Here is a 71,942-nt window from a genome sequence, read left to right on the forward strand (position 1 = left end):
TATACCCACTTAAAATTCATTGATCCATTGTTTTGAATAGCAGAAATATATACAGTATACCCACTTCAAAAATGCTCAAATATACAGTATACCCACCATAAAAAAGTAGACTACACCACTGCTGATAACCCCCTCACCACCATGGTCTGCAAATTTGACAATAGTGTTGCCAGGTGAGCTAGCCTGAGCCTGTCCATCCTTGTTGTGACACTGCTGAAAATGTCATAAACTTTCAAACTACATACACCAACATACTAACATAAAGGCGTAAGTGAGTGAGAATCAAACGGAAGCAATTCCGTTTTTGCAAGTCAGAGGCATGCTCAGTCCGTTTAGAAAGATTGAAAAAATATACTGATGGGTGCTCTTTGGTTCAAGGTACATATTTCTCCAAAGCTATTTGAAAAGAAAATAACTTCAAATAACTTTGGAGGCAATTCAGTGTAGTCCCATAATGCATGTTGTTTCACCAATGGAAATGTACCTACCATAATACTACACAATATGACATAACACATGGCCTTTAGTAATACACTATGACTTGGACATTACCATTCTTTAGCAGCAAATGTATAATGGACTGATGGGTATATGCTTTTGAATGAGTATCACCATATACCGTATATCACCATGCACGTACTGTATATGCTATTGAATCCCACCTCTGAGAAATCATTTGGTAGACCTACAGGAGGGTGACCATGGCAGTATGAGGGTATAGTAAGGCCAGGCCAGGGCCGACCTAATATACGGTAGAAAGGAGCTTTGTAGTCATGACAGCTAGGGTAGTGGTAGGTAGATAGATGTTGTACCACCACCTGCAGGATGACTTACACATTGCCTTGTCAACAATCAATCTCTATGCAAGCAGTATATCCACATACAAAGGTGGCAGCATTCAAAATTAAGCCATTCGTTCCAATAGACAAGGTCAACACAACGTCTAGGTCTATATGTATGGATGATGATGGTGATTATGGAGACGATGGGGATGGGGTTTATGGCTCTTTGAGGGGATCCGGATCTTTGAGACTCATTTGTTTTAAAGAGCTAGTTCGAAAGACTGGCTCCTTTCACTGGAGAAGCTGAGGAGTAGCTTTGTGACTAAAACACACACACGCACACACACACACGCACGCACGCACGCACGCACGCACGCACGCACACACACACACACACACACACACACACTCTCTCTCTCTCTCTCTCTGCATCCTCTGTAGATTTATTTGATCTGTACAGGTGGCAGCTGTCTAGCTGCAGAAAAGAAGGCACTACAGAGGGTGGTGAGGACCACAGAAAAGATTATCAGATCACCCCTGCCAGCCATTCAGGACCTTTACACTTCACATTGTTCCAAGAGAGCAATGAACATCATCAAATAAAACAGCACACAAACTGTTCTCCCTACTATCGTCAGGAAAGAGCCACTGCAGCTTTCGGTGTCACACAAGCAGACTGGGAAACAGCTTCTTTCCACAAGCCATCATACTCATCAACACATTGAACAAAATTACATGAAGATTTTAAGGGCACTGGAGAACATTCCATTAACATTTCTTTCACCATGCCACTTACACTTTACTCTTTTGCGCCTTGCATATAGCATCACTACCTCACATTACCTGTACGTGTGAGAAGCAACAGCCTGTGGGCCCTCCGAGAGGTGGGATGGAAGATGGGCCCAACAGGACGGACTACACGGTGATGACGGCAATGGCAACGGATTTCGAGAATACCAGAGCTCCAGGAAACGAGGAGAAGATCCTCCGAAGGTGTGAATGTGGATGGGAGAAAGTGACCACGTTTAGAGGCGTCCGGATCCACCAGGGGAGAGCGAAGTGTGGCCAAAAGGGCCAACAGCAACCTTGCACTGCGACAGCAGGTGAGACAATAGGGACCAAAAGCCAGGACAAAAGCCACAGTGCCAATGGACCCAACGTTGCTGGAGGCATGAGAGCGACAGAGGAAGAAGTCCCACTGGTGGAGAATGTGCCCTCACGTGAGCATGAAGACCCAGTCCTCACCTCCTCACACCGAACAGAGCCAAACCCAGAGTCCAGTAAACCAGCAAGAAGAAATAAGATTATAAATGGATTATAAAAATAAGATTAAGTGGCCAAAGTCAAGTGAAGCAGAGGCATGGCGAGCACTGGATGCAGACCTGATCAAGACCCTAGAGGGATCACTGCATGGAGGGGCAGAGACTAAGCTTAGTCTGATTGGGGACATTATATATCAGACGTGCAAGGACAGGTTTGGCGAGGTTGTCCCCAGACAGAGGACCACCCTAAGAGAGAAGGGGAGGAGAGAGAAGGAAATCCTCCAACTTGCAAAAGCGGCGGCAACTCCGCAAGAACTGGAGAAAGGCAGCCTAGTGGAGAAAGAGGGGCTCAAAGCCTTGTGGGAGGAGGTCAGGAAAAGACTAGCTGGACTTTGCAGAGCCGAACGCATTCGGAAGCGCAACAGGTGGAAGGAAAGAGAGTGAGCCAGTTTCTTCAAGGATCCCTTCAAGCATGCCAGACAGCTGCTGGAAGAGAAGAAGACTGGCAAGCTTGAAACCACCAGGGAGCAGTTGGAGCAGCACGTCAGGGAACAGTACAGCGATTCGCAAAGGAGCGTCCCCCTTGGAGCACCAGGATATGTACCCCAGCCTGCACAGCCAACAGCTGAGTTAAACCTCCCACGCTCAGCGAGGTCAGGCAAGTCGTGGAGAAGGCGAGGTCCTCTTCTGCACCAGGTCCCAATGGAGTCCCCTACAAGCTCTATAAGAACTGCCCCAAGGTACTAGAGCTGCTATGGTACCTAATGAGAATTGCCTGGAAGAAGCAAATCATTCCATCTGAGTGGCAAAGAGCGGTAGCAGTCTTCATCCCCAAGGAAATTAACTCCAAGGACATCAGCCAGTTCCGTAACATCGCCCTACTAAAAGTGGAAGGGAAAATCTTCTCAGTTCTAGCCAGAAGAATGACCCGCTACCTGCTTGAGAATGGCTATATTGATACCAACTGTCAGAAAGCAGGGGTGCCAGGATTCCCTGGATGCGTAGAGCATTCCACAATGATCTGGGACCAGATTCAGAAGGAAAAGCGGGAGAAGACTGACCTGCACGTCATCTGGCTTGACCTTGCCAACGCGTAGGCCTATGGATCAGTCCCGCACCAACTGATCAACTACGCCATGGACTTCTTTCACATGCCCACCTGTGTCAAGACCCTGGTAGCAGAGTATTTCAACAACCTGCAGATGTGCTTCTCTATAAAGGACTTCACTAACACCAAACAGCTCAACTGCCTCACAAACAACTCGCCAGTAAGCATTTTACGCATTCGGCACCTTTCACTCAGCACTGTTGCCGCCCCAGCAACCAACACACCCGAGCACAGCTGCTAGGAAGGGGTTAAAGCCAGCAGCCAACGAACACCAAACAGCTCAACTGTCTCACAAACAACTCGTTAGTAAGCATCTGCTTCAACTGTCAGGTCTTTTTTTTTATCTTATTTGATCCTTTTATTTAGTCTTCTTTAGCCTACTACGCTACCCAATAATTGCAAAAAAAAATGAATAATAGGAAATTTCACGTCACAAAAGTCTATGCCTAATGCTAATTAAAGGGGTATGCCACTATTTTGGGGCTTAATACAGTTAAAATCGTTGGCTGGGGTTTATAAAGGTGGTAAAGTGTCTTATTTTTCATGTGAGCCGTTGTCTTGCTTTAAGACAAGTTAAAAGAGGGAATATGTCGCTAAGCTAGTGAAAGTCAATGCATCCATGTAGCATTGCTACATGCTACACGGATCCATTGACTTTCACTAGCTTAGCGACATGCTCCCTCTTTTAACTTGTCTTAAAATAAGACAACGGCTTACATGAAAAATAAGACACTTTACCACCTTTATAAACCCCAGCCAACGATTTTAACTGTATTAAGCCCCAAAATAGTGGCATACCCCTTTAAAATTCTCAAAATGACTTATTCAACAACATTGTCACTTTTACTCGTGGAAAAGGCAGTTCGCAATTCTGTGAACAACATGAGTCAATGGCAGTGGCATCTTTCGATTAGGCTAGGCTACCTACATTGCTTTTCAGCTTAAAATTAATTAATTAATTAAAATTGTGCATTTAACTACTTTCTAGTTGCATTACTTTGTATGACTAACTACTTTGTGTTCGCATCACTCTTCTTTTTTGTGGTATTTTTGTTTTATTTTTTAGGAGGGTGGTCTGTCAGCCTCAGTTGACAGTAATGTAGGCTAATGCACTGTGTTTGGTTGTTGCACAAATTGTTTTGAGAAATTACTAAATTGGATTAGATGTCTTGGGAAATCGATTGACAACAGCTGTGTAGCACCCATCACACCCTTTGAAGGTCAGTGGTAGGTTACAGCTGTTGCATTAATGCAGTAATGTGAGGCATTGAAGTGGTATAAACTATTGCCTTATGCCATGCTGCTCACACACACAATACATGGTCACCTAATGGGGTAGCAGTCACAGACATAATAGGCCTACAGTAGCCTATCATGTAGGGCCTAGGCCTACTGTATGACCATGGCCATCCACACAACATCAATCTCTCATTTTTAGCATACCTTGCACTACTACAACAAATGTAGGCTATACATGCACCATAGCCTATGTTAAGTTTCACCATTAAGTGAAGCAGTGCAGCACCCGCTGAGTGAATTGAGTGTGATGATAGACCAATCCATATTTCCAATTATTTTGGTATTAGCCTACTAAAGTAAAGGCTAACACCGTACATGTTTAATTCAGTGGGCCTAATAAGTCTTTTGTAATGTAGGCCTAAGGGTTTACTTTGAAATGATAGTAACATGCAGGCTACAGTCTGTGAGTAACTTGCCTAACACTGGTTATTCTGTTATTCTCTAACTTGTCAGCAGATGGCCCCAGACGTCCAGCGGAATCCTCTTCCGGTCTAACCATCAATTGCATTGGTTATCCATTGCTCTAGTCTAGACTGGTGGTTCGATAAGGATACATCGCATGGAAATGTTGTGAAGCGGCAGGCGTTTGTAGTAGTAATGTTGTATTAGTGTTTGAGGTCGAAACTTTATGTTCTGATTCTAAAACAATATACAGCTATCTTTTTTTAAGTGCCACATAAGCTACAATATCATTTAGCCTACTGGTATAGGTTGATATGTTTTTGTGGTTTGTTTACGTGGGAAGCCATCATCTTTCACCAGCTTAAGATTTGAAATATCTGAGGCTACGTGGTTAGCCAGCCAGACCTGGCAGAATCGCTGCTACATTGTTCTAAACGCTACTGTTTGGGACATCACCCATTTTTGAACTGTATGTCTACATTGCTTCATAATTTAGTTAATAACATTAAACGTTATTGTGGCTGAAGGACAGCAATGTCACAGCTATTAGCATAGGCTACAGTATCCCAAGCTCAGTGATCTTGAAAATACGTGCGTGACATGGGCATGTAACGGTGACCTATTTTCCGACTGGTTCGGTCTTGAACTTTCTGCCAGTCCACTTTACGCGTAGAACTAGCCCTATCCCATGGAACCTATTACTCGAACAGTTGATTACGCTGACACTGGATCAGTATTTTTACACAGCGGTTTAATGCACCTGTGGATGGCACGCTAGTGCTGAACAAAACTGCCGTGCGTAATGTCGGTGACTTCCATGCTACGTTGCGCCGCAAGGTAGGCAACGCCTGTGGCCTATGAATAGTTATTCTTTACCGAGTGGGTCAGGCATTAGTGGATGTTTGTTACGGAGCCCGTCATGTTCATATTCATAAATGCCCTATGTTAGATCCCATTTTTGTGTTCCCCCTGGCAATACATTATGATATCCACCTGATTCGTGTCCCTTCCCAAATACCTCCCATGCCAAGCCCAAGATTTTATTGAGCTCCATCCAATAATCAAGTAGGCCTATTAGGGAATTCAACAATTTCAGTCAAAAATCAATATCAACATGACTCTTCCTGCTGGGCACCTTAGGCTACCTAAATTTGACAGTTTGGAGCTTGCATGTTTTGTTTCTCAATTCAGGAGCTTCGATAGTTTTAGTCGATATTAGAAGTGACTCAGACCAGCTCCTCTCCACCTGACAAAGGAGTTGGGCTACAGACCCGAAGTTATTACATGGTGGTTACATGTTTAAAGTGAGACATTGACGTGTACCTGCTCTTCACTGTCAGAGCAACGTGTGACCACGACTTTCACAGTTCACATCTTGAAATGTGACTCCTGTATTGTGTAGAGAGGGCTGTAGTCTAGAGATAGGGCCTACTGTAACTCCCCCTAGCCTTCCTATCATCACTAGAAACTGATGAAGCTCCCTAGCCCCTTAATGCGCGCCGTACCTCCAGTGGCACGCTGTAGTCATTGAAATATAGCGTTACAATACTATGACACAACACAGGCCCTTTAGTAATGCACCACAACTTGGTCATTACCATACTGGTAACAACAAATGTATAAAGCCACGTCTTAAGGGGTTAATGGAAGGTAGATTATGTCATTTTTCAATACATTTGAATTTCTGCTGTCCGTTCACATATGTTATACTTTTCATGTGCTGTTTTACCACCACCACCACCCATTTCTACTCATTATGCCATAATAGCAGTTATAATAATAATAATAATAATAATAATAATAATAATAATAATAATAATAGATCATCATTTAGGCCTATGGTGCGATATTAGGCTACACTTGATTTTCTCTGTTTTTGACTCTGTTTTGTATTTGAAGGTTGCAACACAAATGTGCTGCTGCAGTTCTAATGCAGAAGAGACATCTCTCGGGTGCAGAGGCCATTAATGCTTTGCGGCCCTTCTACTTTGCTGTACATCCAGACTTCTTTGGTCAGCATCCTCGGGAGAGGGTGAGTATAATGGTAGTTGCCTCTATAGGGTCATTTCACGTGAAATCAGACGCTTTGGGACCCGACCGATCCGGATTTCAATCATACTTGGTGTGCCTTTTTAGTAGCAAGGTAGCACCCCAGAACTGCATTGGTTTGAATCTGACACTAATATTAAGGGAGAAACAGACTAGGAAAGGTTCACATTTTAGGGTAGGACACTATACATTCAGCCTTGAATATATCAGTCAGTGTTAGTCACAAAAAGATGCCTGTGGTATTGTTTGAAAGCTCTTTTCTAGCTCTACATATTACACAATCAGCTTGGAATACAACAACTCTCAGAATATGAATTATGATAAATTGAAAAATTAAAAATTGAATATCTAAAAAAACTATATTTTAAAATGGCCAGTTCCTTGTCCAAACGTAGCCGGCAATGTCATTAGCAACACCTCAAATGCTGGTGTTCGGTTCTTTATTCATTTCAGAGAGAATTTGACTCACAAATATGGCATCATACAGACCACTTACTAATAATATGGTAATACCATAGTAACATCACATGACAAAACAAAAACAAAACAAAAATGGTCAGTTTCCATGGTCCCAGGTTTCAGAAACTAAGGCAGATGTCCATTTATACACACCAAATGATGATATGTGAATGTTTGAACATTCCTTCTCTGTGTACCTGTGTCATCTTCCCTTTACCGTACTTTAAAGAGATAATCAATGGCTACACTCTCATTTTGTACTCTACCAGTGCATTTGAAGCAGCAACTGTGTCTTTTGTAGATAATGTATAAAGTACGTCCCGTTGCAGTTACAGGTTCCACTACCAGAAGCACATCCTGATGATCCATGACAAGTCTATCTGGTCTGAAGGGAAAAGTGAAGGATGGAGATGGTCCATGAGGATGCAGGAAGTTCAGTTTCACCTCTCCAGTGCTCAGCATACATTCCTCAACACATGCTAGCCACCAGTTGCCATCATATACAGCTACAACATACCCTTTGATGCTTGAAAATGTAACACATTCCTTTACTGAGCTCACTCTTTCAACTCCTTCTCTGAATGCGGAAAATGGCCTAATGTCAATTGACAATGGGCAGAAGCTGTGTAGTTTTTGAGTACCTGGAATAGTTCTTGCCGATTCAAACCTCTTCAACAGGTTCTCAGCTTCATGATGGTGCATCTCTCTCAAGAACATCCATTGCCAGTTTGCCACAACAGAGATGTACCATCATGAAGCATGAGAACCTTGTTGAAAAGGTTGGAATCTGCAAGAACTATTCCAGGTACTCAAAAACTACACAGCTTCTGCCCATTGTCAATGGACACAGTGGAAGTTAGGCCATTTTCAGCATTCAGAGAAGGCAGATTTGAAAGAGTGAGCTCAGTAAAGAAATGTGTTACATTTTCAAGCATCAAAGGGTATGTTGTAGCTGTATATGATGGCAACTGGTGGCTAGCATGTGTTGAGGAATGTATGCTGAGCACTGGAGAGGTGAAACTGAACTTCCTGCATCCTCATGGACCATCTCCATCCTTCACTTTTCCCTTCAGACCAGATAGACTTGTCATGGATCATCAGGATGTGCTTCTGGTAGTGGAACCTGTAACTGCAACGGGACGTACTTATACATTATCTACAAAAGACACAGCTGCTGCTTCAAATGCACTGGTAGAGTACAAAATGAGAGTGTAGCCATTGATTATCTCTTTAAAGTACGGTAAAGGGAAGATGACACAGGTACACAGAGAAGGAATGTTCAAACATTCACATATCATCATTTGGTGTGTATAAATGGACATCTGCCTTAGTTTCTGAAACCTGGGACCATGGAAACTGACCATTTTTTTTTTGTTTTTGTTTTGTCATGTGATGCTACTATGGTATTACCATATTATTAGTAAGTGGTCTGTATGATGCCATATTTGTGAGTCAAATTCTCTCTGAAATGAATAAAGAACCGAACACCAGCATTTGAGGTGTTGCTAATGACATTGCCGGCTACGTTTGGACAAGGAACTGGCTATTTTAAAATATAGGTTTTTTAGATATTCAATTTTTAATTTTTCAATTTATCATAATTCATATTCTGAGAGTTGTTGTGTTCCACGCTGATTGTGTAATATGTAGAGCCAGAAAAGAGCTTTCAAACAATACCACAGGCATCTTTTTGTGACTAACACTGACTGATATATTCAAGGCTGAATGTATAGTGTCCTACCCTCACATGTGAACCTTTCCTAGTCTGTTTCTCCCTTAATATTAGTGTCAGATTCAAACCAATGCAGTTGTGGGGTGCTACCATGCTACTAAAAAGGCACACCAAGTATGATTGAAATCCGGGTCGGTCGGGTCCCAAAGTGTCTGATTTCACATGAAATGACCCTATACGTAAATGTCTTGAAATAGTGCAATATTGTTTACTTGCCATTTTACTTTAGGAAGTAAATGAAAACTCATTGAAAAGACTGAACGGCTACTTGGAAAATCTTCAAAAGCCCGGGGCTCGTTCTGTGAAACCAACAAAACTTACTTTTTACGTTCGGGACACCAAGGCAAAAACAGACATGGAACAAGAGCTCCTACCCTCAGGTACCATTATTCCTCCTTGATGTCCTGATTAATGAGTGTTGACTGGTGAAATAGTGTTAAGGCTTCAAAATGATGCCCGATTCCTTACAATGAAAACCGGCATCATCAACCAAGCCAGACACAAAAATCACGGAAAAAAGTAGACACAAGAAACCCCATAACTTACACACATTACGAAACACATCATTATTGTTATGTTTATTATTATTGCTATTGTTGATATTATTATTATATTTCCAAGGGTTTCGCACAGTGAGCTTCACACTGCAGACAAAGGATGTGCTCAGCACGGTGCTGGATGTCCTGCAGTCTTGCAGTCTGTCCATGGAGCACATGCAGGGTCTGAAGGCCAGCAGCGCCCGGCGCAGCAGGACCAGCGCTGGCCCAGAGGTCCCCGCGGGAGCAACCCCCTTCTACAGGCCCATCAAGTGGGACAAGAGCTACTACAGCTTCACCGGCTTCAGAGACCCAGAAGAGGAGCTTCAGCATGCCAAAACAGTTGAACCTAGTCTGAGGTACGCACTGCGTTACTAGAGGACTGACAAAGTAAATTGATTTCATTGTTCGTCAATGACTGGCTGCTGATGTTAGCAGTACTGTTAGGCTATACATACGCAATACAAAAGTCCCGTTGAGTTCAAACATGTGCACACTATCTCAAAAGTGTGTCTGTCTGTGCCCTTCAGTCTGTGGCTGAGGACCAACGAGTCGGAAGCCAGTCAGAAGCAGAAGGCGAGTCAGCTGCGCAGAGATGAGCTGGAGAGGCTCAAGACCGAACTGTGCGAGAAACTCTGCCTCACAGACATCAGGTGACAAAACCATTCGCTACAGTACAAGCCAAAGAGCGTAGAGTGTTTCTGAAGTTTTTTTTAAAAATAAACGGCCCCTGGACCTCATCATAACCCTCCCAATGCCTCCTTCAACTCATCATAAGCCTGCCAACACCCACCTTAGTATTAATAAATAAAATGCAATAATGCTCCCCCCAATGGCAACTAAGCACCATCTCCTCTCAGCTGTGTCCTTTTCAACACCCCCCCCAGAGCTCCCCGACGCCCCTTGGGGGGCTGTAGAGCCCCTGTTGAGAAAGATAGTCAGAAGCAGGAGTCTTTTAGGTTCTCATTAGTGAGTGTGATGTGTGTTTTCTGTTCTGCAGGTGGCAGCGTACCTGGGGAATGGCCCACCGCTGCAGCCAGCTCCAGAGTCTGAGCCGCCTCGCCCTGCAGAGTCCAGAGGCTCTCCACAACCTCAGGGGTGAGCTAACATGCAACAAGGCAAACATGACTAGTAACCGCAGAAATACACCAGCGGCGATGCGATTCATTCAAGCGACAAAGTGTAGCAGCAAGCGATACAAGCGATTGAGGAGACAAGAGTATGTCCGTACAGGCAGATGTATGTCAATACAGTCATTGGCTGTCGCGGCTTGTCGCCGAACCGGGTCATAGAAAGTTGAAAAGATTTCAACTTCAAATTGTCGCGCTCGTCGCGCAAATCGCTCTAGTCTCCAGAATCGCCTTTGTCTCTCGACTCAATACAAAGTCAATTACTTCCGTCGCTCGACTCGCTCAGATCGCCGCTGGTGTATTTCTGCGGTAATGCTTGCCTGATTATCATCAATTTTCAAATCTTGTACCAAGATGAGCAAGGTGACCAAGAAGATAATGAATATCATTTCCCAAATGGCCTGGTTAACCCGCCTCCCTCGGTTTGCTACTGGTCGAGGCCAGAAAAGGCTGTGCCAAAGTTTAAACCAAACATTTTCTTTGTCCCAAGACAACATCTCCGCTTAAACCACGTCACTGCCTTGAACACGCCTCTACCCAGGGCCGTTGAAACTGCTCAAAGTTGATTGCTTCCCAAGAAAATTGGGTGGAGCTCCCGATTTGTCTTGCTCCTGGCCTGACTAGAGGCAAGGTGTCGTGTCACTAGGAGGGCGTGTCCTGGCTAGCCTAATGCACCATTCTATACATGCGGCCACTGTCAAGTCAAGTCTACTTTATTGTCAGTTTCTTCATACTGAATGCACAGGTCAGACAAGCAAATTTAAATTGTGTTTCCCTCCATCCCATACAAAAGACATGGACATACAGTACACAGGACTGACATTTAACAAGACACACATTAAAGTGCAAGAAGGGTCAATGTAACTAGTAAGAAGTACTGTAAGTTTGCATCTTGAGGGGAGCTAGATTAAAATTCAGCCTGGGACATTCCTCAAGCCTACCCCATATCTCCCACTGACTTATGACAAGCCAATCGATCATCAAGTATTGATGTTGCACACCATCATACTTATTAACCTACTTATTGTCCCATTTAGCAACATGCATTGAGACAAAATATATGCATGGCATTACCAAGTCATATAACAAATGTAAAGGATGGATTTATGAATGACGATGAAATGAAAGTCAAACCCCCCCCCTCCGGTGGGTCAGGTGAAATGGTGTATGGTAGCTAAACACAAACTGAATGGACCACAAGGACATTTGACAGAAAGTCAGTTTCTATTCACCATTCGGTTAGTATTTTCTCTGAGGCTCTGTTAATCTCAGATCAAGACTGTACATTGATGATTTACATTGAACTTGCACAGCGCATTTTTGAAAGAGTGTATCTGTGCTTGTGAATGAAAGAAACACTGTACCAAAGAAGGTAGATCTAACAAGAAGCGTCATTTTGTTTCTTTTCCGGTATCCACTTTATGTCGGGTGAACGCCTCTTTAGGAGACCTTCGGTTAGGAGACCTTCGGAGTCCTGAGGTTGAGAATAAAAGTCCCCTTAGTGCTGTAGATGGCAGTAGCGCACGTCTTGTGCAAACACCTCAAAAAGAGAAGAAGAAGGAGGGGACAACGCCCACTTAGGAGACCCAACTTGAGCACACGCTTTTGCATTGAGTGGGCGTGTTTTGCGTTATCTTGCTCTTATCCAGTATTTTTGACTGTACTATGTGCGCATGTGAAAAGTTTCTGTCTCTAAAAGATGAGGCCTAGGCCAGCGATTCCCAACCAGGGGGGCAGTTTCCCCTCTCTGATTGGTCTTTTTCACTGTTGTTCCAACCAGGCCACACAATACTGTACAGTGACCAGTCAGGGATGAACGCCTCAGGACACGTGATGTTGGGAACCACTGACGTCCACCACCACTGGACTAAGGTAAGGCTGCAGAGTGCAGACAGACCCTCACTATTGCCAAATGTGATCTTTTCATGAATATTTACTGAGTAATAAACTAATATTTACTAGTATGACCAAAGCACAGTAAGTTTTGCAGCTAAAAATATCTATTCCTGGAAATCCAAAATGGCGGACAATGGAGAAGATCCAACTTTTCATGTCGGAAAAGTGACATTTTCCCAGTCATAATTAATATTTAGAATTTGATGGGATTTGGGATTGGGCAGCATGCATTCTGGAAATAAACTGCTAAAAATATTATACAGTGCACCTTTAATATAACCCCACCAGTTGTCATGCTTGCTGCCCCTCTATAACCTTTTAAGACCATAATGACAACTCTCAAGCTATAACAAAACTGAGTGTGAACTAGGTTTTGTATCTGACTTCTGCATATTCTCACTGTGTGTTTGCATATGTGCGTGCGTGTATGCGTGTATGTGTGTATGTGTGTGTCCTTCCATGCACCCAAAGGCGCACCCACTCTACAACACAATCATCCAACAAAAGAGTGTGTTCAGCTGGAGGCTGAGAGCACTGAAATTCAGGACTGACAGACTGGGGAAATCATTTGTCCCTAGAGCCATGCAACTCTATAATTTGTCCATTAAGGACAAAGAGAAACTCCTGGACTTTTCTGCATGATCACCTCATTTATTTTTTATTAATTTTTTTTTTATATATATTTTTTACTTCTCTTTTTGATCTACAGAGCAAACTGGAAAAAGAATTTCCCCTTGGGGATAAATAAAGTTTAATCTAATCTAATCTAATCTAATCTAATCTAAGGTCTTTGAGAGGCTCCCGAGCTACAGGAGTCTTTACCAGCAGACTGAGTGGCTGAAAGAACGCATCAGCCTGCTGCTGGGTGGTGTGCAGGTCAGTAGCCTTAAAGCCCAGTTTATGGTCAACAGGCATGCACCCTCATGTGACCCAAAATGGCGTCAAAACCTCCAGCGTAAACTCAAAAAAGTTGATGCTACACAAGGGGTGCGTTCCAATATGCGACCTTGCGTCCTCCACTTGTGCTTGTGGCCTCGTACCAGGAAGTAATATGTCATGATGATATCACTGACAACAGCATTATATTTCAATATCTCGCTAAAGCTCAATTGTAAAGTCATTTTCTCATTTGCAAACTGGATGGTGAATGAAGAATAGTCCCCAAAAAGTTGTTTTGGCTAGGCTGACAGTGGGGAAACTAATTTGTTTTCCTCACGGAGGAGGGGCCAGAAGGCGGGGCGAGGCCACAAGCACAAGTGGAGGAATGCAAGGTAGCATATTGGAATGTACCCAAGGTTGCGCACCAGATATTTTTTTCTGACTAGGCGTGTGTCGACAGAGCAGCAACCAGGAAATAGAGATGCTGCAGCAGGAGATGAGAAGCAAGACTAGATACAGCTACTAGACCACAGGAGGAACCCTATGGTTGCAGATAGAGTGTTGCCATCTAGCCTGATTATCATCGGCTTTCAACTTTCTTCGAGACTTGGTCTGACCAAGAGCATAACAATTAATGTTTTCCAAACAGCGTGGTTCACCCGCCTCCCAATGTTTGCTACTGGTTGAGTGGTGTCCAACAACGTGGGTGGAGTTCCCAATTTTTCTGGAGATCAGAAAACGATATTTACATTGCTCTTGGCCTGACTAGAAGCAAAGCCGAAGGTGTTGTGTCACTAGGAGGGTGTGGCCTGGCTAGTTGCAGTCATACACCCATCCAAAAAGACAGCATTTTGTTACTCTTTATCCTAGAAACCAGGGAAAAGGCTGCGCTAGGCATAGAGCACTTTTATTAATTATTTAGTCATCAGTCAGCACTAAGAAAAATACCTTTTGGGGGAGGTCTGCTCCAACCCTAATGTTTTATACTTTTGTTTACTCTGTAAGTGTCCTTACATGTGCAATGGCGGCAATACATTGAAAAATCTTTTCTACTCACCACTCTGGTGCAGGTCATCCACGTGGAGCATCTGGGCCCTGTGCTGCCCCTGGAGGACCACTACAGGTATCTACACTAGCTCCTGACTTATTGGTTTTTTTTAGGATTTGTTTGCATTTTTATCCATTTATTTATGGTTTGTTTGTTTGTTTATATATTTGATTGATTGATTCTGTTTTACCTGTTTATCTCTGTTCCTCATGTTATTTGTATGTATGTGTGGCTACAGCACCCTGAACCACTTCCACAAGCGGCTGGTGCCCCACCGCCTCGCCCTGCACCCCCGCAGCCTGCGGGGCCTCAGCATGACCCTGGAGAGGTCAGGCAAAACATTTGAAAAAGTATTATTTATTATTATTTGTGTTGGAGGATTTTAACATTTATTTGGAGAGGATAGTGACGATGAAGGTGGGAAAGGTAGTGGGAGAGGGATGGGGATTCATCCTACAGTAAATCTAAATGTGCTGAAATGCTACTGTTATAGTATATACAAACCGCTTAAGCTTAACTGTACACTGAAAATATAACACTATGCAACCTTTTAGAGATAAATAATCATCCTAACGACCTACAATTACAATAATGCAATAATATAATATTTTTTGTGAAAATAAATAGTCTTTTACATGTTGTATGTCAAACACCACATGCTTTGCTTTCATGCTGGCAGTGTTGTTTGTTCACCCTGCACACTCTTCTCCTTTCTGTCCTGTGTGTTCAGTGGGCGATCCAGCATTAGTCTGCACGAGATGGGTCACTTTATAATCCCGGCCGCGTGTGACCCCAGCCAGCTCCGCAACTTCCTCCAGACACAAGCTAATGAGGCTCGACAGCGCCTGAGACGAAGGGACCAGTAAGTCTCATCCACTTTCCTCACCAGAACACGTCAGTTGTCTGCTTGCAGTGAAGGAGCTGAAAGTGTTTAGAGGTGTACCGTATTGTGCAGAGAACCTCATGAATACGTTTGCAGCCCATAATCACTTTTATTGATGCTTTTTATTGATTAATATACTGTAATGTGACCTTTGTTGTGAAGTTGTGTTTTTTTTCCTCATGTGTTGTCCACTTGGTACTAGAGATTTGTGTGTGTGTGTGTGTGTGTGTGTGTGTGTGTGTCTGTCTAGAGGCAGATGTGTGTGTGTGTGTTCAGGAGCTTGTGTGGTATATGTGTGTGTGTGTGTGTGTGTGTGTGTGTGTGTGTGTGTGTTGCTCTCGAGTCTAGAGGCAGATGAGGAGGTGGTTCAGGAGGCTTGTGTGATATTTTTATATCTCCTGTTGCCATTTCTGTGTGTGTGTGTGTGCGTGTGTGTGTGCATGCGTGCGTGCGTGCCTGTTGCTCTCTAGGCTGGAGGCTGATGAGGAGGAGGTGGTGGAGGAGTGCTTGCGGAGCCTGTCCCTGGCGGGGCTGTCCAAGGAGCCCAGCGTGTCCATGGGCCAGATGATCCCCTGCTGCCGGCGGCTCCTGGAGGAGCGCTTCCCCCTGCTGCAGGGTCTGCGCCTCCGCATAGCGCACTTCTACTCCGTCATGCAGGACGGGGACCTCTGCATACCCTGGGACTGGAAGGGCTAATTCATGTTGCTTTTACAAGCACACATACACATCCGCACGTGCACACACAGACTGGAAGGCTTAAACAGCTTTTTATACACACACAGACACACAGACACACAGACACACAGGCACACACGTACATACACACACACACACACACACACACACACACACACACACACACACACACACACACACACACACACACACACACACACACACACACACACACACACACACACACACAGTGACAGATTGTACCGGTAAGCACTTTATGCAGGCGACTGATTGTGAGTTGCAACAGAAGAAGGAAAACGTGTACACAGAAAAAGTGAAGTACTGATGACAAAAGCTTTTTTATACTGTATACAGTATTTGAAGTGTCAGCATTGGAATAACTTGGGTGAAATTCAGTGTGTGAGTACTGGATTTATCACTTACATTCAGCACTTATGCTGGTAGGTCAGTCTCCAGTGGGGACAGGGTTTTTTTTTTTTTTTGAAAGAGCTATCCAGCTAACTCCCACAATGAAGGCTCGTTAATGCTGCATTGAAAATACACTTTTATGTTTAGAAAAATATATGGAAGATAGAAACCAAATGCTGTAAAATATTACTGTGAGTGTACAATCGGTACAAAAATAACCATGTTTAGTGGTAAACTGATATTGGTGGCAGACTGGGGTTAAAATACTGTAGGTCAAGTATTCATCTCCTTATATACGGTAGGAGCACAATTTCAAGAAGTGAGTCCAGAGTGAACTGAACAGAATGGTTATTCCTTGAGACTAATAATCACTATTTCTTTCATTGATGCTGCCTTCACTTTTCATTTAGTTGTCTGACACCTACGTCATATGTGAAGCTTAATAAAGGTAGAGTGTGTATTTTTAAGTAGCTTATTTCCAGAGTTTATGCTGCCCATTCACAAATCTCATCTATTTCATGACTTATGTACATCCACCCTCAGTTTCTAAGTCTTCATCATGGCTTGGTTATTTACACGTTTCATAAATGAGTAGGTGGCTCTTTCCCAGCACCATTTTTGAATCAATAGTTATAGATATAGATATCTTTATAGATATCTTTGGATGCAAAACCACACTGATTCAGTTGTGAAACTGAAAAGAGAACATTCTGGCAGCATAAATATTGCAAAGTTAACTACTGTGTTAAACTTGTGACTTTTTTCCGCACATCTTAGCTGGCAGTTGCTCAGGAGATAAGCCATGGGTCACTGATCAGGCACTTTGAAAAAAAAAATCCCACACACGGACCATTTCGCTGGTTTGTTTAATACACAATGTTTGTGTAAAATGTACCTCATGGCGATCTAGGGTGGAAATGTTGTATGTTAAAGAAAACGGCAAAAATTGTCAGTGTGTTAACTTATTTGTTTTCAAAGTGTCTGAAAAATGAACTACTAAATTTACATACTCGCCTTCAGCTTTGGTCCTGTAGTTTTGAAAAGGTGCTTTGAGTCCAGGAGGGGGAGCTGTGGTTCCAGGGAATGGCGGCCTCAGCAGCAGTTGGCATGTCTGGTTTTCTCATGTTTCGTGCCTTTGAGAGTCCTTTGCTAGTTGTGGATTCTTTCCTGGGGTTTCCATCTACATTTCGAATGTGAATCCATGGTCTTGCGAACCCCTTGCCAACTAAACGACAGTAGAGCATGAGAAAAATGAACGAACTGAACATGTAAAGGGAATGAAGGAATACCAGAAGAATATTTCTGTAAATGTTTTTTTTTCAGTGAATGACATGAAATATATGTATGCTGATTTGTTCAACCAGCAGTTGTTCAGAGTTCAGCCTATGCCATTATTTGTGTCTCTTGTCCAAAATTCCGGTTGTATTTTGTTCTCAGCCTGCAGTATTAAAAAATACATCTCACATTAAATGTTGAGAAGAAACATGACTTTGATTTCCAGGAATTCATGCTTTCATGTAGATTATAGCTGTCTGAGACTACTGGCCAACCAGACAGCTGAGATGAATAGGCCACAACACCCACCCTACTGGCTTCGGCATAGCTCACTAAATCTTTCCATCTAATTCATTGCAGGCTGAAAAGATATGTTCTCTCCTGCCCCACTTAATCCCAATCCTGCTCACTGTGCTCCTCTCCTCTCCGCTTGGAGCCTAGGGATCCGTGTGTTTTAAATGATGTAGAGATCTGGTTGAGGAACCTTTGTAGTGATAAAGAAGGCTGAAATTCTACAGTTTCACTTCGGCAGTTGATGCCCTCGAAACAAGCCTAGCTCAGCTGTGTCCATCTTTCCTGCCATGGAGTAGTTCTTTTTTCCTGGAGATTTATTAGGGACAAACCCTCTAAACTCCAGCATATGTGGGGCAGAAGGGTAGCTGTGACCTAATGGTCAGGGAGTTTGTCTTGGAATTGAAAAAGGTAGGTTCAAATCAGATAAGATCCATAGGGGAAGAGCTTTTGAGCTTTTGTGCTCCAGGGACTATAACCAATACCCTGCACTGAAACAAGTGTCTCTTTGGATGAAAGTATTTGGATACAGCCAAGTGAAATGTTCCGTGACATGTTGTAACTCCGGATATAAGTTAACTGAGCAGGAGGTTGGTGTCACTGGCCGCCCGGCAAAGGGCAGGACACGATTGCTCATTTTGCTGGGGTGCCTTTAACCCCAGCGTTAAAGGTAATTCGGGACCATTTAAAAAGGGATTAATGATCCGGCTGTGAGATTTCCTTTGAGCTGTGTTAATCTTTCCTGCCCTGCACGGTAGGGGCTACCACCAAGAGCAGTGACGGGCGGCACTTTGCTCTCCACCCCAACCCTGACTGCGCCCCTCTGCCCGTCATTAGCGGTGCCCTTACCCTTACCCCCCCAAAGGGCGTGACCACAGACAGGGGGCCACTCAACCTACATTTGCAGCTTAGTCCGTCCCTGATTAACACCTGGATTTCTGTTGGCAAACACACTTCCAGCTCAGCCCATTTTCTTAATGGTGTGCAGAGACAGCGTAGCCAGTGGACAACTGGCATCAACTTGTGGCTCCACTCAAGGCAGTCGGCGCTTGCAATGTCATTCTGATGTTTCACATTACACTACACAAAATTACACGTAGCAGATGCCTTTATCCATAGTGACTCACAGTTGTTCAGGTATCTGAGGTTAGGTGCACTTCAGCCAAGGATGATACTGTACCCACAACCTTCCTGCTGGTATGGGATTTGAACATGCAACCTTATCACAGACCCAACTCTCTAAATATTAGACCCTGCAGTGGAATAGCATAACAAGCAATGATGCGTCCAATAAGAGTGGACCTGTGGCACAATTGTCATATCAGCCGATCATCAATAGGCCTACCGTCTGTCTGTCTGTCTGTCTGTCTGTCTGTCTGTCTGTCTGTCCGTCTGCAGGATAACTCAAAAAGTTCTGAAAGGATTTTGATACAATTTTGTGGAGTTGTTGGAAATGGCAAAAGGAACAGGTCCATGTTAACAAGCAACTGCAGATTTATAATTTGATTGGTGTTTGGTCTAGGAGCACTAAAGTGATACTGTCCCATTTTTGGAGATAAGCTTATTTTACACCCCTTGAGTTAAAAAATAGGGGTTTACCGTTCTATACTTTCAACTGTTCTCTGGGTATGGCAATGCAAATTTTACCTCCAGTTAACATTGAGTCCTATGAGGCCAGCTGGCGGCTGGTCAGAGAACGGTTGAAAGTATAGGAGAATGGTAAAACCCTATTATTTAACTCAAGGAAAGGTGTAAAATAAGCTTATTTCCAAAAATGGGACAGTATCACTTTAAAGGGCATAGGCCTCCTGTCTGCAGGGCTGTAGAGTCACTTTTTAATCACCAGCCAAAATAGCTAGTAGATGTTAATCTCACTGGCCAAACACACACTTACTAATTATGGGTCAAAGTGGCTAGTAAGTTGGTCTTTTCTACTAGCAAAACTGAAATTTCACCAGTGTTTGGCCGATTGGCTGATGTCAGTTTAGAGCCCTGACTGTATGTGCTCACCAGCAGCAGCAGCAGCATGCTCGTGAAGAAGAAAAGAGAGCTGCAGGGTTGCCAGATGAGGCTGATGATTTCCAGCCCAAAAAATGCTCAAAACTCGCCTGGAAGCACAAAATTCCACCCAATTCTATTGATTTCAATGGCAAAAATTGGGCGGGTTTTTCTGCTAAATGCCCTTTTTACCCGCACACGGCCATCCCAAGCAGCCCAATTGGGCGGGAAACAGCCGAATCTGGCAACACTGGAGTGCTGTGTTTAGACGTTGGGGCTTTTAGCCCACTCTGTCCCCTCAGAGCAGTCTGTTCTCTGACAGATTTACTCAAGGAAGACTGAGGCTGCAGCTGCGAGAGAGAGAGAGAGAGAGAGAGAGAGAGAGAGAGAGAGAGAGAGAGAGAGAGAGAGAGAGAGAGAGAGAGAGAGAGAGAGAGAGAGAGAGAGAGAAGTGCACCACACATCTACTGTTCTCAGAGAGACAGTGTGTGGGTGGGGGTGATTGGAAGTAATGGCTCTAGACAAGATTGCCAATGCACTGAGCTCCATTCACAGGTAAGGCCAACTTCAGAAGGAGACGTTCCCCTCTCGTTGACCCCTCCTGGGCTGGCCTCCGTCCAAATTTTCAGTCTCGCCACCGCTTCCACATCTTTCAGCAGTCACTGAAGCATTCACATAGTGCGTATTTTAACATAAAACTAAGCGACAAGGCAAGGTTGTGAATATGCTATCAAATTGTTGGGGCTTTCATGTCTTTGTTTCAGAGCAGTAACATAGAGAGATGGACCAAGAAATGGCCTCAAATCGTACTTGAATCCCTCTCCCTGAAATAATGGTACGGCACCTTAGCCAACTAAGCCAAGGTGCCACTGGATGTGAATAATACGTTCAAATAGGCTAATATTGTGACACAGACAAGTAATGTTATGTTATTAACTTGTAACACAAGGTAATAGTTATCTAATAGTTAGCTAACTGCTTACTAATGTTTAACATATGTATTAATAACAATTAATATGTGTTTACTGTGGCGTTAAGTAATGATTATTAATCCTTACTAAAGTATTAGGTTATAGCTACTTTACTGTTAAATATGCCCCCTTATTTGGAAGTGTTATTATTGTACTGTCCATGTCCAACTTTAGGAACTTGAGGAAGATGCAATTGTGCATCCCCTGCTCTTCCTCACCATCTCTTTGTTTCATGAATGTGTAAGCTATTGGTGTTTGCAGAGTGACCCTAGGCAGTAGCATTACTCTAGGTCCAGCACATTACATACACACACACACACACACACACACACACACACACGCACACGCACACGCACACGCACACGCACACACACACACACACACACACACACACACACACACACAGAGGTGGAAAGAGTACAGAAAATGTGTACTCAAGTAAAAGTATCTTTACTTTGCCTAAATTCTACTCAAGTACAAGTAAAAGTACCTATCTAAAAATCTACTCAAGTAAAAGTAAAAAGTACTTCACTTAAAATGTAATTTGAGTAAAAGTACTTAGTTACTTTTAATTAGCTTTCCTCTTGAGAACGTCATGTTTATTTTTCTTGAATATCGTCCTCCATAACCTCTATCTCTTGCTTGGCACCAGCCATCATCCAATACATTGATACAAGATAGTAAAATAGTGGAAATGCTGTGTGCCATCCTGCACAATCTTTCATTTACGGCGGATTGTGGCATTATTGTGCATGGCATTTTGTCTCTCAGTCAATTTTTTTTACTCAGTACTCAGGCCAGGTTCCAGTGTAATTGAGTAAAGTACTTGGGTCAAAATGTACTCAAGTACAAGTAAAAGTATTAATTTAAAAAATTACTTAAAAAGTACAAAGTATTCATAAAAGCTACTCAAGTACAATATTGAGTAAAAGTATTTAGTTACTTTTCCACCCCTGCACACAAAGCGGCAGTGTAAAGGTGCTTTCTTTTCCAGCTCTACACCTCAATGGGTTTGAGGTTGAAATAAGAGCCACTGGACTTGCAGGAAAGACCATGTTTGATGTCAGGCAGGGCTATAGAATTGCTAAGTAAGAGGAGTCCATTTGCAAGTCACCAATCCAATTCTTCCTCACCGTGCCTGTGTAACAGTACACCTGGAGGCATTACAGTAGGCTTCCCCCTAGTAGGCTCCGCTCCTGAATGGCCTGCGGTCCCCAGTAGGTTACTGAGAGTGGCCCGCGTTCCCTCCGCTGGAGCTCTGTTACAATGGAGGACTCGCCACATCGGCAGGGCAGGGCAGGGCAGGGAAACTACGGCTAGCCTGATTATCATCGACGTTCAAATCTCTTCGAGACTTGGTCTGACCAAGAGCATAACAAACGCCATGATTGACTCGCCTCCCTTGGTTTGCTTATGGTTGTTTGCTTACCGACAAAGTGGGAGGAGTTCCCATATTTTCGGGAACTCAGAAAGTACTTGCATTGCTCTTGACCTGACTAGTTGCAACGGTGAAAGTGTTGTGTCACTAGGAGGGCACAGCCTTGCTATACGGCTACAACCATGATGCCACCCTTTATTCACAGCCACACACACACACACACACACACACACACACACACACACACACACACACACACACACACACACACACACACACACACACACACACACACACACACACACACACACACACACACACACACAGGGGTGTCGTCCAGGGGGTTAAAGTGACTGAGTCACCAGGGCCCCATGTATATCGGGGGCCACCACACAGTCCGATTTATGAAAATACATATGGCTGGGGGCTGGGGGTGAATATACACATAGAGCCCAATTTTTGCTGCTACACACACACACACACACACACATACACACACACACACACACACACACACACACACACACACACACACACACACACCCACACACACACACACACACACACACACACACACACAGTTTGTTAGTTTGATATAGGCTATTATTTTGTTAGGCCTACATGTATTTAGCAGGATTACACAAAAAGGTACTGGATGGATTTTGTTGAAGGATTATAGTTCCATGACGGGCCAGAAAACGACCATCATAGAATTGGTTCATTTTTTTGTAATCCAATGTGCTTCGTTATGTTTGTAAATAGCAGTTAGTTTTCTTGTAACTGGTCTTCGTCTGTGAATGGTATGTGGCTAATTGGCCACTATTTGATGACTGATGAACTCTGTGAAAGATGGCTCCAATGTTACAACCGGTTTGCACTGAGAAAAGTCCAGAGGGACTGAAACGTTTACACTTTTCTTTTCTTTTTCTTTCTTGCACCCTTCTGGGTAAGGGTCACTTAAGTTTAAAAAATATGTGTGCAGTCTATGCTCTATTTCACTACAGCACCAGAAATAAAAGGACTTGTGTAGAATCCAACTAATTTTTTGTTAAACTGTAGAGGTAAAAACTAGCCTGGGATTTCCCATGCCGCCTTGGTGCTTCTGTACAGCCTGAAAACTATGGGCAAAATGTTCATGTTCATGGTTCTAATTGCTAAATTTTAACTTTTGTTTTACAACATTTACCTTTGAGGTATGTACGCACAATGATAGACTGTAGCGCCCAATGGGCAAACGTAAAGTACACCTCCCCCTTCGAGAAAAGGAATAGATGGTTAAGAAGACTAAATCTCAGTCCTTTCAATAATCTCAGTAATTTAGGCTGGCGATTGCCAGGCTAACTAAAACAGAGTCATGAGGCTGAAACTAAGCAGCACTGGTGGAAACCAGTGCTCTGTGAAGACCATTCTTAATCATTGAGAACCATGCTTTTGCTGTGAAAAAATACTTCACTAACCACAAAATATATCCTTAGCATTAGTGAAATATAATGAGGAAGTTTGACAATTGGTAGGCATTATCAGAGGCGTAACTTGTCATCAGGCTGGGCAGGCAGCCGCTTGGGGCCCCCAACCCCCTAAATGGTGAATAACAGCTCACATTTTATTACAGTCATGGCAATTTAGTTCATTTCAGAGGTGAAAAGGTAGTTCAATTTAGTATAATAGAAACATGACTGAAGTGTACTTAGCATGTTAAATGTTCACTCTACTTTTTGTGCTAAAAAAAAGTATGTTTACAATATGCTTATTAAAAGTGTACTTAAAATTAGATGTAATTACAATTCTCAAAAAAAAGTACATTTAGCTTACCATACTTAAAGTGGACTTTAAACATGTTCGGCTAAAGTGTATTTAGAATATTGAAATTCAAATAACATTAAAAGGTCATAGGAGTACTCCAACACACTCTTTATACCATACAAATGCATGAAAAGCGTGTTTCATCATCATTTCAAAAGTAGGCTTGTAGTGCACTTAAAGCTGTGTAAACGCGGTTGCAAGTCTGCTGAAGTACTTAGTAGTGCTCCAGTGCACTAATAGTGCAATGAAGCACACTTTAAATTGCAGAAAATAGAACAGTATAGTCATCAAATAGTCAGAAAAGTATAGTCATCAAAAGTAGGCCTACACTTTAAGAATATGTGTTTTTCACCTGGGATGTAACCCTGTGCTACCTGTCTCATGGAGAAAAGGAAACCCTCCACTGCCTTGTGGCGACATCTTCTTTGAGAAAAGGTTTCCTGAGTCAACCTCGAGGTAAAATCTGGAGTTGGAGTCCTGTAGGCAGTTTGTGGTCGCACACAACCGCACTCTGGCAACTCCTGCGACATCACTGGTCCCTAACTGACTCCTGTTCCTGTGGACCCCTCACTGTCGTGGAGAGGGGGATCCTGCTAACTGGGCAGCAGCTGGTCCCCCATATCCCCTTGCCCTGGCCTACATCCTGGAGAGGACACTCTCTGGCCATTCAAAAAAACAAAACAAACAAAAAAACAAAAGGAAAGCAACCAAAAAAGATCAATTCAACCAGCCACATCTGCCCTTTGTGCAGTAGAGACTGCCACTCCCCATAGGACTCACAAGCCACAGACGATGTCGCAGAACTGCAAACCCCAAGGGCGTATGTATACCCATGGTCAACATAACCGAGGGAGGCCTACTACTATAATACAGCAGGCTTACCTAGGGCATTTGCATTAGGTATTTACATTTTTTATTAATAAAAAAACACATTTCAGTTGTATGATCTTTTAAACGTTTAAGTACTGAAATATGCATTTTTTGTAGGCCTATATAATAAATGTCAGGGTCTTTTTCTTATGAACTAGTTTTTGGTCCATACTGTATGTGCCATGAGTTCAAGAACCTCAGGCAGGCAGGTCACTAAAACATGTTAGTTAATCCCCAATCCTTAGTCTTGAGGACATTCATTTGCTTTGCATAATACCGCTTCACAAATCCCATGAACAGAGGGGCCCTGTGTGCTGTGTTAAAGTATTAGCCATGCTAATCAGCTGCATACGGAAATCAAGTGTATACATCAATTTGTCTAAACTAAACGTCTTTATCAAACTCTGGAGGCAACTTGCCGGAGTTAATAATAATAATAATAATAATAATAATAATAATAATAATAATAATAATAAGACGCCTTCACAAGAGGCTGCTTTCAGCCTATTCTTGTGTCTGCTGCCCATACACAGTAAAAATGCTATGTTAGTTTAACACTTGAGAGAGTTGAATAATAACACTGCATTTTTACTGTGTAGATCTTCAGATCTTAAAGTTATATTGTAATTTTTTATTTCCAGAATTTCTGCTTCCTATTCACAAATGTTATGTTTTTCACAAATGTTTACCCCAACCATCATGTATTCATCATGAAATTAGACGTTTGGGTGGTTGATGTTAAAGGGCGTAATGCAAAAAAAAAAAAAAAACAATTCCTGAAAAAAATGATGGAAAAAATAGAATAATAAATAAGTAAATAAATAATGCACTTATTGGTCCATGGAATTTCGCCTTATTTTTGCCATTTTTGGGAAAATGTGTCCTGCATCAACACATTGCATAGGCATGTCACACCGCAGGGAAATGAAGTCAGACCACAGGAAATTCACTGCATTATGGCCATTTTAATCATTTTGTATACATGACTGACATCTGAGCTCATGCTAACTTGATAATGATATTGTGTTTAATCTTAATATGTGTTTTCATTTATAAAAAAAACTTTTTTTCCTTCTATAAGAGCACCACAGGACACCATATAATGAACCTAACCTTTCCGTGACAGAAACATTGCAATACGAAGACATATTAAGAGGTTAATAGTCACCTTAAACTTCCACAGCAATCTCCAATAACTAAGGTACAGACTGGTTAGGAGCCAGTCTTTAAGACCCTTGTAGTTGGCCTTGCAGCTGCCCATTCACAGACATTGACATACATGTCATCCCACAGGACACAATTTGTGTTACGAAATTGAACTTGTAGTTAATACTACTGTGTTGAGTTTTTTTTTCACATTCACATATCTTAATATAAAGTTAATATTCATGCAATCATGCCAAATGCTTCATACATTATTCAAAATGTTGTTGGTTAATTTATATATGTATTATATTCCAGGTTTCATTAATATTACAGTCACACCGCAGGATATTTGACATATAAACCTTTACATAAATCTTAACAAAAATGTTTCTTCTCATCTAAGACTAATATGAAACATAATGTACCCCATCTTCTTTCATTGACATTTGTTTTTTAAAGGAAAAATAACAGTTTTGTAGGTTTTTAACCAATGTTACGAAAAAACAAGGCATCATGTCAACCACCCATTTAAACCTTTCATACATGAGTAGAGGTATCTTCTCTAAGTCCGCCATTTTTTCCCCAGTCATTGCCATCTTTGGCTGAAAAAACTAGGCCCTACTGCACTTTGGTCAGACTTGTAAATTACTTAGTACATAATAGTTCATGACAAGTACATTTGTGAATGGGCAGCATACATTTTCAATAAATTACCAAAATTACACACTGGATGAAGACAGATATTGCGCCGCACCTTCAAAAGTGTATCTATCCATCCACACATCAATTGCTTGTGGGGGCATGGTTATTGCCAAACATTGACATCATGGTAAAAAATGAGTTGATATACGAAATGCAGCGCATATATTTTTATTTCAATGTTGTGTTACTGGTGTTTAAGTTAAACTATACGATCCATGTAACACATTTTGACTCCTATTTTTTGCTTATGTGTTTGACAGTTCTCAGTTTGATGTTGAATATTGTCTGTTGGTTAGTGGATACATCGTTGCTTCATAGCTTCCTACACACTGTAGAAACTACTTGTAGGCTATAAGAAGCTTGACATATGTACAAATGACAAAACCAACACCTACACCTTTATGTATATAGCTCCTTTAAGACATGATGAGTACTTAGAAATTGAAGGTAGAAGTAAACTTTGTTGAAACGATCAAATTAGTGAATGGGCAGCTACAAAAAAAATCACCCCGATCATCTTTAAGTGTTTTTTAAATGCCTTTAACCAGTAAACTGTCCCTCTACGTATGTCTCCTGTTCATAAGAGGCACTGCCTCCCTCCTTTCTGGTCAGGCACTGATGACCCATGATGCACCACTGGTCCTCAGGGTTAATGTTTGGCAGGGGCCTGTATTCCATTATGCCCTTTCAACACTGGCTTAGCATGGAATGATTTGACTCATATGATTTTAAAAAAACTATTTTGTTTATTAAATAAATTCATCAATGTGTGAAATGTTCACTGTGTGTCAATGGTTGGCCTCATTTAACTGTGTTTTTTTTTTAAATATTCATTTCATTTCATTTTCGCATCATTTAGTCATTGTCAAATGGGCTTGTGTTGTATAATCTGTACCATTTTGACTGCAGTAGTTTCTTCGTTTGTGGTAGCCCCTTAATGCGCGCCGTACCTCCAGTGGCACACTGTAATAGTCATTGAAATGTACCTACCATAGCACTACAATACTATGACACAACACAGGCCCTTTAGTAATGCACCACAACTTGGTCATTACCATACTGGTAACAACAAATGTATAAAGCCGCGTCTTAAGGGGTTAAAAGAATGTATAAAGCCATATAAGACAAGTCTACCTGTAGTATTATTTTTGATCTTTTGGCATTAATGGCCTTGTAGTTTACAATGTATCAGTTACTTAATGTATAAATTAAATATATTTTAGCAATAGTTTTTCCCCTACATGATCAATAATTGTTATGGAAATGTCCCCCAAATTGAACAATTGTGTCAAATTGAATGCGAGCTGTACCTCTGATGTCCATTCAGAGTGGGTGCAGATGGTCAGTGGATGCTCTCTCTCTCTCTCTCTCTCTCTCTCTCTCTCTCTCTCTCTCTCTCTCTCTCTCTCTCTCTCTCTCTCTCTCTCAGAGATGGTCAGGGGCCACTGAGGGGGAAGGGAGAGAAAGAGCACATATGCACCACACGTACGCAACCCTCTGCCATTTTGTCCACCTAACCTTCGGTCATTTCCAGCATGTGACCTGACCTTTCCTCTTTCTTTTTTTTTCTGTGGCCTGTGCTAGACCCACCCCCTCTCTCTCTGTTGTGTGTGTGTGTGTGTGTGTGTGTGTGTGTGTGTGTGTGTGTGTGTGTGTGTGTGTGTGTGTGTGTGTGTGTGTGTGTGTGTGTGTGTGTTTACTTCTCAAAAGAGATCAATGGAATGTCCTTGGAGTGGTGGTCAGTGTGAGTGTGTGGTTGTGGTCAGGCCTGCTGGTGGTTGGGTCCTGCTGCTCCCCAAAGCCTGGCTGGGATAATGGGGGTCAAAAGGTGGCTCCCCATTGCAGCTTCGAGTCCGAGCCTGGACCTGAGCCTGGCGTCGCACTGCTTTATTGGGGCCACTAACACTCACATCTGGAGCCCCAAACCCTCCGACAAGGCTGCCATCTTGACACCCCACCCCTCGCAGCACCCCCATTCTAAGAGCCAGTAAATGCCTGTGTGGAACTTATCAGTTACTTACAGAGTATCACTTTAATGTACCGGTGTCACTGTACCCCCAACACACACACACACACACACACACACACACACACACACACACACACACACACACACACACACACACACACACACACACACACACACACACACACACACACACACACACAGCTTTGTTTTGAAGCTTGAAAAGTGTGATTTAAAATGATTATTTATTTCCTATGGTGATGTATTGTATATGAGTGTGTTAATGTGTGCTGTTTCCGCATTCTGAAATTAAATTAGTTTAGTTTTTCAACATGTATGTTCTCCACTGTAAGATGATTAGGTTCTACCTCTATTAACTTTTTATTTTATTTGTTTGTTTGTTTATTTAGCTATCCAGCATACAGTTACCCTTATACCAAAGCAACGTTTTGTAGGTTTGGATGGCTGTTTGGAATAACAGTGGAAAAAAATAGGCAACTGAAGTCTTTGACACAAGGACACAGGTTTTATAGTGACCATTTGCCAATCCTTTTGAGGACATTGTTAGGATTGACACACACAATTTCCTAATGGAAATTTCAATATGCAAGTGTTATAAAGTTCCAAAGTGTTCAAGATCTCCCGAATAGTAGGCTATGTAGTTGGCTACGATTCCAACATTTGTCAGGCGTAAAAATGCATGACATGGCATGGCCAGGCCCAGCAGCGAGCCATTCGTCCATTGTAGAATATCCTATCCTTTCGGTGACTGCCCAACCCCCTCCCCACTTAAGCCTTGCCCCACCGTGTGATCAAGCGGAAGTGTTTGCAAGCCATTCGGAATTGAAGGCATTTTCAGATCAGATTCGACAACTCGCCTACCTGCGAGCAGGGCGCAGTACACCGTGAAACGATTTTTAACGCAAACGCAATGTGCGAGCGCATTTAAATGACATCGCCGATATGTTTCCGTCGGATAGCCCCGAGCAGCGAGGCGGATAGTCTGCACACCTCATTGGATTTTTGAAGGAGGCCAGTGGAAATTACTTTATCAGTGTATTTTCGAACGGACACCGTTGCGTTCTGAGGTGTATCCTGTGGTAGACTCTGCTGGGCGGATAATTGCTGCTACAATTTAACGAAGTGCAGAAGCTGTTCGAGGAATAGACTTGGCTATATTCGTTTCTCTTGGCAACAAATCCAAATCTGTAACTGGATCTTATGAGAGCTAACCAAGCAAGCTAACTAGCTATGTGGGACATAGTTTAATGCATTATCCTGGACGCAAGAATCTGTTAATTTAACGCGCGACTCGCTCGGAAACATCCAGATGGTAGACTAGAAGGCGAAAAAGACTGGCACGTGGAGAAAAAACACACCTTCGTGTTAAAGGAAAAGCAAGAAAGTGACAACGCACCGAACGAACGTGTGGCCCCTTTCGTCATGCGGCGGTGGGGGAGGATCGGAGCAGGGCCCTCGCAGTGGATTTCATGTTTCGCAACAATGTTAATGCTCCTCATCTCAGGATTATAGGCTGAGGCTCAAAAAATGAGGACCGCTCGTTTGTTAAACTGCACTGTGTAGACTAGAGCACCGAAATGAGCGACGAGGGAATTGCAACGATATCCTCGATTGTAAGACTACCATGGCATAATTCAAGAGGTTTGCTAAATTGTTTCATTTGAGAAAAGAACACGTTGAAATTAGGCTACTTTGATTACAATTTAATATACAATTTCGAATTCATTTCTGACTGGTTACCCAAATCACAAATGCACATGTTCTAGAGTATATTTCATTTAGTCACGCAAATTCATGAAGCGAGCGCAACCTCAGCCCGTACAGTTGGCCAACAGTTAATCCCTTGAAAATCCACATATCTTAAAGCAAACGCATTCTGGTCTACACTCGGCCCCAGTCACATCATACCAATTTATATTTTGTTCAAGGTTATTCTTTGGTTCCTAAACAAATGGCTTCATTCCCAGATTCCGACCTGCAGACATGCCCCCTGTGCAAGGAGCTGTGCGGGTCCTCTGCTCCGATCTCCTCCAACTCATCTACCTCATCATCCTCATCTCATACCTCAAGTTCATCTACCTCATCCTCCAGAAGGCTCCACGTACTCCCGTGTCTTCATGCGTTTTGTAGGCAGTGCCTGGAAGGCCAGCGGAACTCCGGTGACCCACTGAAACTTAGGTGCCCGACTTGTGACCAAAAGGTTTCCATGTCCGAATCCGGAGTGGACGCGTTGCCATCCTCGAATTTTTTGTTCAACAACTTACTTGATGTAGTAGTTGCGTCCGAGGAACAGAACAAGAGCAGCTGCAGAGTGAACCCACATAGCAGCGGCCTTCTTCGGCCTCACCACCTCACTGAACCTCAATGTAGCTCGTGCGACGAGGGCAATCCCGCTACCTCACATTGCTTGGACTGCCAAGAGTACCTCTGTGATAACTGTGTCCGGGCGCACCAGCGTGTGCGTTTAACCAAAGACCATTTTATCGAAAGGTTACTGGAGAACTTGCACATTGGAGGCCGGACCAACAACTCCAACACTCCGGTGAGCCTCTCCCAGTCGTTCCATTCGACCTACTCCTTTCTGCCCGTCTTTCAGGAGCGAATGGACTTCTGTCAACAGCACGATAATGCGGTGAGTTGCCATTCAAACGCCAATGAACAGTGCCTTAGATATGTCATAGGCTAGGCTACACAATGTTGCAGTTGTACATGATGTATCAGTTACAGGCTACAATGTTGCAGCCGACTCAGCACGACACTTTACGCACAAGGCGAATGCAATGCCTGGAAACGTTTTAAATTAGGGCCTGCCTATCGGGTAGCTTGTCAATGTCTAAAACACATCTGGGTACACAGTCACATACTTGTATTGTTTTTGCAAAGGTCGACCATATAGTGTGCTCGAACATAGACCTACAGGTTTTGCAAGGCTTGTTTCCCTTTCCTGCTGCAGCTGCCTGATTGGGAAAGCTCACATTCTTTGAATATCGTCGAAGTGAACTCTGGTACTGCAGGTTGTCCTACTATGCAAATTCTGGCTAATGGTGGTCACACAGTCTTGTATTGATGAAAACAACAGAAGTGAAAGTCTTGTTGTGTTTGTGTGTGTGCTGTATGCTCTATGCTGGCAGAGTCGAGGCACAGTTCTTCTCTGTTATGGTTACGATTTGTGGAGACAGCCAGTGTCCAGTTACACTGACTTAAATAGTCGCACACGGCATTCAGTGATGTGAGGTGAAATGTATTGTTATGAAGTCGGTCTGCATGGATGTCTGTACGCCTATTGCTGCATTCTCTGGTCATGAGTGCGCCTGTTTTTCACCTCGTGCTAAACTTCCGGTTCTCTTGCGGGGCTGTGATTGGCTGAAGGTCTGCGCCCTCATTTGCTGAAGGGATGGGTGTGTCTCCTGGTAGAGTCTGACTGGAAGTGGTGCACAGACTTGTGTAGAACTATGGCCATTGGTGGCCAGAGGAGAAACAAAGATTCATGTGGAATTCACTTGGCTCACAACGATCCCTTCAGTTATAAATCAGATGTATTGCCCACTGAACAGTAGGATGAATGTCTTGATAAATTACAGAGCGTGGGTTGGTTAAAAGCACTACATTTTTGTTGGAAAGCCAGTGCTACTTGGTATTGCTGGACACTAGTGTATTGCAACTTCCCTCACGAGCAGTAAACCATGAATTGACCATAATTTGAGTTCTATACTTGTGTGCTGGTCTTAAAGAAATAATTGTGTGATGTTGCCATCTTAACTCTTAAGGTGGGTGTCGTTTACTGCTTGTTGGGGAAGTTTTTCTATTTGTGTGTCGGAATGTGTGTGTGCTGTGTTCCACAGTGGGGTCATATGATTCTTGAGGAGGAATGTTGTGCTTGTTATCAGACTGGTGGTGACGACATGACACTACAGAGAATTACATTCAGTATTTTTTATTTTTTTATTTTTTCTATTTTTATATAGCATTTGATTTTTGGATGTTTTTGCCATAAGGCTCAGATACAGACAAAACATAAACACAAAAACTAAAACTATGTTAACAAGCCCTCATACCCTCCTTCAACCCCCCCCCACACACCCCACCCAACAACTGGCTGTGACAGAAATACACCACTCCTTCCTCTCCTCATCCCGCAGTCACAGCACAAACACACATACAGGTTTCAGACCATTTGCAGCAGCAAAAAAACGTATCATCAATTTATGTGTAAAAGCTGTAGGTCCACGTCTTTTAGACACACATTCTTGCCTCTTTGCTCTTATATACAAGTAATGTCTGCATTGCAGCATGACTGGTCTTATAAAGTGCCAGAATAAACAGCTCCTTTCCAAAAATTTGAAAATCATGGAAACGTTCATTTCCATTATTCCATCAAAAATGTTAAGCTTAAACCTACAGTCAGTCATGAGTCATGACACATTTTAAACTATTCCAAGTATTAATTTGTTTGTTTTTTGAAATGCTGTTTTTTCATTGCTTTTCTGAGTTGGAAGCCTAAAGCATGAACAAATGCACACTTGAAATAGCTTAATATGTAGGAAATGCATTTATGATATATAAAAGTTAAAACTTTGTCGATGGAAGTATGGAAATGAATAACCTTTTAAAATTTACTTGATTTTTTTATATTTATCTGCATTGTTTGGCTTATGTGATGCATTCTACCATTCACTCTTTCAAGCTTTCTCTTCTCAAATACACACAGAAGCATATGCATGGGGGTGGGGCCGGGCAGTAGTAGAGAAGGGCCTCAGCATAGCCAACACAGGAAACCTCCCGTTCGAGAGAGAGAGAGAGAGAGAGAGAGAGAGAGAGAGAGAGAGAGAGAGAGAGAGAGAGAGAGAGAGAGAGAGAGAGAGAGAGAGAGAGAGAGAGAGAGAGAGGAGAGAGAGAGAGAGAGAGAGGAGAGAGAGAGAGAGAGAGAGAGAGAGAGAGAGAGAGAGAGAGAGAGAGAGAGAGAGATTTTTTTGTGTGTGTGCGTTACTTGTATTTCCATTCCCCAACAATTCCCAACATTACTTTCAGTGTCTTTCTCTTGTATGATTTGAGTCTATTTTGTTACTGATTTAAAAAAAAAAAAAAACTCTTTTTAGGTGTTATGCAAGTGACCCAAGCTGAATGTCCTGCAATGCTGCTGCTTTGTGGATCCTGTCATTGTTTGTGCGTGGCCTCTCTTGTTGTTGCTTAGTGAGTCAGAGCAAGTGGCAATGGGAGACCAGCAACTTGAGCAGTGTTGGTGAAACAAAAGAATGTTCTGGGCTTGGAGTCCCCATTTAGGGGAAATTTATTTTTGCTAACAGACTTGAATTTTAGACACCCGCATTGTTGTGTACATGTTGGCAACATGTAATAACCAGATGGATTATGCCTCCACGAACTCAAGTGTGTAAGAGGGGGCCAGCGAAATACTTACTTGGGATTTGCAATTGTATGTCGCAGTGTTAATTCACAAGAATAGATGAAAATGTTAGAATAATTCGGGTAAATGGCAACACGGCCGTCAAAATAGAGACCATATTGTAAAAGTGATATTCATTTACTTAACCGATATTTGACCTCCTTTGGTTAAATGATTTAAAGTCCAAAATAATGAAACTAGTCTCTTGACTTGGTCCAACCTCATGTTTGCCTTTGGACAAGCTGGTCGATTCTGACTGTGCTGAGGCAACTAGAGAAATGTTTTGGGGCACTCTGGAACATTACGAATCGTATAAGCTGAAATCAATTTCAACCAGAAAGCCTAGTATCCTTCAGCTCTGCAGTATTGGTTTCCTTCATGTTGCAGCGTAGGGTTAAAGCACTCTCCATGTGGATGGTTTAGGACTGGGTGGGTGTGGGTTATGGACGGGGCAAGAGAGAAAAGTGTGCTGGCTGGGATCAAGTTTTTCCTTTCTTAATCTTAAGTTGTAAGGTCTGTTTTTTTATTGTTTTAAATGTGTGAAGGAGAACTTTCAGCAATGTGGCAGCATTGCTTTTTATAACAGTTTGCTAGACTTGTTGCTGACCTTCTGAGATCTTCTTGTATGTCTTTTACTTGAATCTTTGAAAAACTCTTTTTATTTTTTTTGCAAGGCATGTTTATCTGTATTGTTATTAATCTGAAATGTGATGTGTTACATGTATTTGGAATAGGACCCCAGGAAGACTAGCGAACTGCTACGGCATAAGCTAATGGGGATCCTTTAATAAAATAAAAAATAAAAAATTCTGAGCTCAATCTTGAATTCAACTAATTGTTGAAGTTGGGCATGACATCCTTGGGGGGGGGGGGGTGTATTGTGAACTTGTCAATGAGATTGCACATGTTTAGTGAAGTGAAGTATCTGTGAAGTGGCAGTATAGTATGAATACCAATATAGTTTGTCAGGACCTGATAAGAAATCAAATCTGGAAATTGGCCTCTAGAAAATTACAGGTGATTTGTCCATCAACAATCTAAAATGAACACAGATTACAGCCACAATAACAGTCTGAAAATATTCATTAGCTCTACTGATGAGAGCATGCTTAACTGTAAATATGGAAAGCAGAGGGAATGGTGTGAACTGGTAGTTGCGTTATCAGATCATTTCTGTTGCTTTGTTGTAAATCTATATCGGTTTGAAAAGGAGGTGGGCTTTCAACTAACTCATCCAATGTTATTGCAGTGGCATTGAGCCTGTTCCATGGGACTTGCAGGGCTGTGCATGAGACTGTGAGCTGGCCGGCCTCCCCTCCGGCTGTGGGTGAAAGGTCGTGTGTGTGTGTGTGTGTGGCTGCCATGTGGTAATGCATGGACTCGACAAACACTGATGAAAGACTGACCCCTTTTTCAGTGGCCATCTCTAAAACTGGTTATGCGTTGCTTTTTTACAATGTGGCCTTAAACAGGAATGATTACATTACACTTGACTGACTTTATCCCATTCATATGAGTAGATTTTGTAGACTTGTTTATAGATGTATTCTAGATACAGTTTTGGGAAACGTGCTACTCAAAGTAATTCTGAACAATTGCTGTAGTACTGTGAGAAGGCGTTGGTGCAGCCAAGGGAAAAAAACTATATATTTAAAAAAAATAATTTGAGCCATAATTAAATCCGAGATTTGTTTGTGGCAGAAGTATGAATGTCATCTCTTAATCAGTTGTACTGATTAACACGGTAGTAGTGTGACAGCTGTATGTTTGTTTTTTACGATCCTCTCAAGGTTTCCGATAACATGCTGCGGATATTACACATTATATAAGTGATGTGTTCTCCCCATGGGGTATAGACATAGTTTCTCAAAGCGTGTCAGTGAGCTACCATGTTGCTAACCCAATCACAAACATTTTGTCAGTCACTGATCTTGCAGCACACCTCACAGCATCGGACGAGAGTGTTCAGATGCATGTTGGCTGTTGGGATTTGATTACAAGGGGCACATGATAATGATTCTTTGTGGCTGAAAACGATTGCTGTAAAAGGAAGTCTCCAAGAGAATTCCGTATGAAATGTTTCATTCTAGCCTTGGATTAAAAACAAATGTCATCAAACATTTTCCACCATTCGTACAGTTTACATCCCTGAAGTGGAAGATGCTGTACTTCAACGAAAGGCAACACCCAAGTGAGCAGGGGATGGGTTATGTGGCCAGCCTTTTGGAGTCCTGGCCATCCCCCCCCCTCCCTCCCCCCCTCCCAGTGCCTCTCTTTGTTTTTAACCATTTTCATGTGCTGTGCTGGGCTCTTCCAGCTTTGATATAGAATATGGTGGGGTACCCTTAAAACAAAGCTCAGACAGCACAGCACCAAGCCAGGATCCATCTGGAGCAGTGAGAATGCAGCAGCAGCAGCAGAGTTTCTCCTCCTCTGGAACAGGGCTGCCTGCCTGCCTGCCTGCCTGCCTGCCTGCTTTGGGGGGGATTGCTACATGGTGGAATGTGGAATGGTCAGCAGATTGTTGCGTGCCTGACTAGAAACAGATTATTTGCCCATTTTTTTGTGCAACATTATTAGAAGCACAGGCAGTGGGATGCCCCCCACCCACCACCCTCTCTCTGTCTGGGATGGTTTTGATGTTGAAATAATGAGCGGCAAAAAAGAGTGTTATTGTCCACATGTGCTGCCAAAAAAAAGAATAACCCGCTCTTATGTCATGCTTTTCAAGTTAGAATATTTTTAATCTTTATTTCCCTTCCGCTGTCTTCTTTGCACTGTTTTTTTATGAGGATCAGGGTAGATGGTGTAGTCCCCCATTTAAGATTATACAAGTTGAACCAGTGAGTTTTCACAGGGTGCATTAAAGAGAAAGCCCTCTGCCAAAGCGTGCCGCGTCTCTTCATAAAGTGGGACGTGGTGCTAGTGGAACATATGTCTGAACATTTAATGTTGTTAAATGAAGTAAGGCAGGTGGAGCAGAGCAGCCACAGATCCCCCTCTCCCTCTCTCTCTCTCTCTCTCTCTCTCTCTCTCTCTCTCTCTCTCTCTCTCTTGCTCTCTTGCACTCTCGCTCTCCCGCTCTCTCGCTCTCTCTCTTTCTCTTGCTCTCTCTCTGGCTCACAGATGTCCAGTGGAAACTAACAGTTACTTAGCATGCCCGCACGCACACACACACACTCACTCACTATCACCACAGCACACTCTTACTGCTTGGCCCTTGGTGTATCTTCAGCCCCAGACTGTTTTACCATATGCTCCCCTGCCAGACCTGTGTTTCAACCAATTGTTGCTTGCCTGTAACTCACAAGCAAGAGCTCTCATTGCAAGGTCAGGGCAGTATCCCTTGATGGATTTGAAATAAAACATTTAAATGTGCTTTTGGAGCACAATTCCCTCTCTTTTTGTGTAGAAGAGGGTTCTGCTTAAGGATAGAGGGAGAACTGCTAACATGGTAGTTCTGGTTAAGACGGGACGAGTAATAGCATGCTGTTGATGAGGTATGTGATGGCATTTACTTTTTATATAATACATTGAAAAAGTAGGGTTATAACACTGGTATGACTAGTTACCTTAATGTTACCTCCAGGATATAGTAACAAGTGTTGCCCCAATATTGTAAAGAAGTGGCTATACCATAGCATACTATATCACTTTTAGAGAGACGTCTTCAAGCTTCATGACTTACCTAATTTCCTAGCATCAAATGGCAGACAAAAAAGGAATACAGTTTGGAATGCCAGAAGCAAGCACAGTCCTGCTCCTCAGCAAACATACAAACTCACCATGTTTGAATACACCCGAGCTTCATTTTACACTGCATTTCTTCAGCGAGAGCGAGCGAGAGAGAGAGATTGTTCGTGGTAATATAAGCAAGCACACACTGCCAGATGCTCACATGCTCAATCCTGTGTCCCTCCAGACTACACACATGGACATGATTTTGCAATGTTCTTTTAGCACTTTTCAAACGCAGCGCCACACATACTTAAAAAAAAACAATAATCCTCCTTATTTCAGCCTGCGTCCCCCGGGATGGGAAACGAATCAGGAGTTTTTCCTGTGATTGTCATCGTCACCTTGTTAAGGATTTTAACAGAGAAGAAACATTCGGGCTTTTCATTGCTATTTACCCCTTCCCTTCCTCTCTTCTTGGCACGTGGAGTAGAGTTGAGACTGTAGTTTGGCCATGGAAACACTCGGTCATCTTGTTAAGCACCAGTTCTCCACCTAATTTCCCAGATTCTGGCTCTTTAGTCGTTACAGGCTAGGTAAGTGTTTTGTCAAATATGCCACCGGTCATAACACTGCATGTCTGAGTCTGCGCTATATCATTCACACTGCATTGGATCACACACACACACACACACACACACGTGCACACACATGTGGCGGCGTGCAGAGTGCAAGGGCCCCAGCTGATTTTGTTTGGCTGTGGCTCACTAGCCAATGGGGTCACCTGAGAGGCAGACACCTCCCACAGTGGCTCACCAATTGTGTGTGTGTGTGTGTGTGTGTATGCGTTAGGGGTGGGGGTCAATGTTTTCTACCCTAAAGAGGAAAGCTCATGGGTGTGTGCGACTTCTCAGAAACAGGATTAGTGTGCCGAAGGCATTCTTTAGATGTGTTGATTTCCTCACTGAGTGTTGGCTTCTCTACTCTGCGGTAGACTGGCGGTAGCATCAGTCGACATGGGAATTCTCACACGAGCCTGGCAGATGTACAGTGTTGTTGATGTGGAAATTTGTGAATTGCTGAGGGAATGTTGCATGTGCTTTTGGTGACATTACATGACATTACAAAAATGAAAGAAGGAAATGGCAGACAAAATTGTCAAAGAACCTCCTGCCGATGTGATTTCCCGTGTGTTGTTCCGGCAGTTTGTGAAATCTTGTGTTAAAAATGTATTTGCCGTAGCCAAGCAATGGACGCGTTTTATTTTGTTTCAAGAGCTTTCCGACGAACGTACAGCCAGGTTAATGCTATTAATATGCAACCAAACTCCCAAAGCAGCAAACCCACATAATATCCTTATCCACCCGTTTTTACATTTCCCCTCTTAAAATTGGTAATATTAATTGTAGCTGGTAAAAAAATAAGTAATTTTACGTTTATGCTTGGATTTCACCATAAAAAGTAGAAAGCAACAGCACCAACATTTTTCCAGTTATCGCCAAAAAAAACATGGTTGCATAATAACATTAGCCTGACTCTATTTGTTTCTCCATCATGTTTAGATTACAAGATGTAGGTCTATGCATTTCCCATGTTTATGGTCCATAGTTTCTTTTTTGTTGATGTACGACTGGTACAAAACCACAGCTTCCATGAAAATATCAATATTTACATACTTTGTAGTAGACCAACTAATACAAAGGAAAATACAGCTGATGGAAGACATTTCATGGGGTTATTTATTTGTGTGTAGTGTACTGGACATTTCAGGAGCTGAGGGGGGAAATCTCAGACTGTTCTACCAGCTGTCTCTTGTCATCTTTGCCCTGTGTTCCTGTGTCTAGTGTTTTTTGATGATGAATGATATCTAGATAAGGGGGGGGATTTATGGTGGTAAGCCCAACATTTATGTGGGAGGATATCTTATCCTTGCACTCCTGTTTTATTTTAATGAAATAAAAGAACAGGTTTTAAAAAAAAAAAACGTTGGGTCTTTGAGATGACCAACCAACATGTCCCCATCCAGGAAAAGAAAGACAAAGTGCTTGTCCAGGAAACGTGAAGCGGATCATTAAAGATTTATGCATTCCATCAGAGAGATACCTTCACTGTATATGACCATGTAGCTAGAAAGTAAAAGGTAGAGTCCACAGAGAGATTTCTTGGGCAATTGCTGCTGTGTAGGACCTGTTAAATAGCATTTGAGGACATACAGTAAATGTGAAAAGCCTGAACCCTGGAGCAGTTCCTCCTCTTTCGGAACAGGAGAATTGTTAAGCTATTCTGAAGCACAACATGCTTGTGGTACATCATTTGTGTTGTTTGCCAGGGAGTGTTACCAGAAATCTTAGTAAATTTTTTTTAGCTTGGAGCAGGTTTCACTGTTAAATTGGGCTGTAACGATACACTCAAGTCATGATTCGGCTCGTATTGCGATTTTTGATGTACGGTTCGATACACCCCGCGGTTTGTAAAATGTATGTTTTTGATGATTGTTTATAGGTAGAATGGGTTACAAGAGATTACTAATAATGTAAACAAAAGTTTAAAAATAACAATGATATTGATTTGACGCTTGGAAGCACCATCACATCATATCGTGGTTGCTTTATGTCTATAGGCATTTTTAAAATAGCACGGTAGGAAAGCTCAAACATTCCATCATTCCATTCCATGGCTCCACTTTTAGATGCGTTAGATGCATCCCAGCATCTCTATAAGAGGGTCTGTCCGTCCGCTGTCCGTCCGTCCGTCTGAAACGCATTCCTTCCTGTGTCCACAAGGCGTCAGAGTTGGCATTTTGGCCTGGAGCGAATGTGTGCAATCCAAAACCTCTATGATATGTTACCGAACCGGCAAGTATAAGCTGATTGGGTTGTGAGACAGACAACTGAGGGGGCATTGAATTTTCGTCATTGTTTTGCATTAAGGACAGTGGGAGGCAACTTCGTTCCGTCTCCACAGCACGCCAACACTGTGTCACTTATATTCACCATCTTTACCGCTTTATGAGACAATTCGGCCTATGAGTAGGCTATGTCAAACTGTTGCTTTCTGTTGCGCTTAGAGAGAGCACAGGAGCTGTATGGATGGTCCAGAGTACTGTAGAGAGACCATGGTTACTACAGTAAAACCATGGTTACAGTAAATTGCGTAAGGGGTTCTAAACAAAAATAGTAGACCTACTGGTACTGTTTAAGGGTAAATTGTTTAGTTTTTCTTTCTTTCAAGCATTTTTTCACACACAAATGCAAAAAAATAATATATTCAGACGACTTGGAATGCTATTGCAAGTCATTGCAACCTAAAACTGTCGAGTCAAGTCTCGAGTCAATAGGGTACCAATCGAGTCAAGTCACAAGTCATTCCTAATATTGGCAAGTCATGTCTCAAGTCGAGTCATTTGTGACTCAAGTAACAAGTCAGTCCAAGTCACAAGTCCACATCTCTGATCTGCAGTGACACATTATTGGGTGTTGATGCCTTTTGAAATGTGGGTGTTAACATACGTGGCCGAGCTATTATTTTCTCCTCAGTGTACTAGAAGCATTATTGAACATGTAGCCAATGTAATGAGATGGATGAGAGGATTGGCTACATGGGTCTTGAACATGTGGATTGACACACAGCTTGTTCAGAACTCACCAATGATTTCCGTTTCCCTTGAAGTCGCATGAGACTTCCTGTTTATTGTACAATTTCGGCCTAATGAAATGCTGCCTAGGGATAATCAAACATTTTCACAAACTCTAAGAATTACATGTGGCTTTATGACTACAAATGGATCAGTCACATAGTTTTCTGTGTGTTGCTGTAAGTTTCTCTTTTTTCTTACTTTATAATCTTTTTGTGTATTGTGCTGTGGCATTTGTGGTAACCCACAGGCTGTCTGAACACTTGCTTGTGCAGTTAATGAAATTTGGTCTTGATTATCATCTTAATTTCAAACAATCTATATTCAGATAATCCCACTGTGCTTTTTAATGAATAAAAATTGAATAAATTGTGCATAGTACTCTGATGCAGGCAGCCCATACAGGGTTAGTATGGGGCAGGTAATTCGAGTGCAATGGCCATTCTAGGGTTACACACAGCTGGCTGCAGGGCTGGGAGATGGAACTGTTTGATGTGGTACCAGAAAAGTTCTAAAAGCATGATTGTGTAAGGACTAGTGGTGTCAACAATGATCGATTCGGCAATCCGAATCGACGCGGGGCATGGACGATCCGATTCTATGTGGCAAGTTCCAGAAACGATGCGCCAATTTTTTTAAGTTTCAATTACTTCCGTGGATACTTCGGGAGCAACTGAATGTTAAATTAAATTAAAGTACTTCAAAGCATTGCAAGACTGATCCAGACTGATAAGGAAAACAGCCAATAAATTGTTGTTCAGTAAGTTATCTTGTATTGCCTCATCATGACTGATGAAACATTTGCTTTGCTTTCAGTAGAAATGTAATGCATTACAATGCATTGTAGAATTGAATTGAATTGAATCGGATCGAATCGGATCGTGAGGGCAGTGCCAATCCACACCACTAGTAAGGATAGGTTGAGTTTTTTGAATGTTGAGCTTGGCTTATGCATAATAAGTGTTGTTATTAATGTGTGTTATTTAGGAGGAACCACATTTCTAACGCGAAGTTCTGGAGAAAATGTGTTTTGTTGTGTCAGAAATGTATTTTTGTTTTTTTTATCTGTGAGGTAAGCATGTCCTTTTTCTATATGTACGTCAGGGACAATGGAGCTGTCAGATTTTTCTTTGGTCAGTAATCAGTCCTCAACCTGTCAAAGCAGGAAACCTGAAATCAAGCTTTGTTTCCATCTCCACAAGAGAAATGGTGAAATGAAGAACCCCCCTAAACAGTGTCAGTCTTTTCTTTCAGATAGAATTGATGGATGACTGGTTCTGTCACAACACATTTACAGCATTTTACATGAAAAAAGGCAAATGTAATCGCCACTCACCAACTTGGCCTACAGTTATGTTAATCTATGGAAATGTTGCCATAGTGAGTCTTCACTTCTGTTCCAATTTGCATTTCAAGTATGTTAAAAGCTACTTAAAGCGTTCAGTTCTTTAAATGAGCAAAGTCCCTCCCTTATGAAAAAATCCCACGTTACACTACACCATCAGGTTAAAAAAAAAAAAAAAAAGTAGCATAGTACAATATTAGGGCTGTAAGTGCAAAGTTTTGGAGGCAAACAAAAGACGTGCATATTACAAAACTACTATAATTAAATTTAGTATTGTGTCATTATGTCATGAAAAAGCTGCAGGGTTGTGCAGAAGATTGTTTTGTTCATAAAAGCTGGGCATGGCAGCTGTGAAGTCCTATGGAGCAGAATATGGCATGTGAGCTCAGTGGAAGAAGATGCACGTGTACCAGTATGGAATCACTCCAGGGCTCTCGCTGCTGCAGTGCATTTAGCTGTGCTTTGGCTGTTGCCATGGCTGCGCTCCTATAAGGGGGAGAGAGTGCATTATAAAGCCCCCTCAGCAAGATGCCTTATAAACCACCAGTGGCAACCAGCATGGGAAAGCACTGAAAAGATAAACACCCGTCCGTACGGATCATTATTGTAAACATTTATATTCTTGGCAACTGACCAATGTAACTATTTATGAGCACATACAGAGCCACATCATGTAGTTGACCGGGATCTCTGTAAAAGTCCCCTGAAGCTGTTTGGGCATGCTAGTAGTCATGCCGCCGCGTGCGCTCATGGTACCCAGAATACCTTGCAAGAGGGGATTAGGTGTGTGTGCAGATGAAGGCTCAGCCTCAGTGCTGACTGCACCTCTGAGAAAGAGAGAGCGAGCGTCCAGTGACTTCATCTGCAGGCCTCTATGCTTCCTCCTACTTCTCTTTCTGTGGCATTTGGTGACTGCTTGCATAAGATGTGCCCTACCGGCATCTACAGCGCCAAGGGAACTCTGTTCATTCTCAACCAGAGGTCCAAAGTTCTCCTAACCGAAGGTCTGCTAAAGGGGCGTTCACCTGATGTCACATGGATGCAGGGAATACACAGGCTTGATGTATCTTGCTCTACTAGACTACTCTTTGGTTGCACCTTTACTCTTGTACTAATTTGGTAGTGAGGGCCTGGACCCGCATCAGCACCTATTTCAATTGGAGGGAGTGAACGGTGTTAAATCAGATCCACTTCAAACTTCATCAGACTTAAACAATTTCTGACGTTTGGTGGTAATGTCTCCAGGCCTGTGTGCTGGCAATTCAACTGTCTGCGTTTCTGTGCCTTTCTGAAACTGAAATTAAAGCTGCAAGTGGCGTTGACGGGCCCTCGTACCTATGACTCGAGGCAGGGCATATCACCCCCGCCCCCCATCTGCCTTTTCTGTTTTTCTAAGTCAGATACACAGCCTTACCATGCTTGTGAGGTTTTCCTGTTAGGGAAACACTGCAAAAAGAAATCGTTGACACCTCAATTCACCGGGCTGCTATTTTCATCAAGTCGCCATTTTGCTATCTTTCAGCATATCTAAAATCTCTTTTCCATTCATCATCTACAATGTCTTGAGCCCAATGTTTGCCCAATATGAGTCAGATCTGGTGTACTGTTTAGGACAAGTGTTTTGTATGTAAACATTTTAAAAGTCCAATTTTCTCACTTCCTGTTGGCCTTGTTATCGTAGTACTGACCTTTTTTGTTCTTTGGTGCTCGGCCCCTAATGAAGAAAATTAGCATGTGATGAGCAGTATTTTCTTAAAATTGCATACAGGTCATTTGAAGTCATATGAAAACCGACTGACAAATTCATGTCTAGATACGCACAGTGATGTTTATGTTGATGAAGTATTCTCCTTTTACCCCTCTTTCTCTCTCTCTCTCTCTCTCTCTCTCTCTCTCTCTCTCTCTCTCTCTCTCTCTCTCTCTCTCTCTCTCTTTCCTTATCGACACAAGTAAGGAAAATGCATGTATAATAATCAACAGACATTCTAAAATCATCTCTCTCTCTCTCTCTCTCTCTCCTGCCCCATCTCTCTCTCTAGGTGCTGCGCTTCTTCTGTGACAGCTGCTCGGTGCCCATTTGCCGTGAGTGCAGCGCAGGGCGGCACGCCGGCCACAGCGTCACCTACCTTCAGGACGCGGTGCAAGACTGCCGTGCCCTCACCATCCAGCTGCTGGCCGATGCCCAGCAGGGACGACAGGCTGTTCAGGTATGCCAAGGCCACTCATTCTAGTTCTGCATCACATTTTAACCCATGGATGCCTAAGGCACCCACGAAAAGACTGCTAAATACCTAAAGCTCAGTTTAGGCTCAGAAACATTCATTAAATAAGTTGCCAATGCTTTGTAGCTTGATTTATTTACAAAGCCAAAAGACAACAGACATAGCGACATAGCCTACGGAATTACCTACTTGCAAGCTACGACTCTGCAGTTATATCGGGACAGTTGAGTGTCTCCATAGAAACATTCGATTTCATGCGACCTGCTGATTTCAACAATAGTCTACTCCTTGTATTGAAGGCAGTTTGAACAATCCTCTCGTTGCCCCTACCGTTGTGACGATGAATAACATGGCACAGACCTAGTGATCCCGGCGGAGCAAAAATCAAAACTATCTGCGGAGACCTCTGTGCGACAGGCTGTCGCGAGAGCATACACAACCCTTTAGCCCTTTTTGGGGAAAAGTGCCCTCGGCCTATAAAAACCTAAATGGCCTCAGCCTCCAAAGCAAATAAAAGCATGAAATGAGTTACATTTAAGAGCTAAGATCCTCATCTTATATTAGAATGTGTTCATTCAGCCCTAACATAAACACATTTTTAATTATAAAAAAACCCTCAAATCTCATGAGCCTGAATGCTGCGCTCATGCAGCTTCAGGCGTCTACGTCAATGTTGCATATACGCAGCATCCAGCATCAATAGGTTAAAGGACATTGTGCCAGGAGATGGGACGTTATGCATGTGGATATCCCCCACATCTGCTGGGGAACAACCCTGTATTTCTGTGCTATCAAAAAGCACCTGGACCTTTACCTGTCAATGTTCAAAGTCCGCTTTTGTCAAAGCTATACTCTTCTTAAACCGCCCGCAGCAACAAAGAATATTTCATCTGCCTTCTAATTTCACTCAAACAGAGGGTCTGGAATGGAAAAATGATTTGAAATCGACTTGAAAAATGAATTGAGACTGGGAGTTACGGCTGAATCTCTCCTAGCTGGTGGACTCTTGTCACATCAGTGTAGCTCTTGAATTGGTGGAGATCTTAAATCATTGCCTTTGTAGTTTTACAATGGAATTGTTGCAATCTGCAACTTCAGATAGCAATCAATTGGATGTTCACACACACACACACACACACACACACACACACACACACACACACACACACACACACACACACACACACACACACACACACACACACACACACACACACACCACCCCCAGCGGCAGCTCCCATTCAGATGGCTCATGGCCCAAGCACGAGTCATTAGCACAACACAGAGGAAATGATTCCATCAGGCCCTGGGCCTCGGCAGGGGTCTCTCTCTCTCTCTCTCTCTCTCTCTCTCTCTCTCTCTCTCTCTCTCTCTCTCTCTCTCTCTCTCTCTCTCTCTCTCTCTCTCTCTCTCTCTCTCTCTCTCTCTCTCTCTCTCTCTCTCTCTCTGTGTCTGTGGGGGTGGCAGGCTCCTCTAATCCCTCAGCTCCAGCCAGCTGGGGTGGAGAGTGAAAGGGCACCAGAGGGAGAGATAAAGGAAGGGAGTGATGGCTAGATATCCACCCCCCCCCCCCTATTGAGGGGGGATTCCTGGAGGAGAAGGGGGGGGGGGAGAAGCCAGGTCCATCCCTCCAACCCCAGACCCCATGCCATGCTCGCATGTCAATTAAGAGGCAATCCCTCCTCAATAACCCCCCCCCCATCCACCTCACAAATGTCCCTGAAGTAATTACCCCTCATTGTTTTCAGTTGCTTTTTTTTACGGCCGCGATCTTATGGGTGACACAGTGCTGCTGCTGGGAGTAAAGGGCGGGTTATGCTTCCTACTTGCGCCACAGAGTGAGCTTGTCGCAGCCATGATGCAGTTAATTTTGGTTTATGCCCTGTTTTGAAGCACGGTCTGCGCGATGTCATTCCACGCTCAAACTGCCTTCAATACAAAGAGTAACCTAGACGTGCCGGTTGTTTTTGTGGATTCACAGAATCGACGACAATGAAAATGCAACATTACATCTTTATATCACGTGCATGTTTGATCGCACTGGCAGCCACCGTGGTAGTTTGGAACAAAGAAGTGGCTCATTTGTCGAGGACGAAGCGGAATGTTTCCTCGACCTCGGAACCACTGTTCAACTGTCCAAATAACTTCAGCGTGGTAACTTGCAAGCGCACGTGTTGTCTTTGGTTCGTGTAAATAAATCAAACGACAAAGCATGGGCAACTTATTTAATGAAGAGCTCACAGTCGGTAGACCGACGAAGGTTAGAACAAGGAAGTAGCTCTCTACTCCAGGACAGAGCAGGCTGGTCGAGAGGACCAATCAGAGACCTATTTTCGCCATTTCACGCCGTCGCTCCCTGCGTCGAGACACAATTTTGGGGAGGTGCCCCTCAGTACCTGCGTGATGGGGGGGGGGGCTCCACTCCGTTAACTGCGCGGCTCACTGCATCACGACGCAGGGACGCTGATCTCGAGGCATAAACCACCCTTAACTGCAACCTCCGCTTGTCCAGAGCTGTCGATGACCGCGAGCCAGAAGTCCATTGTCTTATCTGCTGCACGGACTGCTGCCTTGATGGCTGAATGTTGAATGTTGTGTTGCTCAGTTTTAACCAGAGCGTGCCAAAGTCGAGTTTTGATTTCTTTCCATCAATTGGGAAATTGGGTTTCATCGCTTCATATGCATCAGATCTAGCATCTCTCTCACTCTCTCACTCTCTCATTCTCACTCTCACACACACACACGCACACCATTTGGATGTGTGGTAGCGTAACAAAGGCCATCCTGCACAGTCTTCCTACATGGGGCTTGAACTCGCAACCTCACAGCAAACCCATCGGCATGGGAGACAGACATGCCACCAAGAGAGCTGCATGCCTCGCTGCTTGCTCAGTTCCCACCAGTGTATCTGTATGAAGGCTTAACATTGGCATCTGTCAACTGCCAAAATGGGGATAAAACCTTCATACATTTTATTTTTTATTTGATTTTATGCATTTTATATTTATTTTTGAAATGTAAGGATCAGGTACAGGTGCCATGCAGTAATTTATGGGGTAATGATTTCCGTCTCACTAGTCACTAGCCATTTTTGCGGGTCAGTTTTTTATTCTGGGATACATCACATTTTTGTGCTTTGTGTGAGTTTGAAATGAATACAGTATATCATTGTAAAGAGGGAAACTGTGGCTCGTAGAAAGGATTGGGAAAACGACTACCTCCAGTTAGCCTGACTCTCGCCAGACCCTTGTCTATTTCTGCTCAGCTTTGTGAACTTGCGTGAGGGTCTGGAGGACCTTTGCATTTGCCCTGCTCCCGAACCAAAATGCAGTAGAACCAAGCAGGATCATGGGCTTTTCAGAGATGTGACAGTCAAATTTTAAACCTAAAATCAGGAGGGGAAAGTAAGTGAAATGCGAAATGGCCGCTCGCATGGACTCACTCATCAACATTGATTCTGTCATTTCGACTGTATTTTCGAATCTGTGGGTAGAAGTCAGAACAGGTCATTAAAAATGGTAGACAAGTGTTTCCCCGAACACATGCACAGTTTTGTTTGAGGAAACCACACCTTTGCAGACCTACTCAGATGGTGTAGTCCCAGACGAATGTTCGTGGAGCAAGGTGGAAACCCATTTATCTGGCTAGAGTCAGGTTAACCCACAGTGGCCTGTGAGCAGAGAGGTGAAGCGTCAAGCCCTGGTGGTAGCAGTGATCAGATTACAGAGCATCACATCATGCGGCGGAGGTGCTGGGAGGGCCTGTGGAAGGGGTCTGTAGCTTATGCTTATGCTTCTGCTTCCTCCTGAGGAACTTGCCCAGCTCAGCTAGCCACCACAGAGCTCTGCTGGAGGAGGTCCAAGCTGCATTATCGTCAGCAGGAGAGAGAAGAGAAGAAGAGGCTTGAGATTCGAGCATGCCAGCTTTACTTGGCCGCAGTAATCTGATTTGCTGGGGTTTAGTGTTGCAGCTTTTAGTTTAGTGCTTGCTTGCTGCTGTGGGGTCTGTTGCTTTGGAGGAGAAGTGACAACTGATGGTTGGCTGCTGAAATAGATGGCTTCTAATGTGTTAACTTCACTTGTCCATCAGTCCCTTCCCTTTCCTTTCCTTCCCTTCCGTTCCCTTCCCCAGAAGCAGGAATTGCAATTAGTAAAAAAAATAATTCAGATTTTCACCAAGCACGCCATAGTTCAGACCATCTTGACAACAAACCTCCCACCTTGACTAGCTTTTTTTTTTGTCATTTCCGTTTCTCAACAATGAAATAAAGGAAACACGCACAGGTACCCAGACGGCCAATGCATTGCATGGCAAATCATTTCCCTAGCAAGGTAGTAATGGACATAGAAACATTGCTCACATTTACTACATTTAACTTTGTTGTAGTCCGAATGTAAAATATTTAGCTTAACATTGCATGAGCAAAAAAGCTTTTACTTGTGTTTTCCGCACTGTGGTGCTATGATCAGTGATTGGGCAACCTTTATTTTTCCATGTTGTGTCGAGAAAGAAGGAAAATTCCTGAGGTTTATCGTAAGAAAGGGGAGTCTCTTTTTGTTGTGATAGTTTTAAAGAGCATCTGTTGTGGAGGTCGCCCCGTCCTCCCTCCGTGTGCCTGTGGGATCCACAGGGCTGTTTTACTGGGGTTGAGGGGTCACGGCCTCACAGCTTGGTGTCTTTCACTTCCCAGTGTGGCGTCACAATAGATCCCCTCGTGTGTGTATGGGCCCATTCATCCGGCCCCAAAAGATCAGGAAAGCCATCGGCCCAGCGCATAATGGAGGGGGAAAATGCCCGTTTAGCTGCGTGTCTATATTTGGATGCTGAATGACAGCTAGGCAATCTATTCCAGTCAGGGTTATTCTTTGGAACTATCCAAGTAGCCAAAAGATGCAGATATGTGAACGGACATAAACTGATGTATCATGCCGTCAGCTCATCAGGCTGATATTTGGCATTTTTGAACAATTCTGCATTGGTTGATTTGTGTGTCCAACACTTAGCTTGTTTAATGAAACTCTGCTGCCTTATCTTAAGGGACCATACACTCTTCTCTGTCAGGCTGTTTTTTTCCATCCCCAGTTGGAATGTCCCATGTGTGGGGTTTTTTTGCATCAGAGGAAGGAAAGTAGTGTTGTCATGTTTTGGATCACTGAAATTGACAATGTTTCTTTTTAATGAAGTGGAGAAGGGTTGCTCTGGCCTGTCGGGAATTGAACCCGAACCTTCTTGGGTACCAAACTAAAGGGCTCTGCATACTTCACGTGCGCACTTTGTCGCGAGTGGCGCGAGAACCATTAATGACGTCATCACTTGCGACAGACTATTCATACTTCAAAAGCGCCTTGCTCGCATTGTCGGAAGTGCCCTCTGCTGTTCATGAGAGAAACGGCAGTATTTTTCGCAACTCGCAGCGTGAGTTCTACTGATGTATAAAATAGAAAGCCAAACACGGCTGCTGTAGGGCTACTGAACATCTGACTTGTGACTTACCACATTGAAACATATATTTTTTGTTGTAGCCTACATTGCCAGATAATTCCAAGACCATGTGAGAGCATTGTTCTGGCGGCAGAATTTATAAATAGATCGCCGAACACAACGTGCTTCTGAACAAAGTAAACAATTGTTTCACTGAACAACATTTAAGAGAGAAGATAAAATAACTCTCTGACATTTTATTATCCTCAAAATGATGCAGGATCCATTCTGTAGTAGCCTACAGTAGTTGTAGCCTCTCTTCGCAACTCCTGCTTTGTCTGCCTACCTGCATGGTCGCTGGTGGCGCACGACATGTTACAAAAAATGTGGGGTGCACGACGTCTCGACACGGCAGCTCGCGCCACGGCGTGTGACGTCATTTTGGGTCACGTGATGGCGCGAGTGAGGTCGCGAGTGAGGTCGTGAGTGAAGTATGAAGGAGACTTACACCAGTCACGCCAAGTATGAATCCCCCTTAAGGGTGCCTAGGAGTCAACTAGCCATGCCGTCAAGCGAGCCTTCGATCAGTTGCATATGCCACAGACAATGTCAATAGAACTCAAGTTGCAAGGGGTATAGGCTACTAGGGTGGCAGAGTGAGCGTTCATACATCCACTAATGAATAATCTTAAAGGGACACTGTGTGAGATTTTTAGTTTTTTATTTCCAGAATTCATGCTGCCCATTCACTTATGTTACCTTTTTCATGAATACTTACCACCACCATCAAATTCTAAGTATTCATTATGACTGGAAAAATTGCACTTTTCGTACACGAAAAGGGGGATCTTCTCTATGGTCCGCCATTTTGAATTTCCAAAAATAGCCATTTTTAGCTGCAAAAATTACTACTTGGACCATACTAGAAAATATTTGTTTATTAGTTAGTACATTTTCATGTAAAGTGTACCTTTAAAAGAATGTAGATTAGTAGATGGCTCGATAACTCATCAACCATGAAAATGTTTCACTTTTATTTATTGTTTGTTTGTTTGTTTATTTATTTGTTGTTTGTTCATTTTGCTATAAATTGTGCAATTTGTTTCCCTTACAGTTGAGCATTGAGAAGGCCCAAGCCATAGCTGAGCAGGTGGAGCTGAAAGCGAAGGTGGTGCAGACGGAGGTGAAGACCATTACTCTGCGCCACAAGAAGGCCTTGGAGGAGAGGGAGTGTGAGCTCCTCTGGAAGGTAAGCAGAGCAGAGCATGTTTGGAAATGTAGCTCCACGCTCCACGTATAGGTTTGGAAATGTAGCTCCACGCTCCACGTATAGCTTTGGAAATGTAGCTCCACGTATAGGTTTGGAAATGTAGCTCCACGTATAGGTTTGGAAGTGTAGCTCCACGTATAGGTTTGGAAATGTAGCTCCACGTATAGGTTTGGAAATGTAGCTCCACGTATAGCTTTGGAAATGTAGCTCCACGTATAGCTTTGGAAATGTAGCTCCACGTATACGTTTGCGCGTGTGGAGAGAGTCATTTCATGAACAATATGAAATCAATCAAGTATTACATTTTCCACTTATCATGGGCATTACTTCAACAACATGCACACCTGTTCATACTTTGAAGAGGTGCTAGTGCTCTCTGAAAGTAAGCAGATATACAAAAACACTTGTGTGTAGGTATCAGTATAGTAAAAAAAAAAAAGAAAATGACATTCACTCATGATACAGAAAGAAGCCCTGAGGGAAATAATGGGTGATTGTTTCTTTTTTCTTCTTTACAGCAATCTATGCAGGCCTATGCTGTTTCTCAGTAACAATGAATACAGGACGTATCGGTTAACACTGACCTCTGTGCTGATGTTTGTGCGAGCATTATACCATAAACATATTGTATGACAGGGTTTTCACAATGCCATACTCTGTGGATTGGAGACACAAAACCCTTTGAAAACAAACCGAAATCCACCGTGCCCTTTTGTGCAGTTTTCCTTTATGCAAACCAAACTTGACACAGCAAAAGTGGGGACTTTTTCACCCAACTGTTGAGAGCGGCCACGAAGCATTTTGCTGCCAAATTATTTTAAAGGGACACTGTGTGAGATTTTTAGTTGTTTATTTCCAGAATCCATGCTGTTTTACTTTCATGTAAAGATCAAATTTGGCAATAGCCAGCCCAATTTCAATAAGCAGCATAGTTACAGTACCTTTTGTGACCATTTCCTGCACAGTGTCCCTTTAATGTAGTTCATTTTTAGTAGTTTTAGTAGTATTTTCGAAATCTACACTGCCTGTTCACAAATGTGTTATTCACTGGTCTAGCACTAAACAGAGTAGGTTTTGCAGTCAGAGAAGTACAGTTTATGACTAATAATTCAAAATGGCTGAAATCAACAAACAAAATTGGGAGTGCAAGGCAGATAATGATAGTGGACAAGAGTGTTTCAAGATTTTGATGATAAAATTCTTTAAAATGAGTCGTTTTAATTTGCTCTTTGTTTTTTGTTTTTGTTTTTTCAGGTTGAGAAGATCCGTCAGGTGAAGGCCAAGTCCCTGTACCTCCAGGTGGAGAAGCTCCACCAGAACCTGACCAAGCTGGACACCACCATCGCCACAGTGCAGCAGGTGCTGGAGGAGGGTGGGAGCCTGGACGTGCTGCTGGCCCGCGAGCACATGCTGGCCCAGATCGAGGAGCTAAAGGCCCTGCGCTGCCTGCTGCAGCCGCAGGAGGACGACCGCATTGTCTTCACCCCGCCCGACCAGGCGCTCTTCATAGCCATCAAGTCCATGGGCCTGATCAGCAGCGGCGCCTACGCGTCTGCCTCCAAAGCCCACGGCGAGGGCCTGAAGCGGGGCCTGCAGGGCAAGGTAGCCTCCTTTACCGTGGTGGGCTACGACCATGATGGCGAGCCCCGGCTGTCTGGCGGAGACGGTGTGTCGGCCGTGCTGATGGGTCCTGACAGGGCCCTGTCCAGCGCCGACGTGTCCGACCATCAGGACGGCACCTATACGGTGAGCTACCTGTCCAAGAGCGAGGGCGAGCACCTGCTGTCCGTGCTCATCTGCAATCAGCACATTGAGGGCAGCCCTTTCAAGGTGCTGGTGAAGTCGGGCCGCAGCTATGGCGGGGTGGGGCTGCCCATGGCCTCGTTCGGGAGCGAGGGGGACGGCGAGGGGCAACTCTGCCGCCCCTGGGGCGTCTGCGTCGACAAGGAAGGATTTGTGGTGGTGGCGGACCGGAGCAACAATCGCGTGCAAATCTTCAAGCCCTGTGGCGCCTTCCACCACAAATTCGGCACGCTAGGCTCGCGCCCTGGCCAGTTTGACCGGCCTGCGGGCGTGGCCTGCGACAGCCAGCGGAGAATCATTGTGGCGGACAAGGACAATCACCGCATCCAGATCTTCACCTTCGAGGGCCAGTTCCTCCTCAAGTTTGGCGAGAAGGGCACAAAGAATGGGCAGTTTAACTACCCCTGGGACGTCGCCGTGAACACGGAGGGAAAGATCCTGGTGTCCGACACGCGCAACCACCGCGTGCAGCTCTTCGGGCCCGACGGCACGTTCCTCAACAAGTATGGCTTCGAGGGAGCGCTGTGGAAGCATTTCGACTCACCGCGTGGCGTGGCCTTCAACCAGGAAGGGCACCTGGTGGTCACAGACTTCAACAATCACCGACTGCTCGTCATCCGGCCGGACTGCCAGTCCGCTCGCTTCTTGGGCTCGGAGGGGACGGGCAACGGGCAGTTCCTGCGCCCGCAGGGGGTGGCGGTGGACCAAGAGGACCGCATCATCGTCGCCGACTCCCGCAACCATCGCATTCAGGTGTTCGAGCCCAACGGCAATTTCTTATGCAAGTTCGGCACTCAGGGCAGTGGCTTTGGGCAGATGGATCGCCCATCGGGTATAGCCGTTACCCCTGACGGAATGATTGTCGCCGTGGACTTTGGTAACAACCGAATCCTCATGTTCTAAGCAATGCTTGCTTTTTGCTCGGTGTGGCAAAAGGAAGCATCGTGAAGAAGCGGAGAAAAGAAGATTTTCGGTACACACACATCAGGAGCAAAAAAGTGGAGAAAATACTAACAGAGTTAAATCTCATTGTCTAAAACACTTTAAATCAAAATGCCTTTTGTATTAGTTAATCAGAGCATATTGAAGCCGTCTGCTCAGTGCTGACCAACAGATCTGTTCTGTGGTCTAAGAAGCAGCCCTTCCACTTTCCAAGGGGCTAGGACTGCTGAAATAGGATACCCTTTTTGCTCTCGATGTGTGTTTCAAATCTCTTTTTTTGTTCAGATTTTTCTCAGGGAATTTCTTTCATTCTTGAAATATTTTACTCTCTGCATCATTACCTACCTCATCTGGCTTATGTATGAATGTACTCGCATTGTTTTGTGTGCAGAGACTTAGTCCATGAAGTTTTATATAAAAAAACATCTACCTCAGTGCTTTTTAGCAAGAGAAAAACTACAAAAATGAAGCAATGTTTGATTTGTATTTGCACAGCTCGCACAAAATTTCCCAGTTGTTACTGTGCACATAAAGCAATGAAAATAACCCTGAATGATTCTAAAAAAAAAAAAACAATGTTTCAAATTTACCAGTTTGTGGCATGTTTTAGCCAAAGCATGCAGCCATATTCAGAGAAATCTACTGTGTTTTGTTGTTGTTTGTAGTTCTATATACACGTCATCTGCCTCATACCTCTGTTTTAAACTTTTTACCTCAACTACACAATACCTCCAATGGGTCCAGCTGCCTCTGCAAGCATTTTCCGTTTCATTTTTGTTTTATATATATATATATATGGGGGCTCAGTCACACTTACTTGACTGACTAAACATAGTTAAGAACATTTATCTTGCATTATCCCCTAATGTCGCATATTAAAATGAAAAATCACAGATCCAGTTGTATGGCAAGAATATTGCAAGAAACCAAAAAAAAAAAATTCTCCAGAAGAGATTTGCTTTAATGAAAAATATTATTGTCTAGGTCCTGGTGGCTCTTTAGGGGGAAATTAAAGGAGGGGCATAATATTTTCTATGAATATAACTAACCTCTATTTGATTTGTTTGTCTTGCAAAGTTAGTATTTGAAAAATGAATTACTATGGCTGCACAACTTTAAGGTGAAAGAATGATATAATAGCAAGGTGTTTGTTTGAAATGGGCACAACTGTGCTGGGGGGAAATGTTGAATTTGTATCCAAATGTTGTTTGAATTTCTTAGTTTGATAGCCATAATTTAGTTTGTGGACTTAAGTGTGGGGGTTCTGGCCTGGACTCCACTTAGGCTTTTCAAGCCTTTGTTGCGAGGGCTCGGCTTTCAGAGAAACTGTTCCACGTGTCTTTTTGTTATTGTTGTTGGCAAGAAAGTTCTCCAGGGGGCTCTCTCTGGCGGTGGTGGTGGTGGTGGTGGTGATAGGCGCCGTCATTACGTCACGTCAAGGCTTCAGTAGAAACTCAGCCCTCCAACCTCAAAACAATCCTCTGCTACTGAGGTGGTGTGTCACGGAGTAGAGCGTCTCTTGCTGAACCGCTTGCAATGTTATTGCCTTGTTCTCTCCGCTTGTCTTTAATTGAAATTGTTCATTGCCACCTAAAAACATAACATAAACATGTATGGTATCAGTATTTGCAACAGAAAGCACACAAGTTGTTGTTGAGAGCAGACTTTTGATTCTCAGTTAGGTCATGGGATGGATACGGTGATGTGATTGTCAGTCTAGGCACTTGGTGTTTAAACTCTCGGCTGCTTCTGGACTTGGGGACGGGGCATGAACCCTGAAGCACACACACAGTACAAGTGACACACTTTTCTCCTGGAGCAGCAGAGACCGTTTCCCTTCCAGCCTAACCTGAGAGTTATGGACCTTTAAAGGGTCCGGTGTTGGCGTGTTGTGCTATGATAAGATCATAGACTCATTGGAAACATGCAAAATCTGTACTTTTTTGATTGTATTCGGCAAGCCCCTTTGGCTATCCAAGTTGATATCTGTTAGGTCTGGAGAATTACTAATTCCTAAGCTGAAAAGAAAATGCATCATGTCTGTCATTTTCAAAGATGACTTCCTTCACAATTTAATTTTGTGTACTGTTAATGAACCTCGCGTTACAGTTTTGGAAGGTTATTTTGAGTGGGCATGGCATTCAGGATAATCTGTATATTACTTCAGTTAGGTTAGTTAGAACGTGGGAAGTTAAGACACTGAAAGGGCAGTGAAACGAGCAAAACAAACTCATACCTCATTTTTAAGTATAAAGGTGTCATCAATGTTTTGATGAACAAACCTATGCAGGTTTGTGTGTTCACATTTGTGTTGCGTGTAGACATTTGTCCACATGCCTCCGTTACAGCACAAGGATTACTGGTTAGCTTTACATTGAATGTCTTGCCAAACCCTGTGACCATATATTATTTTAAGCTTGTGCCAAAACTATGGTAAAAGCAAATCATCTTAGTGCAATGATCTTTAAGACAAGCTGTTGAGCTTCAAAACCTTTTCTGGCTATTCTGACTTGTCTCTTCCTTTTTATTTCAGTGACCTCATCATTTTGTGTTTCATTGTCCAGCATTAACATGGGCCTACAAAAGTCCATGTAATATTTACCTCAGTTGAGAGTGAGGTTGTGTCTTAAAGGCTGCCTCTTCTCACACACCTCTTATGTTCTTTCCAAGTTTGTCATTGGAGTTTCACTACAACTTCTAGATATATTTACACTCTGAATATTCTTCAGGTATTATTTCAGCAGATGTTTTAGTAAGTGTTCCTTACTAACATGATGGCTATGTTTTCATGCATAGCCAAGAAAAAAAAAGAAGAAACTTCTTTCATGTCTTTACCTCTTGTCCTCTTGTGTAACACACTTGCTTTTTAGAGCCATAGCTGGAGATCTCTAGTAGACCACTGAAAAAAAGATACTTAAAGAAAACCAAAAGGAGCTTGAGGATGAAAAGTGTGAATGTGAAGTTGTCTGGGGATTAGAAAGCAGCTATCACCTGGCCAATGGCCTACCTGGGTAGCAAGCGTGTGAGAGTCAGACCTTTTCACCTAGTATTACTTTGCTCCAACACGGAGCACAAGTGCTGCAGAAATCGCCTCCCGTGTGATCCTAAGATCTATACTCTTTAAGAGGAAAAATGAAAAACCCTATATTTATATTTTTTGCATGCTTTAAAAGTCCTTGTAGACAAGTGGATTTGAAATAACAGTTAAAGAAAAAAAATAACTATTTGATGACACTTTTATGATGTACCAAAAAAAGTGTGTATGGTAGATTGTGGTGGATGGCTTTGACCTATACGATTGTATTTCTCTTTCACAAATAGCTTTACAGAGCCCAAGAAAGGTACCTCATTGTGTAAGACACTAGTGGCATGGTTTTTGTCCATGATGCCTTACCACACATGCAGTAGTAGGCAAATAAAACAAATAAATAAATCAAAACTTTTCTTCCCAACTTGATTATCTATAACCTAAAACTGCCAAATAGTCTTCTTTAAATTAATTTCCTGGCTGACATTGTGTAATGTTAAATGTTTGACCTGGAATACCTCTTTACCAAGCTCACCTCTGGTGTGAAACGGCATAGAGGGTGTATCCTCATGCCATGTTTTACACTGAACAATCATCAGGATGCTGCGTGCAGAGATGTGGTCTGTGGAGCCGTGTTTAAGTCAATGTCCAGTATGAAAAATGTGAGGGATGACATTCACCGCAGTTCCATGTAAATTGACTTGAATGTGTGTTTCCAAAGATGCACAAAGGCCCCTTTCTGAGCTACTGGTTGCTTGTGAAGTATACAGACCGCTTTTCTCTTAAGACGAGATTGTGTGGGTGACAAGCCTAGTGTCTACAACACTAAGGGGGGGGGGCACCAGCATACATACACCAGCCGCTGACTGTGCATAAGTGTCATGGACGAGGATGTGCAGGCTTTTTGAAAGCATCAGGTTAATTTCAAACCAATTATTTTATCAAAGCGTATGTGTATCAGTCACCTGCATATTCCTGCTAAAGATGTACTGATTGGGTCTCTAGAATTTTTGCTTTTTTGTTTTTTTTTCCCCCTTTGTGGGCCTCTTTTGGCCATTTCAAGCTTATTTTAGTCCGTTTCTGACGAAACACACACACACAACCAACCTCATATGCACACATCTTCTCAGAAGTGCATGGTCCAAGACCCATTTTAATGATTGTATTGTCTTCTGATGTGTACACATGTAAGAAACAACTCAGGTAGCTTTCTAGAGATTAAAAATCCCAAACTTTTTTTTTCTCTTGACATTTGATAGTGAATCCGCTAATAGTACTTTTAGTTCCTGATTTGTGTGTGTGTGTGTGTGTGTGTGTGTGTGTGTGTGCATGCGTGTGTGTATGCGTGTGTATGTGTGTGTATGTGTGCAAGTTCATGTCTTGATCCCTGTTAAAAAAAATAAAAAAAATGCTGTTTGTGTAATTTTTTGCAGGATCCCCTTCGTTTTATTTCCGTTTAAGTTGTTCCGAAAATGTAAAGTGATGCATTTGACCATTTTTGTACAAATTCACCTTTTTTAATCAGCCCCAGAAAAGCCACAGAGAAATGGCTATGGGATATCGCTTCCCTTCCGTTTTCCCCAGATAAAAAACCCCCTCAATTTCTCAGGAAACCAATTGGCACAATTTTTGTTTGCTGTAGCAGCCAATCAACCTGACCAAAGAGAAGCTATTTTTTTCATTTTTTTTGGGTTTGCCTTCAGATAAGTGAAAAAACATGCCTTAACGTCATTTGAAACAGTTCTTATATTCTATATTATATACGGCTACAGTCACTCCCTAGAAGCTTTCCCCAATGAAGTCCTTCCATTGAAGTGAGTTGTACATTACACAGGATTCCCACGGCCATTTCCTGTGTGCGATTGTGGTTTTGGCGGCTGTTTTCAGGAATTGGGGTTGGCCTGTAAATGTGTAGAGGGGGGAAAGCTGGAGCTTAGGGCAGGTTCTGTAAGAGTCTTCCCCATCTTCCTTTCTCCCATCTCATCTTTAAGCCCTTTCCCATTCTCTCAACTGGTTGGTGTCATGTCAGTGTTGTCTCAAAAGAAAAAAGAGAAATCCGACAGAAGAGACTAAAATACTATGTGGCCTGCAGTCTCGGTCTCTTGGTCTTTGTGGACTTTAAACATTTCCTATGCAGTTTTTTTGATTTTATGTACTGTTTACACTTAAATAAAATTGTACTTCTTGGATCCTGAAATATGTGTGACTTGTTTTTTTTTTCCCCCAAACTTTTTTGAGTGCGTCTTTAGGTGTAGGTTTCAATGAACGAAGACATTCCTGAAGGAAACGATGACCTTAAGAAACTTGTGTTTCCGCATTCCAGGCGTTGGAATTAGGGGTGGAGGTCAGAGTTTAAGACAGGCCAGCAGTGGTCAACAAGCATGGCCGCCCGTTGGCCATATTGGAAATACAGGAAGCTGTCCTATGGTTACAACAACTAAACCCTGACTGAAGCTAAAGGGAGTGTGGAGAGGTGAAGTTTGCACCCAAGAAAGTACAGACCACAGCAGGGGAACAGGTTCAAGAAAGAATTTCCATTTGTCTATTTGGCAATATAGACAGGAATGGCATGCATTCATTTTCAAATTATATTTTCTATGTTAATATTTCTATGTAACATTGTGCTTGACAATGGTTCTGCATATCCCAAAGGGCCTTGAAGACCCAGTGTCTAGAAAATAAATGCCACACATGGTCTGCTCGAGTCCCAGTGCCAACTAAATTTGGGGCAGCTAGATGAATAGGACATGGTTGGCCACATGCAGTTGCTGGGAGATGACCAATTAGTTTGTAGTGGAGCTACGGGGCTGACAAGTCCACGTGAGTGGCTGAAAGACTAACAATGGAGAGGGTGGTTGGCAGGGGGGAGAGGAGAGGGAGGTGGAATTTCAACATGAGAAAAGAAATGCCTGCCTGGGAAAGGGTGGTAGGACTAGGACCACCTCTGGGGGTGGAGTGGGATAGAGGGGGGTTGGGACCACACATGAACGCTTTGGCCAGGGGGCAGAAAGGAGCAGGCTCCAGCCCCCAATCACTACACACAACACCCCAACCTGCCAGATTGGACGGTTTCCCACCCAATTGGGCTGCTTAGGGTGGCCATCTGTGGGTAAAAACGGGTAAGAAGGGCATTTGGGTGGATATTTTATTCAAATTTATGGCCATAGAAATCAACAGAATTTAGTTCAAAATTGTGCAGGATTTAGCGCTTCTGGGAGAGTTTTGAGCATTTTTTTGGGCTGGAAATCATCATTCTCATCTGGCAACCCTGACCCCAGGAGTCCACACCACTGGAGGTTTATACACACACACACTTCATGTTAACTGAATTGGCACATAAAACAGTATCAGACATATTTTTAAAGCCACACTAAGTGGTTTTCCTATATGCCTATACTGCAGGTTCGACGTGCAACTGTGTAATAGAGAAGAGAGAACTCGCACATGCTTCACAGATTAGAGCAAGTTCGCAATGAGCATGTGACCGAAGTGACAGTGAGTCTGGAGCCTCATGGAGCCTATTGCTGACCATTTCAGCAGAAACATGCACACCAGTGGCCTGCAAAGTTCCAGGCCATTAAAAGCTTGTGGGATGCTTCTGTTTGTATGATGCTGGCTTAGTCATTTCATACAAGGGGCCATCAATTTGCCCATACAAGAATAGTTGAATAGGGCATGCTGTCTTATACTGATTAGGAAATATTCTTGATGTGGGGTGTTTCAACTACACATTGACCAATAAGTGGTCACCATCTTGGTTCACATTTGAAGTTTACAGAACAGCTAAAAAAGCTGATCTTAACTTTGACAGAAAACTAGTGGAGTGAAGTAAAATGAAATTAAATGAAATCATGACGTTAAATGTGAAGTGTTGCCGTTTCTGGGATGGAATAGCAGTTCACACGGGGTTGAAGTTGGTTGATTCATGCCACTCAAATGTTAACGTTTTCAGAAATAGTGGTAATAGAGTTACACATCATGTGGATACTTTCATTTGTAAACATTGCAGTCACTGCCATTTTTAAATTTGTAATGTCATCTAACAGTGCCCCAAAAGTATACATAAACTTCATAACTTCACTTGCATTTTAAACACACTACTAGTATTAAGACACCACTGTGTGTCTCCCTAAAGGTGCACTGTGTAATATTTTAGAAGTTTATTTCCAGATTCATGCTGCTCATTCACAATTGTTACCTTTTTCGTGAATACTTACCACCACCATCAAATTCTAAGTATTCATTATGACTGGGGAAAATTACACTTCCCTTCCTCAGTTTGGCAGTAGACAGCAGCTTCAATGAGCAGCATAGTTGCAAAACCTACTCTGGCCACCATTCTACACAACACAGCGCACCTTTAAATATTCACAGACTGAATGACTGTGATGTATTGTGATCCATTATTAGCGCCTAGGAGAAAAATGATTAATTTAAATTAATTATTAAATTAAATTAGTACATTACCAGGATCACACTAACTGGAGTTATAAGTCTTCAGTCATAAATGACTACCAGCTTTTTTTACACCGTATATACACAGGACCACACACACACTGGACATACAGGGGTAAAAGCTTTATTCTTTTACATCTCATCTCGGTTTCCCACAGGAGGCTGATAATGAGCAGTTACTCTAGCCAGCAAAAGCTTTACAGTTCGGTTGTGGTGTTGGTCACCAGAGGAGGGCATCCAATTTCTCCCTCTAATCTCCTGCTTATGACAGCTCTGCACAACCACAGAGGGCCCATGAGGAGGCAGGAGGAGGGAAGGGAAGAGGGGGAGGAGCAGGATGAGAAAGCGGAAGAGGAGGAGGTGGAGAGGAGGAGGAGGAAGATGAGAAGGACAGGAGATTGGGAAAGTACTCAGGGGCCTCCCTCCACTGCTGCTACTAGTTGGAGATCAGTTGATTTCATAGCTGGGAAGTAGGCCTTCAGGAGGGGCTCCCCAAAGAACCTTCAAGTCGTCACTTGTGGAAGGAACCCCTAAAGGTTCTCTGATGAACCCATAGGTGGACTACAAGAACCAAAGAAACCCAAGGCTTTCTAAAAGGGTTCCTCAGAGAATGCCTTGGAATTCATCCAAAGATGCTGTAGGTTGGTTCTTCTGGGTTTCTTCCAGAGAACTTCTAACTTCCCCCTTCCACAGTGCCAAACTGAGGAACCTCCAATTTCTTACAGTATGGGGGTCCAGTTGGAGAGAGAGACAAGGGGTGGCGTGGTAGAGCGGTGGTGGTGATCATTGAACTGGACGAGGACGAGAAGGGGAAGGGGAAGGGGAAGGGGAAGGGGAAGGGGAAGGGGGTTGTCATTTGCGCTGGACCTGTGTGAAACTGGAGGGCACCTGGATGGGCTGTAAGGGGGCAGAGGGCTGGTAGGGGGGCGGTGCAGGCTTCTTGTGCAAGTCTGGTGACGTCGTTGTTGTCTTGAGTGATGGTAGGAGCTGGTTACGTTTGATGATCTGAAGGGCTAGTTGTGTGTTACCTGCAAAACAGATTTGACACAGATAAAAACAAAGCTGATCCAAATTCAAATTTGGAGGGCAATGGCTTGACCAAAGTCATGAAATGTGTGCATGTGTGCGTGTGCATGTGTTACCATTTTGAAGCTCTAGGTAGACTCCTAGTAGGATGGCTTCTGGGGGAATCTCCTTTGTGTTCACCATAGAGGCAGCCTGACAACAACAGCAGAACATGGCAGAATGACTTTCACATCTCACTGCTCGCCCTGGATGTAACAGGTGGAGTGTGAAATGTCCAGCAGAGAAATGTTTTTTGAGTGACTCAGCTCCATAATGTTTAAACACTGGCCACCAGTGAGATTTGGAATTGAAGGTAAAACTCTTCTGATTGTCTATACATCGCCTCGGCCCTAAATGTATTGTAGATGTGTTAGACCAACATCATCCTAAAAGACGTCTTAGGCCTTCAGTAAAATCCAGACAGGGTGAAATGGCATTAAGTTACTATGCTACCAAATGCTGGAACCAGCGTCCTGTCCAAATTAGAACTAGCCCCAACAGCATCATTGAAAAAAATAAAATAAAAACAGTTTCATTTTCATCTGCCTATGGTCAGTTATCTACGTACTTTCCATAATACTTTCTACAATGTTTTTTCTTCTCTCTTCTCTTTATTTTTTCTTTGACGTATTGAATGACAGTTATGTATAATAATCTCCTATACAAATGCTATTTCTATTGCTTAAGTCCTTTGGGTGTGTGCAACTAAGTCTTAGTGTGGAGAATACAAATCTTAACATGATGGTGAGTCAAACCGAAATGCGGTCTGTTTGTCATGCTACCCATACAGTATAAATCCTGGTGGAAAGGATGTTTTCAATTGTCTCCAAACCGCCGCCTGAAATATGTCTCCAATGTAGCCTTCCCACCCAGGCAGTGGAAAGGAAGACCAGTTCCATCCTCCTGTATGTGTATGCCTCCCACCCACCCCCAGCTGCTTCTTTCTGACAGAGGGTTCAGAGTGCCTTGCTCAAAAAAGTAATATAGCTACAAGTATAATAATTCCTTCATCCTTAATGCTATACACATACCGAGTCATTTTGTGGCATGGCATGGTAGACAAAGAGAGGAACTGCATTCATCTGGCAAGAGTGGGCTTGACATATTGGCCTACCTGGTGCAGGCATTTGCGTGCTTTCTCATACTCGCTCCTCAGACAGTAGGCGCTGCCCAGGTTAAAAAGCATCATGGCCCGTGCAGAGTTGACAGTACTGGGGTAGCACAGCGGCGTCTGCTTCCCTGCTGAACAATCACGTACAAAAAGCCATTAGTTAATTTACATGGCTTCCCATGGCTTCCCCAAAGTCTTGATTAACTCCATTTTTTTTCTTACTTCAGAAATAGTAGTTTGTTAACACATTACATCCATTTGTTATTTTGTGTATTCTTTATGATTTATGACAAACCAATGGTGGCTATACAGCCAGTTCTGAAACTAGTAAAAGCAAAAAGTTACATCTGGGTCATTTCATGTGAAATCGGACACCTTGGGGCCCGACCGGCACGGATTTTAATTAAACCGAATGTGCCTTTATAGTAGCAAGTACAACCCCAGAACTGCATTTACATGGATCGGACAACAATATTAAGGGAGAAACAGACTAAGAAAGTTTTAATGAAGAGGGTAGAAGACTACACATTCACCCATGATTACGTCAGTCAATTTAAGTCACACGGAGAGAAAGATAATGTTGTTTGAAAGCTTTTTTCTGACTCCACATATTACACAAAGAGCATGACAAACAATACTGTCCAGGTATGACTTATGAGATATATAAAAAAATTAAAACACGAATATCCAAGAAGCCATATTTTAAAATTAGCAGCTAGCAGCTACACTGTCAATCCCAGTCTGAATGCAACCATCTGTGGTCAATGGTTCCATCATATATCCATCAGAGGGAACCACCGGTCTATCAATACCATCAGGGGACCAACATAATCAAAGACAACATAGTGTCCTACCCTCTGAATTAAGACTGAATTAAGGTTAAAAAATCAGTCCACCTCCTTTCAGATTGCTGATATGTAGTTAAGCCCTGACAAAATATGAGAGTACGTAGGATTTGTTCGAGCCCCAAGTGTCTGATTTCACATGAAATGACCCATCTGTGCAGCAAATGCATACCAAAATGAAACAAAACTATTAATATATACAAGCAACACTATGTACAATACAATATATACTGCAATACATGTTGATTACATATCTGTATAGTAATCTTATTAAAATATGGATTAAGAGAATAACTCACAAGTTTCCACTGGCTCCAAATCGCTCTTATCAGCTCCTGTAGAAACACACACGCACACGCACACGCACACGCACACACACAACCTCTGTATTATTTTGCAGCGCATTGGGACGGGATAAGCAAGAGTCTGTGATTTACTGAATTTACAGACATTATGACCGGATTTGTCATAATTTAACAACTTCCTGTTTTTTCTCGCACAGTTCTTGTGGTCCACATGTAATATTTATCCTGTGTGAATCGGGCTTTAGAGAGAGAGGTGAGGAGTGGGTACCTCAGAGCAAAGCTGAGCGGTCACTGTAGCTTGCACATCACCTACCAAACCCTTATTGTTTTAGGGGGTGACCATTTGGGTGATCAGTCTTTAATTTTAGTAGTTTATTTCCAAAACGTATGCTGCCTATTCAAGACATCTGATCACTTTCATGAATATTTACAAAGTAAATGAACTAATATTTACTGGTCTGACTAAAAATGTGATGGTTGTAGTAATGGGAAAAAAAAAAGGATTCAATATGAGAATGCTGGGCAACGTAAATTCCGTAAAATAAACTGCTAAAAAAAATTACACACTGGCGCTTTCAATGACATTGAACCACTTCCTGGGGCTTCCTACGGTGGCCACGGTGGCTCAGCGTGTGCTGTGACAGACACCATGCTCTTGTATCTGTTACAGCATAGGTGGATGGCCCCGTGCTCCGCTCCGCTTACTTAATGATTAAGTACAGTCAGTGTATGGTGACGGCGGCTTGTCCTTCCTTCCTTCCTCCCTTCCTGTCCTCACACTATAATCACACTGAATTTAAACTACTGAACACCAGGACCCTGGCCCACTGCCAAGCCATAGATCACACTCACAGTGTGTGTGTGTGTGTGTGTGTGTGTGTGTGTGTGTGTGTGTGTGTGTGTGTGTGTGTGTGTGTGTGTGTGTGTGTGTGTGTGTGTGTGTGTGTGTGTGTGTGTGTGTGTGAGAGAGGTTAGGGGGGTGAGCGGTCAATGCATGTTTGTAACAGTGTCAGCATCTTAAGAACATGACATGGGTGTCGCTCCTGTGTATGTGTGCACTCCAAGAAATGGAAGGAGAGAGAGAGCGAGAGAGCGAGAGAGAGAGCGAGAGAGCGAGAGAGAGAGAGAGAGAGAGAGAGAGAGAGAGAGAGAATGTGAGTGAGTGAGTGAGTGAGTGAGTGAGTGAGTGAGTGAGTGAGCCTACCCTGATCCTGTGCACTAAGTGAGGGAGAGAGGGTGTGAGAAAGAAAGAGAGACATAGAGACAGAGAGGCAGAGAAAGAGAGAGACAGAGAGAGAGAGAGAGAGAGAGAGAGAGAGAGAGAGAGAGAGAGAGAGAGAGATGCAGAGAGACAGAGGCAGAGGCAGAGGCAGAGCCTACCCTGGTCCTGTTCGCTGGGAGACACCCCTAGTGAGACGTCAGTGACATTTTCCGGGTTGAGGTGGGCGATGGCGTCAGAGATGCGGTCCATGGAGATGAGGGCCTCTGCAGCGTACAGATGCCCCAGGAATCTGCAGATTAGATTGTATTACATTACGATTACACTACATTAGACATGTTTTTTGGGCATTTCATGCCTTTATTTAGGAAAGGACAGTGAGGGAGTGAGACAGGAAATGAGTGGCAGAGAGCTAGGGGAAGGATCGGCAAAAGACCTCATGTCGGAATCGAACCCGGGACGCTAGCGTAATGGTATGGCGTCTCAGCCCTTTGACCTCAGGCCCTAGATTACGTTACATTAGATTAAATATGTATTCTATACATTATTTTAATAGCCCTGCAAGAGATGAGGACCTCTGTGGTGTACACATGCCACAAAAACCTGCACATTGGATTACATTAGATTAAATGTAGGGTTCGACTAGCACCCTAGATTGGATATTACAGATGCATATCATTGATTAATTCATTAATTGTTAGTTGATTAACCTTATCGATCGCCTTACAATTAATTTATGAGCAGCGTTTTCCACCCAAAAAAATAAAAATGAGATGAAATGCTGAATTGAAATTCGTTTTTATTTATGTCTTTAATCCAAAGGTGACTAAAATGTTCCCGATCTTCACATCCACGTCGTCATGCACATTTCACCTGGGTCTCTTGGCAGTCGAGTTGGCGATGAATTGCTTAAGTCGATTAATCGATTAATTGCTGAAATCCCTATGATTAAGTAAAATAAAATCTGTTTTGTAAAGCTAAAACAGCATACGGACATCTCTCTATTCTACTGTCCTCTATTGTTTTTGTCCAAAGATTTGGAGGTGCACCTTTTCACGTATGTAAAATGCAATTTTCCCAGTCATAATGAAGAATTAGAGTATTCACTACTCATGTATTCAAGTATTCATGAAAAAGGTAGCATTTGTGAATGGACAGCTTGAATTCTGGAAATGAAATACTAAAAATATTACACAGTGCACCTTTAAGTTAAACTTACAGCAAAAGATGAATGCCAATATTTATTAATCACATGACAAAGCTTCATAGGTCAAAACTTTTTAAATGTCTTTTTGATGTATATTAGTACTTATTTGTCTTTAATATTGTTGAATGCATTTTTTGGTAACACTCTATTTTAGGGATACATCTATTAGCACTAATACATACAATGTTAATGCCTGCATAAGTAACTTGTAAGGCATGTACTAAGCAAACGCTAAGGCCTACTAGGTCCTTACTAAGGTTGAATTGGTAATAAATCCCTTATTGTGCATGAACAAGACATTTGCGAATACATGCCTAAGAAATGTTTGATTTTGCTTTGTACATGCCTTACAAGTTACTTATACAGGCACGTTGTATTTATTAGTGCTAATAGATGTATCCCTAAAATAAAGTGTTACCCATTTTTTTTACAGAGACCCTTCTATATGTTGATTTGCCGTAAACAATTTATTGATTGAATTGACTAAATTTGAAAGCTATGGGATTGGATGGTGCACATGTCCTACCCCCGTATCATCAGAGCAGGGGAGAGAGGACGGAAAGGAGGAGCGTTTGGTGGTGTGGACTAAACAGCTGAGCCCCGGCTCTTTGTTACCCAGCGGTAGGAAGTGTAACATGGGAGGGGACCTGGGCCAATGGGGGGCTGAGACTCCAGAGCCACCGCTAATCAATCATGTGGGTGTCATTAAACCCTTTGAGGACTTCAGGATTTTCCCCCGCAGTCCGAGTCCTCCCAGATTTTTCAGGGTTCATACACTTTTTCACCAGATTTTTTCCATGACTTTTCCATAACTTTTCCTAAACCTTTTACTGAATTTCCAGCACCAAACGTTCTGGAATCACCACTGGAGGGGGCGGGGTCTCTGCTGCCGCGCCTAATCAATCATGTGGGTGTCATTAAAGGTGCAGTCAGCCCTGGGCCCGCCCACCTATCAATCACTATCGACAGCTTCAAAAGCTGGAATGTTTGAAAGAAAAAGCAGCCGGTTGCTCAGCCGGCCAGGGGAGCGGGGGAATAGAGGGGGGTTCTGCAGCCTGCAGCCATTTTCCTTGTAAAAAAAAAAAAAAGAAGGCTTACATGAAAAGACAGCCCATTGACTGACTTAAAATAGGCTGAAATGGCTCCATTTCAATATGGATGGTACTAGAGAGAGAGAGAGAGAGAGAGAGAGAGAGAGAGAGAGAGAGAGAGATAGATAGAGAGAGAGATAGATAGAGAGAGAGAGAGAGAGAGAGAGAGAGAGAGAGAGAGATTTAACAAAGGAACAGAGGACTTACTTTAGGGAGCCAGACAGCTTGGGTTGATACAGGAGCTTCTCTGCGTGATTGAGAGCCACCAGGTTGTCTCCAAGTGCCAGGGCTACATAGGCACTACACGCCAAGATGGAGCACCTACACACACACGCACACGCACACAAATGATGTTAATTTTTTTTTTTATAGATGGAGGCTATTTGAAAAACTGATCATAGCCTACAATTAACAACATGGCTTATGCTGGAGCCACCGTCAAAAAAAAAAGTGCCATGTGCATACTCAAAGGGAGAGAGAAAAAAAAAAAGACGTTGGATGCTAAGAGCTCAGCAAGACCCCCGGCGTTTTTTACGAGACCTGCTGGGCTTGTGGAGTGTGTGAACGGGCAGCTAATAACATGCCGGCCTGTTCTGTGACTCAGCAGAGGAGGCCGCGACTTTGCTGCGCCTGCTTCCCGACACCGCTGCTGTTAAGGCCACTGGAGCTGACACAACACACACACACACACACACACACACGTCCACACACGCACGCACGCACGCACGTACACACGTGCGTAGACACATGCACAGGGGGGCTAATCGACAGGACAGACGCAGCCACAGCCAGTCCACTCACTCTCAGGTGTGGCCATGGCAATGTGACTCATTATAGTCAGAGAGAGAGAGAGAGAGAGAGAGAGAGAGAGAGCGAGAGAGAGAGCGAGCGAGAGCGAGAGAGAGAGAGAGAGCGAGCAAATGAGAGGGAGAGAGGGAGAGACAGACACAAAAAGAGAGAAAACGAGAGAGAGAGGGGGGGACGGAGACATTTGGAATGTTGGCTGGCAGCTTTTCTAAAGTGGCTGGCTGGCTGGTTGGAAATAGGAGTGATTTGGAGGAGGGGGGGGGGGACTTCTGGGAAGAGAAACTGGAGAAAGTGGCTGGCGTGCTCATAAACTTGTCAAGGTATGGAGGGAGCACTGTAGGGTGTCACAACAGGGTCAGCCTGCTGTTGTTCACATATGAGAAAGAGAGAGAGAGGGAGAAGGGGAGAAGGGGAGATGGGGTGGGGGACTTTTTTCTAATCAGCTGCAGACGAAAAACAGAAGGAGGTAGGTGACAGGAGAAGGAAAGACTACAAGGAGTGGACAATACACACGCACGCACACACACACACACACACAAATGGCGCAATTCCACACACGCACGCGCACACACACACACGCACGCGCACACACACACACACGCACACGCCATGCAAGGTAGGTTAGGGTAGGCTGTTGGGCTGGAAATACGTGCAGGTTTATATCCATCACAGCTGCACAAGTAAAGCTCTGACCTCAAGGCTAACAATGACTCACGTCTCAAATGTTGAATTGTGTGAACATACAACTTCACTTTTCAAATACGTACACATATGTTTTCTTTGTAGTGTGGGCTTAAAATGACATCTGCAAGCTTCATTTGTACAGTTCTGATATGCAGAAGGGAACACCATTTTTCTGTGACAACGCTGCTTTCAGTTATTTCCGAATTCTATATCAGTCCAACGTCAGGCTGGCTACGTACATCCCTCACACTTCTTCATAGAAGCGATTTGTTACATCACGTCCAACTAGAGCAGAGTAAAATTCCGCTACCGCAGAGAGACTAGTCTCTTCATGTGGGGCGAGTACAGTTGGGTTTTAAAAATGAAAAAGTCTTTGCCTCAGATGGAAGAGTTGGCATTCCAACCATAGGCATGTAGGCTATGGTTCAAACAGAGCAGATGCATATAATGAGGAGTGTAGTCATCATGCTAAGACCTCCCAAAGGAAAACATCTTCTTACACACAGAGAGCATAGTGATCGAAGGACTGGTTTTGCATTCTTTTGGATTATCACATGGTGCTGTGCTAGACCAACTCGCCAGGCAAAAAACAAAATGTTGTTGTCTAGTTCACACAGATAGTAATAAAACATGTCCACAAATGGTGGAGTGTTGCTTTAAGGATGACTAAAACCAGGGGATGTAACAACAAGATGTTTGAGTTTGGCATCCGAAGTCCATCTTGATGTGCAAAGATAAAACTTCAGACACAGATTAGTAATAAAAAAAGTCTTGGCTGTGAGTCAGCATGCTCCGTACCACTGGCACTGTGCACCGACCAAACATTTCCCCAGAGGACTCAGCGGGAGTGTTGTCTGAGACGGACTGAGAGCATATGAGTAACTGCAAACTGGGGTGTCTGTTTCCAAGCCGTTTGGTGTGCCCAGACGAGGGAGATAAACAGCTGAAAATGCGCACGCACGCTCATGCCCGCCTGCCCACACACACGTACGCATACACACATGTACGCACACATGTACGCATTGCTTGCTCACGCTTTCTTTCCTTCTCTTTCGCCCCCCTCCCCACCTCCCCTCACACACACACACACACACACACACACACACACACACACACACACACACACACACACACACACACACACACACACACACGAAAGTGTAAGAGAGAGTGTCAGCAGGAACAAATGTGAGTGCCTCAACATGGTTAAATATGCAGGTGACAGGCTGAGTAGCACACCTGAGGGCACCGCGCTGCACACCTGAGTAGCGCAGCAGGCACACTGCACCGCACCGCACCGGCTCCACTCACCTCAAATTTTCCACTTCCTGTTTCCGCAGCGGAGACGACGGGGCCGCCGGCAGGAACTTATCTCCCTCTTGCCCCTTCCCACTGTCAATCACACACACACACACACACACA

The 71,942-nt window shown here is 43.3% G+C and overlaps 3 protein-coding genes across 6 annotated transcripts in view; 2 read left to right on the top strand and 1 right to left on the bottom strand.

Annotated features, from left to right (window-relative positions):
• The first annotated feature begins 5,006 nt into the window (after nt 1–5,006).
• Nucleotides 5,007–16,253, top strand: tcaim (T cell activation inhibitor, mitochondrial). The gene is made up of 12 exons (XM_063198328.1): nt 5,007–5,690; nt 6,753–6,885; nt 9,323–9,473; nt 9,715–9,988; nt 10,160–10,282; nt 10,630–10,727; nt 12,540–12,631; nt 13,442–13,531; nt 14,605–14,657; nt 14,821–14,910; nt 15,313–15,444; nt 15,936–16,253. Exons 1-12 carry the CDS (start codon nt 5,656–5,658, stop codon nt 16,159–16,161), a joined length of 1,497 nt encoding a protein of 498 aa, XP_063054398.1. The 5' UTR covers nt 5,007–5,655; the 3' UTR covers nt 16,162–16,253.
• A 13,528-nt stretch (nt 16,254–29,781) lies between these two features.
• Nucleotides 29,782–59,928, top strand: trim71 (tripartite motif containing 71, E3 ubiquitin protein ligase). Of its 2 annotated transcripts, XM_063199683.1 has the most exons (5): nt 29,782–30,631; nt 30,958–31,622; nt 45,085–45,252; nt 51,803–51,937; nt 53,213–59,928. In XM_063199683.1, the coding sequence occupies exons 1-5, from the start codon at nt 30,568–30,570 to the stop codon at nt 54,662–54,664; spliced, it is 2,484 nt and encodes an 827-aa protein (XP_063055753.1). In that variant the 5' UTR covers nt 29,782–30,567; the 3' UTR covers nt 54,665–59,928. The 2 variants fall into 2 exon arrangements, with proteins under 2 accessions (XP_063055753.1, XP_063055754.1); XM_063199684.1 differs by having other exon boundaries at nt 29,782–31,622.
• A 2,366-nt stretch (nt 59,929–62,294) lies between these two features.
• The window catches only part of cnot10 (CCR4-NOT transcription complex, subunit 10), a 23,664-nt gene continuing 14,016 nt past the window's right edge, over nt 62,295–71,942 (bottom strand). For 2 of the 3 annotated variants that reach the window (XM_063199688.1, XM_063199685.1), the window contains exons 13-19: nt 71,832–71,912; nt 69,237–69,350; nt 66,893–67,023; nt 65,507–65,542; nt 64,366–64,493; nt 63,329–63,404; nt 62,295–63,214 (exon numbers count right to left, since the gene is read on the bottom strand). In XM_063199688.1, the coding sequence (XP_063055758.1) occupies nt 63,039–63,214; nt 63,329–63,404; nt 64,366–64,493; nt 65,507–65,542; nt 66,893–67,023; nt 69,237–69,350; nt 71,832–71,912 (742 nt within the window). In that variant the 3' untranslated portion in view covers nt 62,295–63,038. The remainder of the gene's footprint in view (nt 63,215–63,328; nt 63,405–64,365; nt 64,494–65,506; nt 65,543–66,892; nt 67,024–69,236; nt 69,351–71,831; nt 71,913–71,942) is intronic. The other variant, XM_063199686.1, reaches the window with a different exon arrangement.

This window comes from Engraulis encrasicolus, chromosome 5, assembly GCF_034702125.1.
Source record: "Engraulis encrasicolus isolate BLACKSEA-1 chromosome 5, IST_EnEncr_1.0, whole genome shotgun sequence".
Classification (NCBI taxonomy): domain Eukaryota; kingdom Metazoa; phylum Chordata; class Actinopteri; order Clupeiformes; family Engraulidae; genus Engraulis; species Engraulis encrasicolus.

What these genes read in the sequence shown, in the direction of transcription:
- trim71 (XM_063199683.1), top strand. Translation starts at nt 30,568, where the DNA reads ATGAGCGACGAGGGAATTGCAACGATATCCTCGATTGTAAGACTACCA. An exon ending in AGGGACGACAGGCTGTTCAG is followed by an intron (nt 45,253 to 51,802) that starts GTATGCCAAGGC and finishes TTTCCCTTACAG; the next exon opens with TTGAGCATTGAGAAGGCCCA. An exon ending in AGTGTGAGCTCCTCTGGAAG is followed by an intron (nt 51,938 to 53,212) that starts GTAAGCAGAGCA and finishes TTGTTTTTTCAG; the next exon opens with GTTGAGAAGATCCGTCAGGT.
- tcaim (XM_063198328.1), top strand. Translation starts at nt 5,656, where the DNA reads ATGTCGGTGACTTCCATGCTACGTTGCGCCGCAAG. An exon ending in ATGCTACGTTGCGCCGCAAG is followed by an intron (nt 5,691 to 6,752) that starts GTAGGCAACGCC and finishes TTGTATTTGAAG; the next exon opens with GTTGCAACACAAATGTGCTG. An exon ending in CTCTGCCTCACAGACATCAG is followed by an intron (nt 10,283 to 10,629) that starts GTGACAAAACCA and finishes TCTGTTCTGCAG; the next exon opens with GTGGCAGCGTACCTGGGGAA.